Source organism: Oncorhynchus mykiss, chromosome 24 (genome assembly GCF_013265735.2).
Source record: "Oncorhynchus mykiss isolate Arlee chromosome 24, USDA_OmykA_1.1, whole genome shotgun sequence".
NCBI lineage: Eukaryota > Metazoa > Chordata > Actinopteri > Salmoniformes > Salmonidae > Oncorhynchus > Oncorhynchus mykiss.
Window position 1 is genome coordinate 28,824,470 of NC_048588.1, and position 61,097 is coordinate 28,885,566.

General features: G+C 43.4%; 5 protein-coding genes and 1 pseudogene across 11 annotated transcripts; 2 read left to right on the forward strand and 4 right to left on the reverse strand.

Moving 5' to 3' along the window:
• Positions 1-13,255: 13,255 nt before the first annotated feature.
• On the reverse strand, positions 13,256-14,997 carry LOC110504137 (transcription cofactor HES-6). The gene is made up of 4 exons (XM_021582971.2): positions 14,633-14,997; positions 14,430-14,516; positions 14,248-14,323; positions 13,256-14,101 (listed from the first exon to the last, which is right to left on the reverse strand). The coding sequence occupies exons 1-4, from the start codon at positions 14,714-14,716 to the stop codon at positions 13,650-13,652; spliced, it is 699 nt and encodes a 232-aa protein (XP_021438646.1). The 5' UTR covers positions 14,717-14,997; the 3' UTR covers positions 13,256-13,649.
• A 3,289-nt stretch (positions 14,998-18,286) lies between these two features.
• Positions 18,287-20,514, reverse strand: LOC110504136 (transcription cofactor HES-6-like). The gene is made up of 4 exons (XM_021582970.2): positions 20,226-20,514; positions 19,994-20,089; positions 19,801-19,879; positions 18,287-18,994 (listed from the first exon to the last, which is right to left on the reverse strand). The coding sequence occupies exons 1-4, from the start codon at positions 20,286-20,288 to the stop codon at positions 18,600-18,602; spliced, it is 633 nt and encodes a 210-aa protein (XP_021438645.2). The 5' UTR covers positions 20,289-20,514; the 3' UTR covers positions 18,287-18,599.
• An 11,915-nt stretch (positions 20,515-32,429) lies between these two features.
• Positions 32,430-44,432, forward strand: LOC110504135 (calcium-binding protein 39). Of its 3 annotated transcripts, none has more exons than XM_021582967.2 (9): positions 32,430-32,620; positions 35,936-36,095; positions 37,283-37,447; positions 38,042-38,160; positions 40,658-40,826; positions 40,969-41,028; positions 41,460-41,525; positions 41,891-42,034; positions 42,140-44,432. In XM_021582967.2, exons 2-9 carry the CDS (start codon positions 35,982-35,984, stop codon positions 42,326-42,328), a joined length of 1,026 nt encoding a protein of 341 aa, XP_021438642.2. In that variant the 5' UTR covers positions 32,430-32,620; positions 35,936-35,981; the 3' UTR covers positions 42,329-44,432. The 3 variants fall into 3 exon arrangements, with proteins under 3 accessions (XP_021438642.2, XP_021438644.2, XP_021438643.2); XM_021582969.2 differs by having other exon boundaries at positions 32,441-32,615; XM_021582968.2 differs by having other exon boundaries at positions 32,441-32,562.
• Positions 44,433-44,726: 294 nt separating this feature from the next.
• LOC110504134 (integral membrane protein 2C) lies at positions 44,727-50,682 on the forward strand. Its single transcript, XM_021582966.2, has 6 exons — positions 44,727-44,987; positions 46,792-46,938; positions 48,389-48,577; positions 48,690-48,800; positions 49,156-49,303; positions 49,419-50,682. Exons 1-6 carry the CDS (start codon positions 44,892-44,894, stop codon positions 49,508-49,510), a joined length of 783 nt encoding a protein of 260 aa, XP_021438641.1. The 5' UTR covers positions 44,727-44,891; the 3' UTR covers positions 49,511-50,682.
• Positions 50,683-51,965: 1,283 nt separating this feature from the next.
• Positions 51,966-60,101, reverse strand: LOC110504132 (lysophosphatidic acid receptor 6-like). 5 transcript variants are annotated; one of them, XM_021582963.2, is made up of 4 exons: positions 59,979-60,101; positions 59,621-59,681; positions 55,517-55,612; positions 51,966-54,985 (listed from the first exon to the last, which is right to left on the reverse strand). In XM_021582963.2, the coding sequence occupies exon 4, from the start codon at positions 54,979-54,981 to the stop codon at positions 53,878-53,880; it is 1,104 nt and encodes a 367-aa protein (XP_021438638.1). In that variant the 5' UTR covers positions 54,982-54,985; positions 55,517-55,612; positions 59,621-59,681; positions 59,979-60,101; the 3' UTR covers positions 51,966-53,877. The 5 variants fall into 5 exon arrangements, with proteins under 5 accessions (XP_021438638.1, XP_021438637.1, XP_021438640.1 ...); XM_021582962.2 differs by having other exon boundaries at positions 59,975-60,092; XM_021582965.2 differs by lacking the exon at positions 55,517-55,612 and having other exon boundaries at positions 59,975-60,092.
• Positions 52,177-53,483, reverse strand: LOC110503391 (annotated as a pseudogene).
• Positions 60,102-61,097: the final 996 nt, after the last annotated feature.

Consider the following 61,097-nt stretch of genomic DNA (forward strand, 5'->3'; position numbering starts at 1 on the left):
AATCAGGCCTTCATGGTCGAATTGCTGCAAAGAAACCACTACTTAAGGACACCAATAAGTAGAAGGGACAAGCTTGGGCAAAGAAACATGAGCAATGGACATTAAACCAGTGTAAATCTGTCCTTTGGTGTGATGAGTCCAAATTTGCTTTTTTTTGGTTTCCAACCGCTGTGAAACGCAGAGTAGGTGAATGGATGATCTCTGCATGTGTGGTTCCCACCGTAAAGCATGGAGGAGGATGGTGTGATGGTGTGGGGTGCTTTGCTGGTGACACTGTCAGGGATTTATTTTGAATTCAAGGCACACTTAACCAGCATGGCTACCACAGCATTCTGCAGCGATACGCCACCCATCTGGTTTGGGCTTAGTGGGACTATCATTTGTTTTTCAACAGGACAATGACCCAACACATCTCCAGGCTGTGTAAGGGCTATTTGACCAAGAAGGGAAGCGATGGAGTGCTGAATCAGATGACCTGGCCTCCACAATCACCTGAAGTCAACCCAATTTAGATGGTTTGGGATGAGTTGGACCGCATAGGGAAAGAAAAGCAGTCAACAAGTGATCAGCACATGTGGGAAGTCTTTAAAGACAGTTGAAGCTAGTTGAGAGAATGCCAAAAGTGTGCAAAGCTGTCATCAAGGCAAAGGGTGGCTACTTTGAAGCATCTAAAATATGTTGATTTGTTTAACTTTTTTTGGTTACTACATGATTCCATATGTGGTATTTCATGGTTTTGACGTCTTCACTATTATTCTACAATGTAGAAAATAGTCCAAATAAAGAAAAGTCCTTGAATGAGAAGGTGAGTCCAAACTTTTGACTGGTACTGTAGGTTCTGGATTTCAGGAGGCTTGGCGCCAGTGATGTACTGGGCTGTTCAGCCCTCCTTTTCTTATAATCCATGATTAGCTCATTTGTCTTGCTCACATTGAGGGAGTGGTTGTTGTCCTGGCACCACTGCCAGGTCTCTGACCTCCTCCAAATAGGTTGTCTCATCCTTGTCAGGGATCAGGCCTACCACTGTTGTGTTGTCAGCAAACTTAATGATGGTGTTGGAGTCATGCTTGGCCACACAATTGTGTGTTAACAGGGTGTACAGGAGGGGACTCTGCATACACCCCTGAGGGGCCACATTGTTGAGGATCAGCGTGGCAGATGTGTTGTTGCCTACCCTTACCACCTGGAGGCGGCCCGTCAAGGATCCAGTTGCAGAGGGAGGTGTTTAGTCCGAGGGTCCTTAGCTTAGTGATGAACTATGGTATTGAACGCTGAGCTGTAGTCAATGAACAGCATTCTCACATAGATGTTCCTTTTGTCCAGGTGTGAAAGGGCAGTGTGGAGTGCAATTGCCATTGCGTCATCTGTGGATCTGTTGGGGCGGTATGCGAATTGGAGTGGGTCTACGGTTTCCGGCATCATGGTGTTGATGTGAGCCATGACCAGCCTTTCAAAGCACTTCATGGCTACCAACGTGAGTTTTACTGTGCGGTAATCATTTAGGCAGGTTACCATCACTATCTTGGGCAAAGGGACTATGGTGGTCTGTTTGAAAATGTCAGTGAAGACACTTGACAGCTGGTCTGCGCATGCTTTGAGTACATGTCCTGCTAATCCGTTTGGCCCGTGGCTTTGTGAATGTTAACCTTTTTAAAGGTCTTGCTCACATCGGCTACGGAGAATGTGATCACGCAGTCATCCGGAACAGCTGGTGCTCTCATGCATGCTTCAGTGTTGCTGGCCTCAAAGCGAGCATTAAACGGCATTTAGCTCATCTGGTAGGCTCGCATCACTAGGCAGCTCGTGGCTAGGATTCCCTTTGTAGTCCATAATAGTTTTCAAGCCCTTCCAAATCCGACCAGCGTCAGAGCCGATGCAGTAGGATTCAATCTTTCTCCTGGCGCTTTGCCTGTTTGATAGTTTGTATGAGAGCATAGTGGGATTTCTTATAAGCATCCAAATTAGAGTCCAGCTCCTTGAAAGCTGCAGCTCTAGCCTTTAGCTCGGTACGGATGTTGCCTGTAATGTTGCCTTTAATGTTTAAGGACTCTTGAAAGATTAGTCCAAATTAGGACGGAAAAGAGATCCTAATAAAATCACATCTGTGTGTTTCTATAACAACACGCTCTTGTCCTCCTACAGCCGGTCCACAACATGGGCTCCAGTGGTTACGGTAGCCATGGCAGCAACGGTTCCCACTGGAATGGGAAAACTATTGAGAACAGGAATGTGGTTGATGAACCAGGAAAGTCCACACCGGTGAGTTGGTACCACCACTCTCTGCATTTCTTCTGGTTGTCTTCAGTATTCTAAATCATTGTCTTGTTATTTTCTCGGCTAGATCACTTACTCTGTCTCTCTTCCCCACACAAACCATCTCTCTCTCTCTCTGTCTTACAGAGGACATTCCAGGAGATCTGTAAAAGGGTCCACATGTTGAAGAGTCAGGACCAGCAGATCTACTTTCCCTCTCCCTCCAAACCTGAATCCAGGAAAACCACAGACAGTAAGTGGTGTTTGTGTGTGTTGGGAAATATTGAAATTGTTTGAGTTTGTAAATGTGTGTGTGTGTGTCTGTGAGAGTGTGTGCTTGCTAACAGATGCATCTCCAGCAGGAGCACAGCAGCATAAGAGTCCTGTGATGTTTCTGAAGGACTCAGCGGTGCCACCTCTGCTTGTCAAGGACATTACTGCTACTGCTGCTGCCAGTGTGGAGGAGCTCACCTGTTATGACCAGACTGTCTACTCCTACCAGCAGATGACACTGTCAGCTGTCTGGACAGTGTCATCAGGTATCTGGAGAGCTGCATCACCCCCGTCACGGTGAAGAGGAAGTACCAGTTCTCCTCCTACACCGCATTCTCCATGCATGCTTCACGGTGGGAACTACACATGCATAGATCATCTGTTCACCTACTATGCGTCTCACAAAGACATGGCAGTCTCAAATTTGGACTCATCAGAAGTGACTATAGATAATAACAGAGACTAGCAGCAGTGTAAAAAGAGAGGGGGGGGGGCAGGAAATTCAAATAGTCTAGGTAGCCATTTGATTAAATGTTCAGGAGTCTTGTGTCTTGGGGGTAGAAGCTGTTTAGGAGCCTCTTGGACCTAGACTTGGCGCTCTGGTACCGTTTGCCATGTGGTAGCAGAGAGAACAGTCTATGATTAGGGTGGCCTTTAATGTTTAATGTCTAGCAATTTTTAGGGTCTACCTCTGACACCGCATGGAATTGAGGTCCTGGATGGCAGGAAGCTTGGCCCGAGTGATTTTTTTTCACCTTTATTTAACCAGGTAGGCCAGTTGAGAACAAGTTCTCATTTACAACTGCGAGCTGGCCAAGACAAAGCAAAGCAGTGCGACAAAAACAACAACACAGAGTTACACATAAACAAATGTACAGTCAATAACACAATAGAAAAATATATGTACAGTGTGTGCAAACGTAGCGAGTAGGGAGGTAAGGCAATAAATAGGCCATAAAGGAAAAATAATTACAATTTAGAAAATTAACACTGGAGTGATAGATGTGCAGATGATGATGTGCAAGTAGAGATACTGGGGTGCAAAAGAGCAAGAGGATAAGTAATAATATGGGGATGAAGTAATTGGGTGTACTATTTGCATATTGGCTGTGTACAGGTCCAGTGATCGGTAAGCTGCTCTGACAGCTGTTGCTTAAAGTTAGAGAGGGAGCTATAAGACTCCAGCTTCAGTGATTTTTGCAATTCTTCCAGTCATTGGCAGCAGAGATGAAATATGAAATATGACAGCTGGGACAGATTGGTCAAATGGCTGCAGCACCTACACTTTTCTTCGTTCCTGAGCAGCCCCCATACCAGCCCCAACCAGCCTACACCTCCCAGCATCCCCGTCCCCCGGAATTCCCACTCAGAATACCTTCAACCCCCAGCAGGTCTTCCAAGCCCCTCAGATAGCTCACACTACCCAGCAGCCCTTCCAAACCACCTACTCTATCCAGCTGCCTTTCCCAGCACAGACGGCCTACACTACCCAGCAGGCCTTCCCACCCCAGCCCTCCTTCCCAGTGCAGGCTCAGTGTCCCTCTCCTCCACCCCTTCCTCCACTGGACGGGTGCTGGCTGTCCCCACCCACCCACTGTTTGTCTCGCTGCAGCTCGCCCCTGCAGCTCAACCTGCTGCAGCTAGAGGACAACAGGGCACCCCCTAGTGGAGCAGTAAAGCAGCACTGTACAGCAGCACTGTACAGCAGCACTGTACTGCAGTGTTTGCACTGTGAGGACTCTTCCTGTGACCAGCTGGACATCCTGCTGCATGATGAGACCGACTCATCCTCTGTGTCTGGCTCCGGTTCTGGATCTGGGTGTAGATCTTGGTCCTGCTCTGGTTCCGGGTCCAATGACAGGGGAACATCAAGCAGTGCCTCTTGTGCTGACTATTCCTCATACCAACACAGCAGTCATCCGTACCTCACCTTGCCCAACCAAACTGCAACACTGTGTCTCTCTCAAACTCTCAACCTCACATTACCTCACATTATCCCTCTGTCTCAAACTCTCAACCTCACATTACCTCACATTATCCCTCTGTCTCAAGGCTCATGCCTTTAAATATTCCTCGTCTTTAGGGAGCAATGACACCTGCAAGTACTTTGGCCGTGTGGACTCCCTGGAGAATGACCCGAAGGCCAAGGTCAAGGCTAAGGCCAGAGAGAGGGTGGAGGCTGAATCCGAGGCTGGAGCCAAGTCCATAGTCAAGGCCAGGGGAGGGGGATGGAGAACACTTAATCGAGTATGTCCACCAGGAACCCCTTTGGCTGCTCATGGCCAACGCTGACGAGAACATCATAATGACCTATCAGATGCCCTAATAGTAAATGATTGACAGGACCACCCACCAATAGCAGAAGGGGGTCATTGTGGGGATAGTTTTCTTATAACTTGGTTTTTGATTGGTATTTTATTACTGTTCCTATTGAATCTTGCTTGAAAACAATGTCAATGGCTGAAATGAAGTGAATGTTTACTTGCTCTTTGCTTATAATTACCTTCGTTTTTGTTAGTAGCTTGTGACAACAATATTTCACCATGATGGTTCTATTCAAGCCATTCTAACAGAATGTTGCCCCAAAATATAGAGACAATGATTTCTACTGACCAACACTAGTACACCTTATCTTTAGAGTTTGCTGATAATAATAACAAGTAATGAAATATGATCATACTTAGTAATTGGCTATTAGCTAATTATGAAGGTCATGATGATAACACTATGAAGAGTAGATGAGAAGCACTGTTGTTAATAATTTATAATAGAGCTCTCTCTCTCTCTGTGTCCTGCAGGGACATCCAGAAGGTGTTGAGGGAGGACCAGAAGAGGCTGACACTGATGCAGAAGAATCAGCCGCATTTCTCCTCCATCCAGCGGAGGGAGCTAGTGAAGGAACAGCCCTGAGTGAGGAGGGGGGCGTCTGCCCAAGGCCATCAACGCCAAGGCACGTCAAATGTCAGGCTTCACACACACACACACACACACACACACAAACACACATGCACATGTATACACACACAGAGACGAGTCTGTCTTCATGTGGGTCAATAGTGTACTAACCTAGACATATGGGCTAATTACAGATGGGCTGTGTACAGCTGCAGCGATCGGTAAGCTGCTCTGACAGCTGACGCTTGAGGTTAGTGAGGGCGATAGAAGTCTCCAACTTCAGTGATTTTTGCAATTAGTGCTGCAGGATGCAAATTTCTGTTTGAAAAAGCTAGCCTTTGCTTTCCTAATTGACTGTGTATATTGGTTCCTGACTTCCCTGAAATGTTGCATATTGTGGGGACTATACGATGCTGGTGCAGTACAGGTGTTTTTGTGTTGGTCAAGGGCAGTCAAGTCTGGAGTGAACCAAGGTCTATATCTGTTCTTAGTTCTCCATTTTTTTTGAAAAGGGCTTGCTTATTTAAGATGGTGAGGAAAGCACTTTTGAAGAACAACCAAGAATCAACTACTGACGGGATGAGGTCAATATCCTTCCAGGATACCCTGGTCGGGTCGATTAGAAAGGCCTGCTCGCTAAAGTGTTTTAGGGAGCGTTTGACAGTGATGAGGGGTGGTCGTTTGACCGCGGACCCATAACAGACGCAGGCAATGAGGCAGTGATCGCTGAGATCCCGTTTGAAAACAGCAGAGATGTGTTTAGAGGGCAAGTTGGTCGTGATGATATCTGAGGGAGCCCATGTTTACGGATTTGGGGTTGTACCTGGTAGGTTCCTTGGTAATTTGTGTGAGATTGAGGGCATCTAGCTTAGATTGTAGGACGGCCGGGGTGTTAAACTGAGTTGAGATCTTTCTGCTGTAAAGTTATGAATCTTGTTGATCCGTGCATCTGTCCGTCATCACAGCAGTGAGCTGGTCCATTTTTAGCCCAGTGGGCCTGTCTAACCTGGGTGTTTTTCCTCAACATTTTCATTATCTGGCAAAAAATTGGGTCCTCATTAGAAAACATGTGCCTGTGTGGGGGCCTCGCAGGAAAAATTTGGCCGCATGTTAGAAAAGGCCAGGGGCGATTTCTGGTCCCAGTCCGCCCCTGGCAGTCATACTTGAACAACAGTGACAATCAGACAGTATAAATATATACTTACTACAGATATTTTATTTTTCTTTCAAACAAAGCCAAATCAATTAATTCATCCAGACTCTGCAGTCTCACACTCTCTTGCATATGTAAGGTACTGCAGGTTGATCCTCATAAGTAATCAAAGTTACACCGTTCTCTTTTTCAGTTTGTGAATGTCCTGTGTAACAGGCTGTGAATGTAATAGTCTATTCTCTTCAGGTTTTACCTATAGGAGATTATGTGGACTTGGCTTAGACAATGGACAGTCACCTACATAGTTCTGTTGGTTTGAAGGAATTGATGCCATTTTAAACTAGTCATGTATTGTTTTTTCCAAGAGTAAGGCAGCTCAGTGGAGCAACAATATTTATAAAACTGAGTTCCTAAACCTCTGCATCTCTCTCGCTCTCTACCGGAGAGTGAGAGAGACCGGGCAGGCACCGTGTTATGCTGTGGAGCGCACGGTGTCTCCAGTGGGGGTGTTGCCCGTTGCGGTACATTCCAATAGAGTGGGCATCGAGCCAGGTACGGTTGGGCAGGCTCTGTGCTCAAGAGCTCCAGTGCGCCTGCACGGTCCAGTCTATCCAGTGCCACCTACACGCACCAACCCTCCGGTGGCAGCCCCCCGCACCAGGCTTTCTATGCGTGTCCAGAGCCCAGTACTCCCTGTTCCTCCTCCCCGCACTCGCCCTGAAGTGCGTGTCCTCGGCCCAGTAACACCAGCGCCGGCACCACGCACCAGGCCTACAGTGCGCCTCGTCTGTCCAGAGCCGCCAGAGTCTCCCGTCTGTCCAGAGCCGCCAGAGTCTCCCGTCTGTCCAGAGCCGCCAGAGTCTCCCGTCTATCCAGAGCCACCAGAGTCTCCCGTCTGTCCAGAGCCGCCAGAGTCTCCCGTCTGTCCAGAGCCGCCAGAGCCGCCCGTCTGTCCAGAGCCGCCAGAGCCGCCCGTCTGCAGGGAGCCGCCAGAGCCGCCAGTCAGCCAGGATCCACCAGTCAGCCAGGATCCGCCAGAGCCGCCAGTCAGCCAGGATCCTCCAAAGCCGCCAGTCAGCCAGGATCCGCCAGAGCCGCCAGTCAGCCAGGATCCGCCAGAGCCGCCAGTCAGCCAGGATCCTCCAAAGCCGCCAGTCAGCCAGGATCCGCCAGAGCCGCCAGTCAGCCAGGATCCGCCAGAGCCGCCAGTCAGCCAGGATCCGCCAGAGCCGCCATTCAGCCAGGATCTGCCAGAGCAGTCAACCTGCCTGAGCTACCTCTTAGTCCTGAGCTACCCCTCGGTCCTGAGCTTCCTCAGTAATGAGGCACCCCTCAGTCCAGGTGGGCCCTTTGTTAGGGTTACTAGGCCAGGGTCGGCGGCGAGGGTCGCCACTCAAAGGACGCTAAAAAAGCGGACTAAGACTATGGTGGAGTGGGGTCCACGTCCCGCGCCAGAGCCGCCACCGTGGACAGACGCCCACCCCAAACCCTCCCCTATGGGTTTAGGTGTGCGGCCGGGAGTCCGCACCTCTGGGGGGGGGGGGGGGGTACTGTCACGCCCTGGCCTTAGTTGTCTTTGTTTTCTTTATTATTTTGGTTAGGCCAGGGTGTGATATGGGTGAGTTGTGTTTTTGCCTTGTCTAGGGTTTTTTTTTGTAGATTTATGGGGTTGTGTTCAGTTTAGGTGTCTAGGTAAGTCTATGGTTGCCTAGATTGGTTCAAATCAAATCAAATCAAATCAAATCAAATTTTATTTGTCACATACACATGGTTAGCAGATGTTAGTGCGAGTGTAGCGAAATGCTTGTGCTTCTAGTTCCGACAATGCAGTAATAAGTAATCTAACTAACAATTCCAAAACTACTGTCTTGTACACAGTGTAAGGGGATAAAGAATATGTACATAAGGATATATGAATGAGTGATGGTACAGAGCAGCATAGGCAAGATACAGTAGATGGTATCGAGTACAGTATGTACAAATGAGATGAGTATGTAAACAAAGTGGCATAGTATAGTATAAAGTGGCTAGTGATACATGTATTACATAAGGATACCGTCGATGATATAGAGTACAGTATATACGTATGCATATGAGATGAATAATGTAGGGTAAGTAACATTTATATAAGGTAGCATTGTTTAAAGTGGCTAGTGATATATTTACGTCATTTCCCATCAATTCCCATTATTAAAGTGGCTGGAGTTGAGTCAGTGTCAGTGTTAGTGGTGGCTGTTTAACAGTCTGATGGCCTTGAGATAGAAGCTGTTTTTCAGTCTCTCGGTCCCAGCTTTGATGCACCTGTACTGACCTCGCCTTCTGGATGATAGCGGGGTGAACAGGCAGTGGCTCGGGTGGTTGATGTCCTTGATGATCTTTATGGCCTTCCTGTGACATCGGGTGGTGTAGGTGTCCTGGAGGGCAGGTAGTTTGCCCCCGGTGATGCGTTGTGCAGACCTCACTACCCTCTGGAGAGCCTTACGGTTGAGGGCGGTGCAGTTGCCATACCAGGCGGTGATACAGCCCGCCAGGATGCTCTCGATTGTGCATCTGTAGAAGTTTGTGAGTGCTTTTGGTGACAAGCCGAATTTCTTCAGCCTCCTGAGGTTGAAGAGGCGCTGCTGCGCCTTCTTCACGATGCTGTCTGTGTGAGTGGACCAATTCAGTTTGTCTGTGATGTGTATGCCGAGGAACTTAAAACTTGCTACCCTCTCCACTACTGTTCCATCGATGTGGATAGGGGGGTGTTCCCTCTGCTGTTTCCTGAAGTCCACAATCATCTCCTTAGTTTTGTTGACGTTGAGTGTGAGGTTATTTTCCTGACACCACACTCCGAGGGCCCTCACCTCCTCCCTGTAGGCCGTCTCATCGTTGTTGGTAATCAAGCCTTGTTGGTAATCAAGCCTTAATCAGAGGCAGGTGTTTATTGTTGTCTCTGATTGGGAACCATATTTAGGCAGCCATATTCTTTGAGTATTTTGTGGGTGATTGTTTCCTGTCTTTGTGTTTACTGCACCAGATAGGGCTGTTTCGGTTTTCACGTTTATTGTTTTGTAGTTTGTTCATGTTTGAGTTTTCTTATTAAAGTACCATGAACTATAACCACGCTGCGTTTTGGTCCGCCTCTCCTTCCCAGGAAGAAAACCGTGACAGCATTGTTAGTTAGCGTATTTCCTATGGATACATGCACAGTACAAATACTGTAATTCTCTTTTTTTTCATGTATAAATTTGAAATGTTGTTGTAAACCTTTACGTGTAAGTACTAGGGAGACTGTATTTTCCTCCGTGCTATTAATGGGAGGTGTGACGCCAGCGCTGAATAAACAGGATATTGGGAACCAAACCAGCTCTATATACAGTGAACAGGGATCCATGTCAATGCTGCTGAACATAAACCATATAGCAACATGGGTTATGAATGCATAGGAAACTGCCTGGAACAATTGCATTATCAAATCACATTTTATTTGTCACGTGCTGAATACAACAGGTACTTTACCATGATATGCTTACTCATGAGCTCTTTCCCAACCATATAGAGTTGAAAAGTAATAAAAGAACAACAACAAAAGGAAATGGTAACACAATAACAAGGTTATATACAAGGAGTACCGGTACAGAGTCAATGTGCAAGGGTACAGGGTAGTTGAGGTAATATGTACATGAAGGTAGGGGTAAAAGTGACTAGGCAATCGGCATCAGCGTGTGTGTGCGTATCTATTGTATGTGTGTGCGTATCTATTGTATGTGTGTGTTGTAGTCTCAGTGTAGCATGTGTGAGTGTGTGGGTAGAGTCCAGTGAGTGTGCACAGAACCAGGGCAAGGAATGTCTGTGCAAAAAACAAATTCATATGTCAGTGTATATTAGTCTCATGGTATATATCAGTGTATATTAGTCTCATGGTATATGTCAGTGTATATTTGTCTAATGGTATATGTCAGTGTATATTAGTCTCATGGTATATATCAGTGTATATTTGTCTCATGGTATATGTCACTGTATATTTCTCTCATGGTATATACCAGTGTATATTTGTCTCATGGTATATATCAGTGTATATTAGTCTCATGGTATATATCAGTGTATATTAGTCTCATGGTATATGTCAGTGTATATTTGTCTCATGGTATATGTCAGTGTATATTTGTCTCATGGTATATATCAGTGTATATTAGTCTCATGGTATATATCAGTGTATATTAGTCTCATGGTATATGTCAGTGTATATTTGTCTCATGGTATATGTCAGTGTATATTTGTCTAATGGTATATGTCACTGTATATTTGTCTCATGGTATATGTCACTGTATATTTGTCTCATGGTATATGTCAGTGTATATTTGTCTCATGGTATATATCAGTGTATATTAGTCTCATGTTATATATCAGTGTATATTAGTCTCATGTTATATATCAGTGTATATCTGTCTCATGGTATATATCAGTGTATATTTGTCTCATGTTATATATCAGTGTATATTTGTCTCATGGTATATATCAGTGTATATTTGTCTCATGGTATATATATCAGTGTATATCTGTCTCATGGTATATATCAGTGTATATTAGTCTCATGGTATATATCAGTGTATATCTGTCTCATGGTATATATCAGTGTATATTTGTCTCATGGTATATATCAGTGTATATTTGTCTCATGGTATATGTCAGTATATATTTGTCTCATTGCCATTTTGAGAACCTGATATTTTGGCACAGTTCATTGCGTTTTTGTAGGTGCATTAAAATGTTAATGTTTTATTAATGTTAATGTTTCCTTTCCCCCCCAATGTTGATCTGGACAAGTAAGGGTTTGTTTTGTTGGGATGGTGGTCCATGGGGTTTTCACCCTACATTTTACTTGAAATGTCACCTAGAACCTGATGAAGACGATGAAAACCCAGATGGTAAGATGGCCTATTGGGATATTGGCTTCCCTGACTCAAATCAGTATAGTCTCTGGGAGGGTTATCTTTGTATGAGTGTTGTGCGTGAAAGCATCAAACACAGCGGGGAAAGCTCAAGAAACTGTCAGAGCGGTGAAGGGCTAGGCTGAAGCTTTCTGTTGTTATGTCAGTGTCCCGCCCTGGCCATAGAGAGGCTTGTATTCTCTATTTTGGTTAGGCTAGGGTGTGACTAGGATGGGCATTCTAGTTTCTTTATTTCTATCTTTTCTTTTTATTTGTTTTTGGCCGAGTGTGGTTCCCAATCAGAGGCAGCTGTCTATCTTTGTCTCTGATTGGGAATCATACTTAGGCAGCCTTTTCCCACCTGTGTTTTGTGGGTAGTTGTTTTCTGTATAGTTTATTTGCCTTACAGAACTGTTCGTTTTTTCACTTTGTTATTTTTGTTAGAGTGTTTGAGTAATAAAGAATTATGAACACTTACCATGCTGCGTTTTGGTCCATGCCATCCATAACAATCTGTGATTATTCTTTAGAGTCAAAGACAGTTTTCGGAGAGACTCATCCAAGGATGAAATAAGAGTCCCAGGGGATCCGTTTCAGAACCATATGCTCCCATCCACGTTTGAAAGCCTCATGCCAACTGGCACCGGTCACTAACCTTTAACCCCGGAATTGAAATTCACCATCACGAATCCGCAGCTGATGGGTTAGGATGCTGTGCAATTGTTAATTTGCCTTTATCATTCACGGGAAGCTAAAACGAATGTTGTAATATCACCAACATGTCACCTTAGATTAATGGTGATTATGCGCCTTTATGATAAAGATGGGAAACAGACCCGGAGTCCCTGTAATGATGCAACAGACTGCTTTATGCACATTTTGAACTATGGGTTTACCAAGCAGCAACAGGCTTTGAAAAACTGGCTCATGATACAGACGTCATCATGGCAAAAATCTATGAATTGGTATTTTAAAAACGATATAGTCGTTTTGTATTAGCCTAAATGATAAATATGTGTTTTCCTACTCTTGAACCTTTAGGTCTACATTTCTCTCACTCCGAAATGTCCTTTGACAGGTGCAAAGACGAATCAAAGCTATAGGCTACAGCTGTGTCTGTGTCAGTATCTCTCAACTCGCTGGCTTTGTCGCCATTCTGTCAAATGGTAGCCTGCCGATCCAAAGCTTTGATCATCGCGTCCTCTGCATACATGCCCGTTGTTCCACCTCGCCAAATGTGTGGCCCAGGTTTGACCAGCGACAAACCCCCTGTGACTGCTCAACGCTCGTCCAACTCGTTAGCCATTCATTCCTTCATCAAAAGATGACAACAGTCTGTGAATCTATTTGACATTTGACAAGAAATTAACATCCGTAATGAAAGTATTTTTCAAGAAACTTGTATTACATTTTTTTTATAAGAAATGCCAAAAGTGCCTGTAGTTGCAAAATCATCCAGCTATTTCAGTGTTTTTTTTCCAGTGGACTTTATCATCTTTATCATTGGCACTCATTAGGGCACAGTCGGTCTACTGTAATTGTGATTGAAACATGTCTGTCTAAGCAAATCAATGAGCAAAGGAGGTTGAACGTGCTCATACTCCACCGTGAGAGCCTATAGTATAGTACTCCTATAGGTACTCTGCCAATCATTTAAAATGTTATGCAAACAGACATGTCATTCAGCTTGAAATGCCTTTTAATTGGTTTACTTTTTGAGCATTCTGTAAGATTGTTTACACCATCTAATTTTACACATGAAGACTCATTTTCATTAAATTATTTTATTAATCACATTGACATTTTAAGGACAACATTCTACACATTGTTACAGCGTCAAGTGGTTGGGGAAATATACGTGTTTCTTTTAAAGGTTACAGGGCGAGTAAACAAGGGCCTTTTTTCTGTACGAATCTTAACTGGGAACATTTTTTATAGCCTTTTCAAGGCATCACAATAGATTTTTCTTATGCAAATCCTCTTTACATATTAAGATATTTACAAAAACAAACGAGCAGTTCCCAATTGCGCAAAAGTAGGACGTGAATTTCCAGCGACAAGCGCTTTCCAGGTATGTAACAGATGTCACAACCTGGGGCCAGGTAGACTCCAAACGTTTCCATTAAATCCCAAAGGCGGACAGTTGACCAGAACGGGCCACACTACCAGGGCCTCCACATGGACTTGTAGTAGCTGATAGTGGGCATGTTCTGGGCCTGTTGGTTCCCCAGTGCGTCGGTAGCGCCCTGGTTATGCTCGCTGTCTGTCTCGCACAGGTCCTCACTGGAGGTGGTGGAGGCGACGGGGGAGAGGGCCGAGGAAGAGCCGCTGGATATACTCCTGCATCCGGGTGAGGCTAGTGCCGCGCACACTGCCTCGCCGGCTGGCCAAGTGCTGCCGTTGTTGCTGGAAGTGTCCGATATTATATCCATAACCATGTCCTGGGAGTGATCCTCGTTCAAGGGCATACACTCCAGCAGGTGGTTCAGTAGCTCGGCTGCCACCGTCGCGTCTATCCCGGGACAGTTGGTCACAAACATATGGACCTCATGCATGCACTGGATGTAGCCTGCTGCAAACCTCTCGCTGGCCTCCCGGTTCATGATGTCAGTCTCTGAGGAAGAAAGGAAATTAGGCCTACTTAGATTCAATTGTACTCCCACTGTGGGCGTTAGGATAAGCAGCACCTGATCTATGCCTAAATGCAATTGAATGAGTGGATGGAAGGGTCGATAGTGTATGCCATTGCTCACAGATTACCTTGGGGACGATCCTTGAGAATATGCTCCACTTTTTTCACCGTCATCTCCAGTACCTCTGCGTTCTCCACCTTTGACTGAAACCGAGGGGAGACAAAGTGAAAAATATTAGATTACATTCGCTTCTATTGTATGACAGGTGCGCCAGGTGAGTCTACAGCAGGGGAGGTGCGACAAACTCACGTCGGTGTCAGCGAGCAAGGTCCGGAGCTCCTGCAAACTCTCATTGATACGAGCACGCCTCTTCTTCTCCACCAAAGGTTTTCTTGCCTGTAACAATGACACTTGGGCTGTTAGTGCGTTGTAACAATGTAATAACTGCATTACTAGGGTGGGGTACTCTATAGAATGGGATCAGCGACGCTACAACCACAGATGTCCGGTACCTTTCTATCCCCTTTATTAATCCCGTAGTAGTCATCCTCATCCATGCCAAATCCGTTCTTGATGTGCAGAGCCGAGGGGGCCATGTTGGTTTTGTGCCCGAGCAGTGCAGTCAGTCTGAGATCCCAGTTTGTATTCCACTGCTATTTTCCCGATCCGTGAAAGAGAGCAGCTGGCAAACGGACCCGGTCAGAGAAAATCTAAACACGACAGGCGAGACGCCCTGTGATTATTGTACAATCGTCGATAAACGTACTGCTGGCGCTAAAGAGCTGGTGTAGCTATTTATAAGGACTAATTTGCATATGAATGTGTGGTTTGTCTGCACTAGCCAGCGGACGACATTGTACACACCGTGAGAGCCAATCAGAGCCCTTTCCTTTGTCTTCGGCCAGCCCTTGCTGCGCGGTGAGGATCAGTAGTGGTCACAATAAATTCATATATTGGGTTGCGTATTCGGCGTCAGTGTTTTTTGTTGTTGTTCAACCGAAAGCTATTAATTTAGGCTAAAGTTTAATAATGACAACTTGGGGGAAAAAATACAAAAGTAGCTTACAAGTACATTGCATGTTATTAACACGTCTTTTGTACCATCTGTTTGTGTCCTTAACTGTACAGTATAGGCTATATTCTGTGAAAAGGAATAGGATGGGACAGAGGCTGCTATCACAAATTATATATCCATTTGTAACGGCCTCTGTTGGTGGAAGAAGGTGAGGACCAAGTTGCAGCGTGGTATATGTCCATATTTATTCAAATGAACATGGAAAGAACGAAGAGAAACAACCGAAAACAGTTCTGGCTGGTGCAGACACAAAACAATCACCCACGAAACACAATAGAAAACAGGCTCCCTAAATATGGTTCTCAATCAGGGACAATGATTGACAGCTGCCTCTGATTGAGAACCATACCAGGCCAAACACAGAAATAGCAAATCATAGAAAAACTAACATAGACAACCCACCCAACTCACGCCCTGACCATACTAAAACAAAGACATAACAAAAGAACTAAGGTCAGAATGTGACACCATTCATTATTCATTGGGTTATCAAAGCTCCAATGTGTCCAATGTATTTCACCAGGTAGGCCAATAGAACTATTTATGGCAGAACACGGATAGATATTATGCAAATACCATGGGTAGGAAAAAAACATTTTAGAGAGACATTTCTTTGGACGTGGAGTATTTGTAATATATTTGTTTATTTCAAATCCTGACTGCTGATTATCTCAAGACTGAATCATTTTTTCTCTTCTAATATTTTGTTGCCCTACCCAGTCCCATTTTTTGGTATGTCCCTGTTCAGGGCTCTGAAGATTTCCACAGCGCGGGCTCTCGGATGTAACGCGATGCCTCAGTTGGCAGCTGCTGGCAGAGGCCCCTGGGCCTAAGCTGAATCAGCCTGGGAATTAAGGGTCCTTCCCCAAAGAAAGCGACAGGTGTTAGCCTGCGCCTCATTTGTTCTCTCCCTTTGGTGATTTCTGATTTGGATTCAACTGCACTCTCAGATGCCACATTCCCCTTAAAACGCACAGAACAAATAGGTTCCCAAAACCTGCTAAATAGACCCGACTTAGTTTTAAATTATACTCTTTAAAAGTCATGCATGTTTGTATTTGCTCATCCCTTACAGTTATACCTCCAAAATAGCTTCAGGTTTTTGTTCAATAACAATTGGGTTATTATGGTTGTGTTTACACAGGCAGCCCAATTCTGATCTTTTGCACAATTATTGGCAAAAGAGCTGATTTGGTTCGTCAAAAGACCAATTAGTGTAAAAAAGATCAGAATGGGGCTGCCTGTGTAAACAGGACTCTTATCCATTATCCCCATTTCACTGTCTGTGTTTTTTTTAACGCACAATTGTCTATTTCTTTATGTCTGATAGGTGTTTAACCATTTGGCGTCGTTGCATGTGTACATGCAAATTACATGCAATAGCGCATTTGTGTCTATCTAAACAAGCACGGAAATGTGTCCTGTCACCAGATAAACAACATGATACCATTAGAGTGAGTTTTACACACAAGGTTTTTGCTACAGCAATTAGGCACCAGTAACAAATACACAACCTAAATGAAGGCCGTGTCCAGAGGGTTTGAAGTGGAGGGGTTTGGCACCTCGCCACCCCCACGCTCCGCTCCAGCTCTCCTCTTAATGGTCTGGACTGGGGAGAGAGCAGCTGTCTCGGCCCGCTTTTTTTCGAGAAACCCAACCAAATCATGAGAAAACAAAAAGATAATTACTTGACACATTGGAAAGAATTAACAAAAAAACAGAGCAAACTAGAATGCTATTTGGCCCTACACAGAGAGTACACAGCGGCAGAATACCTGACCACTGTGACTGACCCAAAATTAAGGAAAGCTTTGACTATGTACAGACTCAGTGAGCATAGCCTTGCTATTGAGAAAGGCCGCCGTAGGCAGACATGGCTCTCAAGAGAAGACAGGCTATGTGCTCACTGCCCACAAAATGAGGTGGAAACTGAGCTGCACTTCCTAACCTCCTGCCCAATGTATGACCATATTAGAGAGACATATTTCCCTCAGATTACACAGATCCACAAAGAATTCGAAAACAAATCCAATTTTGATAAACTCCCATATCTACTGGGTGAAATTCCACAGTGTGCCATCACAGCAGCAAGATTTGTGACCTGTTGCCACGAGAAAAGGGCAACCAGTGAAGAACAAACACCATTGTAAATACAACCCATATTTATGCTTATTTATTTTATCTTGTGTCCTTTAACCATTTGTACATTGTTAAAACACTGTATATATCGGCGTGACATTTGTAATGTCTTTATTGTTTTGAAACTTCTGTATGTGTAATGTTTACTGTTAATTTTTATTGTTTATTTCACTTTATATATTCACTTTATATATTATCTACCTCACTTGCTTTGGCACATGTTTCCCATGCCAATAAAGCCCTTGAATTGAATTGAATTGAAACCGCAGAGGGATCGGGCGCATTTCTCCATCTCTTCTCTTTTCTCCCCTCTCTGCCACCACACGGTGGCTTCATTAGCTCTGTGGCCAATTATTATAGAGGGACCATGTACTTCAGCAACGTTTTAAATGTTAAAATTCAATCATTTCTTTAAAATGCACCCAGTAGGCCTATGAATAACGTTCATTTGTCGGAAAAAAATGATTCACTATTGTAAACAAATAATGGTTTGCCAATACTGTAGTTGAAAATAATAATGAACGTGTTACCTTCTACTACTACCAGTAGGCCCTACACAAATATTACCAGTGATTAACCAAACACTTGTTTACTCAAGGGTTTCCTTTATTTTGACAGTTACCTGTATATTTATGGCCTGTCCAACTGGACCAGATAATTAATTTAATATTACTAAATCCAGTTGCTTATATTCATTCACACTGCAAGCAAGAGTCTAATAAATGAAATACAATGAATGTTATAAGCCTAATCATTTGTAACCATTTATAAATGTACTATAATATGTAGTAACTGTAGGCCTCAGCATCATTCATATATTTTTTAACATGGATTAATCTCATGATGTTGATAGGATCAAAACAGCCCTCTATATATAAGAGGGAGAAAGTGTGTGTGTGTGTGTGTGTGTGTGTGTGTGTGTCCACATAAAGAAAATAGATAACTGCAGAAATTGCATACACATTTGTATTAATATTGGTTAATAATATAAACAAAGGGAGCAGAACAAAAGCTATATGCGACTAGAGCTAAGAAGCTAAATGTTTTTCTTATTTAATAAATAAAGACGTTAATACAATAAATATAAGAAAAATATGAATAAGCGCCTTCTACAATGCAGGCTACGGTCTGCATATATATATATAGCACACCTAGATCAGGAACACAACCGCCCCACAATCGAACACAATGTCTTCTGAGTAGCATATCTATAAGATACATAACAGAGGAGGGTCTAACGTAAAGATCCAGCACGCCAGTACAGTTTACCAGGGCCTCCACATCTCCAGCATGCCCAGGTGGGGGCTGAGGAGCTGGGGGCTCCCGAGCAGGAGCAGGGGGCTGTCCTGGGGCCCCACCATGTGGGACAGGGGCCCCTCCCTCTTTCCCTGCCTACCAGACCTGGGGTCCCCTCTGAGGGGTGTAGTGGGGGCTCCAGGCCCCTGGCTGGGTGGTTGGGTGTCAGGCCTGAGGTTGGGGTTGGCCTGAGAGAGGCGCTCTTCACTGGAGCGGGGCAGGGATTTGAGCAGGTGGTTGAGCAGGCGGGAGCCAAGAGTTTTATCCATCCACTCGCAGCTGAGCAGCATGTTGTGGACCTCGTGCATGCACTGGATGTAGCCTGTGTTGTACTTCTGCTGTGCATCTAGGTCTAAGTTGGGGTCTGTTGTGGATGGGAAGAGACATTGGGTCAAACATGGGTCATAGCGTCATCTGTTGGTGGCAGGATGTATTGCATCCAGACTGGCCTATTGCCCAAAATAAATGAGTAATTATTATATCGATGTTTTTATTTATTTAACTTGTTAAGTCAGTTAAGAACAAACTCTTATTTACAATGACAGCCTACCCTGGCCAAACCTGGACAACGCTGGGCCAAATGTGCGCCACCTTATGGGACTCTCAATCATGGCCGGATGTGATACAGCCTTGATTCGAACCAGGGACTATAGTGACGCCTCAGTGCCTCGCATAATGCATTGCAGTGTTTCTTAATCTTGTTCCAGGGGCACTCAAAGGGGTGCACATGTTTTGTGTTTGTCGCAGCACTACACACATGATTCCACTAATCAAAGGTTTGATGATGAGCTGCTTAGTGGAATCAGGTGTGTAGGTCTGCGACAAACACAAAACATGTGCACACCTTTGAGTGCCCTGGACCAAGATTAAGGACACTTGACTAATCAATTGTTTTAAGTTTAAACCAAGAAAGAATATGGATCAAAACTAAATTAAATAATAAAGCTATATGAGTACTAATACTCACATGATTATTCGTATTGTTCTTATTGACTGTTATTCATTCACTGATGGAAATATTCCCACCAGTCTCCATTAAATGTGTCTAACATTCCAACGTGCTGACACGGCCCCAGCTGCTTACATAGAGTATCACATGCAGGCACAACTTTGAAAACTCTCCTGGCACTTGCATGCTTCTTCAGTCAAGCCACTTGATCGGACACTTACCACTGACTCTATGAGTCTGAACATTCTGCAGGTGTTTCACTGTCATCTCTAGAATGTCCGCCTTTTCAAGTTTCGATTGCTGTTTGGGGAAATGGAAAGTTAGGGTCAACAAATAACTTACACTGTGTCTTTCACACTCCATATAATTGAGCATTTATAACAATTAAAATACAGTGTATATAGGCCTACCCACACCAAGACTGAACGCCCCGACCACGGTTTCTTTCAGTTGATCCAAGCAGTTATTAATCCTCTCCCGTCTTTTCCTCTCAATTATCGGCTTCCGCAGCTAGAGATGGAAAGCGATGGGTTAATGGCGACCAGACAGTCACAAATTGGACCAGACAATCATTAAGTGTGAGCATATCCGATAAAAGACACCTGTTGATTAGGTTTATATATATCCGCGGGAACAAAGGCAATACCTTTCTCTCCTCCTTGGCACTCGATTGTTTCCCCACGTTGTGAGCCATGGTGCTAGCTGTCATCTATCCTTTACGCTCCGTATAGTTGTGGTTAGAGAATAGCTCTCCTCTCCGGCTGAGTCTAGGGTCTGTAAGGCCCTCCGCACCACGCACCGCTCTTATTTATAGGGCAGAATTAGCATTTGAATGCCCGAGCTCTTTGGCCGAGGTATTTTCCCACACACGGGGTCGCTCCCAGCGCCCGCTCCCATCAGTCAGGGATGACAGGTCACTTCACTGCCTCTTTTCAATAGCCGAGCTACCCGCCCTGGAAAAAAATACATGAGACAGATGTCCACCCTGAACCCCCCCCTTATCCTCTCGCTCTCTCTGACTCTCTCTCTTTCTCGTGACGCAAAGCGTGCGGGTCCCCTCAGGATTTTCATTCGCAGGGCCGAACAAGAGTGAGTAAATTCCGTGGTCACACCAGGGACCCCTTGACTATTCATGCCAATGAAATGGGACAGCGTTAGGCTAACCCGAGAAAAGGCGAAACCTATCCGCTTAAGTCTCACATAGAAAAAATACCCACAACGCCCTGTGGTCATTGTTATCAGTCTGTATCGTTGTTGATACTGGCAAGTGGTCAGGGTGAAAGTGTTGATGATGAGAAACTTTGGTGACTAAATCCTGAGTGAAGAGTAAGCCTAAACTAATTGCTCTGAAAAATTAAGCCAAAAGCCTATAACGAAAAGTGTCAATATTTTTTTATTGAATGTAGCCTATATGCTTTTCCTGAGATGTACCCTAAATGATGTTCGCGCAATGGCAAGGGATATTGTATATGTTCATGACTGAAAAGCCTATGGCAATTACATTCAAAGTTAATGACGATTATTTCAAACTATTTTCAACTCTGCCCTCGTTCAGCAATTCAGTAGGTCTTAGGCTCCTCAACGGATTTTCTAAAGTTGGTCAGATTTCAATCGAATGAATTGATTAAAATTCAATCGATTGAAAGTGCTTGTTTCATGTTCGGAATTTCTTTGTAATAAAATTAAATCCCATCACCTACTGGTTCTGCAGGTGCGGGATATGGATGAGTGTAGTTAGGCCTAATTCCACATGAATTCCGATGCTCTTTGGGTTGTCTAATATCAACAAGGATAAATGACTTGAACATCCTGTCGGATATTGATCATGATTGATTATTAATGAATATATATATATATATATTTTTACTTACAACTTTGATTAGCCTGAGCCAGACAGAGGAAATGTTTGAAAACTGTAAGCTAAACATATGTTGTCAATTTTTCTAACTAGGGAGAGCAGATGTCAGAGTGACCACACGGACAGATGTCCCTCCCGCGAGCCGGCCTTAGGCTAAGGGATTCACGGCGGCGGCTCTGTGTTTGACTTGAGCCACACGACTGCCGGGCGAACGCTAGAACGTGGGAAACGCCACCGAACAATGGGCGGTATTCAGCCGAACCTAATCACCATGAAGAGAGTACTAACCCTGTGGAAGGACAAGTGGACGGTCCAGACTGGGAGAAGGCTCTCTCTCAGTGAGCCCCGGAGTAGGAAGTGACTAATGGGAAGTTAGGGCAGGTGCGCCCTGACCGCAGTTTTTCTGTCAAGTGTGTGACCATCCAGCATCACAATAAAGCGTCAGTATGAGCAATAGCTTATGTGTGGTCGTTGATCACTTTATTTGGATTATTCATGAGCTACATTTTTATATCACATTGTTATGCATGAGAATAGCATATGGGCCTAGTTGTGAAATTAGTGGTCATAACACTTGTTGAATTTGCAAACATGAAACAGTGTAGCCTAAAGTGGTCAATTCGAATTGAAGACAGTCAATTCAGGAAGTAATTTGAATTTTGAATAAAAAATAGTACAACTTTTGAAAATAAATAGCTTCTACTTTTCAGTTTATTAGAAGTCATTGAAAAAGAAAATAATAATAATTGAATTGGAATTTCAGTTTGCTTCCTGATGCCTGAATTGGCTGCCATCAATTAGATGTGACCCAACCCTGAATGGTAGCCAATTAACAATACATGACATGTCAAAACAGCTTACCTTATTTTTGCATGAGCTATGGATGATATTGTTGTTTTTTATTTGATAGATTAATTTAGACTAAAAGGAATGTGGTCCTTAGAGCCTTAATACTTAACGAACCTTCAGTAGGCAGTTGGCACTGACAGAAGACAGGCAAGTGTACAAGGCTTTGAATTAGTGGACCGGAATGAGTTCACTTTCTAAACCACGTATAAATCCAAATACAGTCACAGTGGGTGGCTTTCTGAAGAGGCTGTGGCTGATGAATTCACTGAGTGGTGGGGTCTCTTGTGAAACTCCAGAAAACTTGGGTGACTTTTGGGGAGGTCTTTGACCATACAAAGCCCAATGGGACATATGGTCACGCGACCCACGTGCAGTCAGCCGCTTGTCTCTCGTCACTAGGAAACGTCCTTCAGAGTCCTTCAGCGTCCTTTTCCAGAAAGTGGCGACCACCGACAGAAAAACGTGTTACGTTCACAGGACTGTATCTATATAGTGTCACAAGACAAAAACATTTTCGTGGATCACATTTTTATATAGGCCTACCCAATTGATCAAATTGTCTATTCAATGTTGGAGTGCCAATTTGTGACATTTTTGTGCAGGCACTATAATGGGGACTTATAGAAAGTTCCATCTTGTTATGGGTTGGTGGCACAGAAGGGCCAAAAATCAACTAATCGGTCAAAATAGTTGAGGCATCAGCGGAGAGAATATCAGAGAGCCCGAATTAAAAGGCCAACTTGTAAAGAGGTGCTCGCGCCCTTTCCTGCTGTTCTCTCTATTACCATCAGGTCACGCGTCCCCGTGATCAGAATTAGCGTGAGAATGACAATGCCACAATAGTTCCCATTCCCAGACGCCCTAAACGGCGCTCGTTTTGGCTGCTAATTATGAGGAACACAATCATTCCTGTTGGGCCAGTGTGCCCGTCTACATCCGCTTTTTTAGGTTACTTATTCCGGATCTAGAGGCATATATATATATATATATATATATATAAGGCAATTCACACTTGCAACATCAGATTTGAAATGCGCATTGGAAATGCATATAGAGGGACATGCACTACCACATCAACATTTATCTTATTTGTTTTAATAAGCCTGTAATATTGGCCAAATTGGAAGAAATACAGTTGAAGTCGGAAGTTTACATACACCTTAGCCAAATACATTTAAACTCAGTTTTTCACAATTCCTGACATTTAATCCCAGTAAAAAAAATCCCTGTTTTAGGTCAGTTAGGATCACCACTTTATTTTAATATTGTGAAACGTCAGAATAATAGTAGAGAGAATTATTTATTTCAGCTTTTTTTCTTTCATCACATTCCCAGTGGGTCAGAAGTTTACATACACTCAATTAGTATTTGGTAGCATTGCCTTTAAATTGTTTAACTTGGGTCAAACGTTTTGGGTAGCCTTCTGCAAGATTCCCAAGTTGGGTGAATTTTGGCCCATTCCTCCTGACAGAGCTGGTGTAACTGAGTCAGGTTTGTAGGCCTCCTTGCTCGCACACGCTTTTTCAGATCTTCCCACAAATTTTCCTTAGGATTGAGGGCAGGGCTTTGTGATGGAAACTCCAATACCTTGACTTTGTTGTCCTTAAACCATTTTGCCACAACTTTGGAAGTATGCTTGGGGTCATTGTCCATTTGGAAGACCAATTTGCGACAAAGCTTTAACTTCCTGACTGATGTCTTGAGATGTTGCTTCAATATATCCACATCATTTTCCGCCTCATGATGCCATCTATTTTGTGAAGTGCACCAGTCCCTCCTGCAGCAAAGCATCCCCACAACATGATGCTGCCACCCCCGTGCTTCACGGTTGGGATGGTGTTCTTCGGTTTGCAAGCCTCCCCCTTTTTCCTCCAAACATAACGATGGTCATTATAGCCAAACAGTTCTATTTTTGTTTCATCAGACCAGAGGACATTTCTCCAAAAAGTACGACGTTTGTCCCCATGTGCAGTTGCAAAACGTACTCTGGCTTTTTTATGGTGGTTTTGGAGCAGTGGCTTCTTCCTTGCTGAGTGGCCTTTCAGGTTATATTGATATAGATACTTTTGTACCTGTTTCCTCCAGCATCTTTACAAGGTCCTTTGCTGTTGTTCTGGGATTGATTTGCACTTTTCGCACCAAAGTATGTTCATCTCTATGAGACAGAACGTGTCTCCTTCCTGAGCGGTATGACGACTGCGTGGTCCCATGGTGTTTATACTTGCGTACTATTGTTTGTACAGATTAACGTGGTTCCTTCAGGCGTTTGGAAATTGCTCCCAAGGATGAACCAGACATGTCAAGGTCTACAATTGCTTTTCTTAGGTCTTGGCTGATTTCTTTTGATTTTCCCATGATGTCAAGCAAAGAGGCACTGAGTTTGAAGGTAGGCCTTGAAGTACATCCACAGATACACCTCCAATTGACTCAAATGATGTCAATTAGCCTATCAGAAGCTTCTAAAGCCATGACATAATTTTCTGGAATTTTCCAAGCTGTTTAAAGGCACAGTCAACTTAGTGTATGTAAACTTCTGACCCACTGGAATTGTGATACAGTGAATTTTAGTGAAATAATCTGTCTGTAAACAATTGTTGGAAAAATTACTTGTGTCATGACCAAAGTAGATGTCCTAACCAACTAGCCAAAACTATAGTTTGTTAACAAGAAATTTGTGGAGTGTTGAAAAACAAGTGTTAATGACTCCAACCTAAGTGTATGAAAACTTCCGACTTCAACTGTAAATAGGCCTTTACTCTCTGTCCTGTCAGTCTCAATCCCTTCATCCATCCTTCCAATGAAATTATCGGTTTTCCATATTAGACTACTATCCCTCTATTAGACAACTATCCCTCTACACATGCCTATCTATTAATTGAATAAAAAACATTATATCCTTCTAAAGTAAATATACCTCTTCATAATGTGAGAACATTTAAAACTTTAGTGTTGTATTAACACACTGGTATTACACTGTTATTTATAGGTCATTTTGGGTATTATCAACAGTAAAATACTGTCAAATGTTAAACTGCATCATACTGTAAATTATGGTGCGTTGTGGGAAAATGTTGTAGGTAGGGAAACAATTGCTGTATTTCGATAGCTACTGTAATTCCATCCCACAGGATACACAGAATTTTTGGAGTGCCAAAAGCCTTTGGCCCTAGTGGGTGCATGATAGGCTGGCTCATTAACATATTTTGAGGCGTGTCTTTTAAGAGTGCTGTAGGCCTAACAATTTAACAAGTATGCGCTAGTAGTGCACCATCATTTTAAAATGTATAGGGGACAGATTGGAGTGGCAGCAAGCCTTAAATCTGGTTGAGCATTTTGCCATGTTCTTTTAGTCTGTTTTGCCCTGTAGTCACTTACAGTTTGGATGCCATTGTTAAGGCCTCTTGGAAGTGAAACAGCAAATATTCATTGATATGGTGTACCTCACAGCTGACCTGCTTGTACCAATCCCATGTTATTACAGTAAAATATTGTCACTTACAAACCCCAAATCCCCTCCATCAATTTCATTTGTCCATCCATCCAGCCAGCCATCCATCCGTTAATTAATGAATTAAGATTGAGGTCCTTTTTAAAAGAAGTATAATTAAGTCAGTTCTACGGTGTTGTACTGTGTCATTACACGGTACCTGGTTTGATACTGTATTTAGATTACAGTAGATGTATTGCAATATGAAAGCTACTTGCCACTATGCCGCCTGTAGTGACTGTCAAATTCGCGGCAACCCCTTTATAGTGTTGATGGCTGTAGTTATTCAACTTTTTAAGCATGGTGAAGGAATGATGGCAGGGGTATTAGGATCTTGTTTTCCCCAACATGATCAAGCCACATTTGATCCAATATGCAACAATTGGCGATTACACTTGTTTTCCATAGGCCTAACAATGAACTATTATGGAATGTCCAAGTGAAAATAACTTTGTGTGGGCCGTAGGCTATCGCATTTGCACTGAAACCTATTGATCAAGTGAATTAGCCTAATTGTTTCAATATTTCCAGCCCGATCTGAAGATTTGGTGCAGCCGGTGTGTAGGCCTAAACCTGCTTCAGTAGCAGCATTCAATTATATGTTGCAACTTTAGACTAGCTAAATATGGTTTTACAGACAGCCCTTATTTTAACGGAATAATAATGGGCTAAACCAGTTATAATATAGTCTACTAATTGATCTTAATTGATAGGCTAGCCTAACCTTGGCATATTTGCCTACGTTTGTAACAAATGTAGGCTAGCTACTTTCCGGACATTTTCTTGTTGGTCCCATATGTTTTAAAGGCATTTTCAATCGGTGCTTGAAATCACTTTGAGCCTTTGGTCCGCACTCCAAGGCACAGCCTAACTACATAACCGTGACAGTTAGCATCTATTCACGTCTATTCACCACGCTGTTTTCTGCATTGAAACCCAAAATATATTTATTTCCCGTGCCTATTGTAGGTGGTCTCTTTTTTTATTGATTCCATAAATACACATTGAACTTGTAAATAGCCATTCATTTCTGTTGTAATATATAGGCCAGCCTAGAACAGCCCTGACCCAGTAAACTTGAAATTAGGTTTACATAATTTATCCATTAGCCTATCAGAGTCAGCTGTCCATTATTTAGAAGATGCACACAGAAATGTAATACATTGTTGCATGTTCCTGTATTGGCCAAAACTCAGCCATGTGATGACACTGCATCTGTGCATAATAAATACATTATTCAAGAGCGTCATAATAACAAGTAGAACATTACAAGAGTTCTAGAACACTACATTGTAGGTTACTTGCTTGATTTGTGGTGGCAGTAGAGAGGGTCAATTTTAAAGTAAGGCAGTGAATGTATGTATTTGTTGCCAAATTTGAACAAGGTGTCTTTAGAGAAATATCGAGTTTAATTTCTCACAATATTTAAGTAAGCAAATGTTGTTTTTTTCATTAACAAATGTTGTCTGTCCGGAATGTAATTTGGGGCCTTCTTGTTCCCTCCAGTGATGCAGACAGACGCTTGTAAGGAAGGCGCTTGTAAGTAAGCCAGTGCGCAGACCCCGTCGTCCCTATATGGTAATTAAGAGCAATATAACATGGCATATAGGCCTAAAACTACCTGCCTTTGTTCTAAATGTATGTTGTTTTTGTTGTATATCATTTCTGTAATGTTTTTCCTTAGTAGAGCTTTGAGATAACTCTGTAATGAAAGTACTATCCTATTTAAATATAGCCTACTATTATTATTATTATTATTATTGAACATGTGTGATTTACACATGGATTTCCTTATTACCCTATCAGGTAAGCGGACCTATGCTATGGCTTAAAAACAAAAAAATGGTGTTCAAATGCTAGATACACGGATTTGAGTGTAATGTTCTCATGTCATTGTGCTCCCAGTTAGGTCCTCTGGTCAGGAACCCAGACTTTGAACCCAGACAGTGTGTGTCCAGAAACAGGAACAGGAGACCTCAGGTGACTATGACACCAACGGGTGTTCTGCAGCCCATCGCTAAAAACCGAGACCCAGTGGAACAGAGCCCGAGACCACCCTCACCTGACAGGACCACCATCAACTGGCTGCCACACACACAGGTAGGACTCCAGTCCTGCAGCATGACCTTATAGTTTGTGTGTGTGTGTGTTCCACTGTGTTCGTCAACTTTAATGTGGCTGTAACTATTTGCATAATACCATAGTAATGTGTATGATTGAGTATTTTTATTTTATTTTGTTATATCCACCTCATTATAATAATTTGTACACTGCAAATTGACCACAACTAAACCCTAAAGATATTTTATTTGAAAAGAACAGTAATTTCATACCTTGATTTCATTGAGACACAATCACATACAGTATGTCTCTTATTTTATTAGTGGGAATAGTTGGGAACAAATTCCCTGAATTAAACACATTTTTAGCTAAATTCCTGATGATTTTAGTATTTTTCACCAAAAACTAAACTACCTGTTGCTGACCCTGTGTGTGTGTGTGTGTGTGTGTGTGTGTGTGTGTGTGTGTGTGTGTGTGTGTGTGTGTGTGTGTGTGTGTGTGTGTGTGTGTGTGTGTGTGTGTGTGTGTGAATGATACAGACAGTCCCCCTATGTGAGGAGAAAGAGAAGGCCCTGTTGGTTAAAGCCAGAGAGAGAACCATGAGATACTTGAAGGAGGATCTGGCTTACTACCATGAGAAGGTCACCAAAGACCTGGGATCCCTAGGCCAGACCCTGGACAGAGCTCTGGAGGTGAACAAAAATGAAGAGGAAGCTAAGCTGGAGGAGAGGATTGATTTTGAAAGGATGGTTAGGAGGTTTGGGAAGGGTGGGAGATTGATGAAGCCAGCGCTAGAGGTTGCAGGAAGAATAGACAGAAAAAGATCAGTACACCCAAAAGACAAGAAGGTAATGAATGGGAGAAGAGCTGGACAAATAGTAAAGGTGGCAGAAGAGGAAGAGAGTGAAGGAGGTCAAAATGCGCAGCCAGTGAAAATTGACAAGGAAACGGCTGTAGAGTTCATGGACAAAGTCCAAAATGTGTTTGTAGGTTTTGAGAAAGTACAAGACATCGACATATGTCACATGATCAGAAAGCAGATCAAGCAAGACCAGATGATGTTGGATGCTTGGAAGCTCCAGCAGGAGTTAGTCGTGGGCTCTTTCAGAAACTACTGGAGAGAGCTGGAGGAGGGCATCGAACCCATGCTGGACAGAGTGCAGAAAATAGCCGCTGTGGAAGTTGAGGTAACACCACACATGCTGTAGGTCAGCTGGCATAATGGCAAGAACAAGGAGGGAAGAATAGCATTCAGGTTTCTTTACAATTCACATTGTGAACTATAATAGCCTTCAGTATTGCAGCAGTATTTTGTATTGTGTTAACTCATAGCCTTCAGTATTACAGCAATATTTTGGATTGGGTTAACTCATAGCCTTCAGTATTACAGCAGTATTTTGGATTGGGTTAACTCATAGCCTTCAGTATTGCAGCAGTATTTTGGATTGGGTTAACTCATAGCCTTCAGTATTGCAGCAGTATTTTGGATTGGGTTAACTCATAGCCTTCAGTATTGCAGCAGTATTTTGGATTGGGTTAACTCATAGCCTTCAGTATTGCAGCAGTATTTTGGATTGGGTTAACTCATAGCCTTCCGTATTGCAGCAGTATTTTGGATTGGGTTAACTCATAGCCTTCCGTATTGCAGCAGTATTTTGGATTGGGTTAACTCATAGCCTTCAGTATTGCAGCAGTATTTTGGATTGGGTTAACTCATAGCCTTCAGTATTGCAGCAGTATTTTGGATTGGATTAACTCATGTTGGAGGCTTGTTAGGTTTTTATAAAAATGCATTGTGCGTGTTATGTTTAGCACAGCCAGGTCACCCATTATGCAAGTCAGTATTCAATGTCCATCCATGTCTGAGGATGTCAGGAGATGACGTGGAAACCAGCCACTAGGGGCAACATTGATCACTGTTACCTTCAACTGGGTTTCGGTTTTGCTAGGGTGTTGCGGACAGGAATGGCAGATAGGTGTAAGCATCTGATTCCGAAGGTTGCAAATTTGAATCCAGCGATAGAAAGTTTGATTTTTATATTTTTGTTTTAAGCCTATCCCAAACTTTACCCTTACCTTAACCATTTGGAGTTAATGCCTTACCTTAACCATTTGGAGTTAATGCCTAAACTTAACCTTAAACATTTCAAAATGTGACATTTGGAACAACTTTGAAAGTTGACGTTTGATAAACATGGATGAACGTCTAATTCTGCCGCGAGACTGTGAGAGTTGGTAGGTTTAGCCACATAATCTAACCCTGCACCTCTGTCTCGCCTCTCATGCAGAATGACTTCGCTACACTTGAGTCAGTGGTAGGTTGTTTACTGGATTCATACAGTATTAATACAGACATATATTAATTACTGATTCATTACTGCAGCTACAATATTCTCCCAGCATGTGAGACCTGTTAGGTTTTGATACACATGTACTCCCACTGGACACACACTGGTTAAATTACCGTTGTTTCCATGTCATTTCAAGACAATTATGTTGAACCAACATGGAGAAGATGTTGAACTGACGTCTGTGTCCAGTGGGCTGTATCTTGTCACTGTGATCTTGTGATTAATAATGTGAACTAATCTTATACCTCTAATCTTCCCATCAAGAGTCAGAACTACAGGTCACCTGCTCCAGTGACTGTGACCTCCTTGACCTCTGTCTCTCTGACCGCTGCTCCACGGAGCGCTACTACAGCCACTGCCCCCCTCTTCCTCCCCGTTATCATCCCTCCTTCTAGCTTCCAGACCACCGCCGCTCCACCCCTCCCTCTCCCCCATCGCCTGCCCCCACTGAAGGTTCCACTGCCCACCCTGGCATGGCCACAGACCACGCATCTGCCACCCATTTCCACCCAGACTGAGGGAGGACAGACAGGCAACACCGACAAGACTGAAACCCCGGTACTGGTAAGAAGCCTGATAAGAACCAGGCTCCCACTCTCTCTGTCAGTCAGATCCACACACATGGTGTCACGTAGAGGAAAGCTAGTGTAGATCTGTCAGATTATAGCTGCACTGGAAAGATGTTTCAATGTTGTATTGTGTTTCTCAGGACACTAATGGAGATCTGACAGGAGAAACCAATGAGATTGATGTTGAGGTAAAGGAGATTATCATCCTGCCTGATGAGATTGATTATGTTGAGGTAAAGGAGATGATCATCCTGCCTAATGAGATTGATTATGAGGAGGTAGAGGAGATGATCATCCTGCCTGATGAGGAAAGGTTCCAAGTGAAGCAAGAGAAGAAGGAAGAAGTGAAGGTAAAGGAGAAGAAGGAACAGGAGAATGAGACAGAGGAGCAGAAGAAATGCCGCAAGACCCTCAAGAAGAAGTGAGATTTAAGTAGACAGAAGATAATTATATAGTGGAGGGAGGGAAAAGCTAGCAGACAGACGGACACATAAAAGGAGGTAGTAAAGGATGGTGTGACCACAGGAAATTGGTGGCACGGGAGGACGGGCTTGAGTTAATGGTTGGAGCAGAATCAGTGGAATGGTATCAAATAAATAAAACACAAGGTTTCCATGTTTTTGATGCCATTCCATTCGCTCCGTTCCAGACATTATTATGAACCGTCCTCCCTTCAGCAACCTCCACTGGGTGTGACTCACAATTTTGAAGTGTTGTAGTAGTGTCCGTATTGTTGCATTCATGTCAGTGGTTACTGTCTCCCTCACAGCTTTAACAGATGTCTGAGGAAGATGTTTTGCTGTGGAGGCTGCTCTCAGAAATGCTGCAACTGAAATCTTCATCACACTGCAACCAGAGACCCAAAAACACGCACACGCACACAGACACACACACACACACACACACACACACACACACACACAAATGTGCGCACACAGACATACACACACACACACACATACACACACACACATACACACACACACACACATACACACCAGGGATTTATTTCATCCTATTTTTCAATAAACATAAAATCCCATCCTGTTGTTTGTTTTGTTCTGATTGGCAGGTCTTGTCATTTTTTATTTTTTTTTGTCCAGGGTTGGTTTTGGGAAGGCTCCATAGCTAGTAGAATAGAGTGGTCCTATTCATTCATTACAACTTTATAAGATTTAGCTTGTTCACTCTGGGAGACCTGTACACATTTGTATCCTGTTGCCAAGAGGCTTTATAAGGTTGTGCCTGAAGGGAAAGACAAGTATGAAGAGAAAAAGCTTGCATGCAGAATTGCTCACCAAACATACTTTTTGTCTAGGGTGTGTGGATTCAACATAGCCCTCTTTAGTTGTGTGTGGATTCCAATCATTTATATATACCCCCCAGGAGGTTGGTGGCACCTTAATTTGGGAGGATGGGCTTGTGGTAATGGCTGGAGCTGAATGGTACCAAATGCATCAAACACATGGTTTCCATGTGCTTGACACCATTCCATTAGTGCCGTTCCAGCTATTATTATGAGCCATCCTCCCCTCAGCAGCCTCCTATGATATACATACAGTATGTTTATATACATAATTGGAGTCATTCATGCACTCTCCCTTGTGCATGAGCGCCTCCCTGTGGACACTCGCGAGGCCCCATGTGCAGATGTTATAGCGTTACACGACCAGCGTGGGGCGGTAGACCTCGATGCCCAACCAGTCGCACTCGTACACATAAAGGACTAGGAAATATACAACATTTCAAACAAGGGGAGGCGACAAATAAGGAAAACAAAGGAGCCTCTAATCCAACGGGACGAACCGGAACATAGTCGTTAGCGTTTCAGACATCCGTGGAGAGTGATAAGATCGAGTTTGTAAGGTTTGATATTGTATTTGTCATTTGGATGACACAATTAGCTGGCCTGCCTGCATTGGCCAATGATGTTCGCTAACGCCAGGCAGTTATCTGTCTGACTATCGACGTTAGCCAGCTAGCGGAGGCCTGTCAAAGCATTTCACGTTATTTGTTAGCTGCTACACGAGACGTTCAAGACCTTGAACTTAAAAAATAGCAAGCAAATTGTGTGATCTTCCTAACTATCTTCAACTACAGTAGTTAGTGCAGTAACTAGCTAGCTGGCGCTGTTATAGCCAGCTAACGTTAGCTAGCCAACTAACTAACTAGATTTATGGTTAACGTTAGCTAGTCAGACAGCATTGCCGTTGTGGTAGTTAAGTTAGCAAGCGAGCTAACTAGTAATATTTAAAGGCCTGTTGTGTAAGTAGGCCTCCCGTATGGACCACAATATGAGACGTCAGTTGGCAGGATTGCACGACTTTATGGACACTACCTAGCAGTTTACAATTAGCCAACGCGAAATATTGTGCGCAGACGCTGGCTGACATCTGCACCACACACCCTATTTTGAGGCTCCATGGCGTGGATAACGAGGGCGGATCCCTGTTTTACCGCTTGCTGATGTTAGCTAAGCTACATTAGCAATGAGCGAGTGATGCAAGAATGTTTTGGTAGTTCATAGTTCGCAACTGCACACGTTGTCTTCCAACTTGCTAGCTACACTAACTACTCTTCTTTCCAATGTCTATCTCCAATGCTAGCCCGTACTACTAGTTAAATTAAGGACCAATACCAGTCTAGTAGGCTACCATTATCGCACGAGTTGAACGTACTATTAACGTTACCAAAATCATCATGGAAATGCACCATGATTGTTTCCAAAGACACTCTGCTTGCTAGTTGGCTATGTATGCAATCTGCACAGATACAATTGTGAATTCGTTATTCTCTATCTAGTACTTAACCAACAGCTTTAAACATGTTACATCTGTTTTGTCTGCTTATCTACATCATTCTAATAACCAAAGGAATAGAATAGAGCGGAGTTGGTCAAATTCGGATCTGGGGCCTCCCCTTCATCCACGTTTTGGTTTCTGACCTAACACTACACAGCTGATTAAAATAACCAAGTCATCAAGTTTTGATTATCTGAATCCACTGTGTAGTGTTAGGGCAAAAACCGAAACGTTTGGAAAACCCTGGAGTAGAGGAGTGCTGCCTACATTAATTAACTTTAGCCTGCAAGTGAAATATGGATTGACCACTTGGAGAAGGCGAAAGGTGCCCAGAGATTCAGTTCAAACCAGGGGCGGGTGTCTGTGTTTCTATTTTAATCTGTTAACATGGGACACATCAGATATGACCAGGCTAGGTCTTGCTTTAGTGCTGGTTGGTTATATTCTTGGCTCCAGTGCTGGGTTCTAATTATAAATGTAGATGCCAAGACAGGTCAGAGACTGAGCAAGACTGTGCCAGAGTTTGGGTTCACAGGTCAGGGGAAGATCACATCTGGAAACAGGTTGCCAAAGTAGACTGACTGACTGGTCTGGTACATCACCCTGTGTCTCGTTCATTATCCACTACTTTCTGGGAGTAACTTCACTGGTCTTGGCTGTACACATAACAGTGCTATTGGAATCCATGTTGGGTTTTGATAGCTGAGGAATGCTCAACTCTTCTCTTTTATATCGCGGAGAAGTTGATTATTGATAACAGGTTGTGTGATTTGACGGCAACAACATTGAGTTGCCATCAATCAATATTTTTATCGACTACAACCACCTACTTTCCTGATTTGTGTTGCTCAACTCCGTGTGAAAGCACTTGTGCCAATTGAATCTGTTTTACGTAGTACATCAAGGCTGTTGTCTCCAGTTAAGCAACAACGAGGAGAAAGTAGGTTGTATTCAATGAAAGTGAATTTCAGTATTCCCCGTGAAAGAACCACAGTTAGTTACAAACTTAGGTACATGTAAAAATCTAAATTCTTAAAAACGCCTACAAGTATCGACTGAGGGGACTCAATGGTGTTGCTATCAAATCACGCAACCTGTTATTAATAACTCAACTCCATAATATAAGGGACTTGAGTGTTCCTCAGCTATTTTGGACTAGCTGCATTGTCATGGATGTTCTAAAATGGGGGACATTTTAAGTAATTCTCCTTTCTGCACCCTTTTACATAGAAACTGCACCCATCCCTCTGGTGTGAGTTCAACCCTGCCTAATTCGACAAATTTAGCACCACTGATGTCAGATTGACACCTTGAACAGCGGTGATACAGCATAGTACCGGGGCAGCAGGTAGCCTAGTGGTTAGAGAGTTGGACCAGTAACCCAAATCCCAGAGCTGACATGGTAAAAATCTGTCTTTCTGCCCCTGAACAAGGCAGTTAACCCACTGTTCCTAGGCCATCATTGAAAATAAGAATTTGTTCTTAACTGACTTGCCTAGTTACATTTGGGAATTTGAGGGCTGCCAGTTGCCCATCCCTTGCCCTAGATAAAAGCTCAGTGAGAGAAGGTCTGACGTGTCCCACTGAGGGCCTCATGTATTCCCCCGGATCTCACTGCTCTAGATACGGTTATAAGCACCTTACAGTTTGTTTGGGGAGGGGTGTGTGAGAGGATATGTGGTGGGTTTGTGTTGTTTACACTAGTGGGGAGAGGCTGGAAAAGGGGAGAAGTACCGGTAAATGGAGGTTTCTGTGACCTTAACAACACTAGAAGGGGTCATTGGAATAGGGTAGGGCAGTGGACGTTCTACCTCTGTAAGCACTGACTACCACTGACCAATCAGTCATGTCTCTATGTCACCTCCTCTTATGATGCAACTGGTCAGTAAACCAATCAATTTGATCCATAGTTAAAGTAAACACAACTCCTGCAGTTAGCCTGCCCTTTCAACAACCTCATGCACAATTAGAGTAATGCTTAATATCAAATCTCAGTATGAGGGTGAGGATCAACATTTTGCTTCCAACTTTTTTAACTGTTTCCTGTCTTCAGATCAATCTGTTAAGCCTGCCCCTCTACATCCTGTTGTTTCTCAGCACTATGAATCTTGGTGTCAGTATGACTTATGAATTGTGAGTCAGTAGGTTATGAATTGTGAGTGAGTAGTATCTTTGTATCAGTATGATTCATGATGAATAGTGAGTCACATTGTTAGTGCCTTTACTGATTTGGCTCCTCCTCACTGAGCTCTCTGAGTCTGTACTGATGCAGTTTGAACAACTGTCACAGTTTGGTTTAGTCTTTCTCTGCAGAGCCCTTTCTTTCTCTCTTTCTCATTTATCATCTCCAGTTTATATTTTCTCTCTTTCCTGTGGATAGGTAGGACTGTGCACTCGCTGCTTGGTCGCCCACGGTAACCACCACCATGCCGTTCCCCTTTGGCAAGTCCCACAAGTCGCCGGCAGACATCGTCAAGAACCTGAAGGACAACATGACGGTGTTGGAGAAACACGACATCTCTGACAAGAAGGCTGAGAAGGTAAACACAAAGACATACAGACAGTACCTCCTAGTTACACCTCTCTCCCACTGCTCTAACTTGATTAGTGACCTCAGAAATTCTATGGAAGCGATGGAGTGGGGAATTTCAAACCCCTCCCTCTAAGAGTTTGAATTGACTACAGTGTAAATAAATAAATAAATAAATAGGCGGGCCTCTTCAACTCTGTTCCTGGAGAGCTACCCTTCTGTAGTTTTTCATTCCAACCCTAGCTGTAACTAACCTGATTCAGCTTATCAACCAACTAATTATTAGAATCAAGTGTGGTAGATTAGTGTGAACCTACCGGACGGTCGCTCTCTGGGAACAGGGTTGGAGTGTGAACCTACAGAACGGTCGCTCTCTGGGAACAGGGTTGGAGTGTGAACCTACCGGACGGTCGCTCTCTGGGAACAGGGTTGGAGTGTGAACCTACCGGACGGTCGCTCTCTGGGAACAGGGTTGGAGTGTGAACCTACCGGACGGTCGCTCTCTGGGAACAGGGTTGGAGTGGGAACCTACCGGACGGTCGCTCTCTGGGAACAGGGTTGGAGTGTGAACCTACCGGACGGTCGCTCTCTGGGAACAGGGTTGGAGTGGGAACCTACCGGACGGTCGCTCTCTGGGAACAGGGTTGGAGTGGGAACCTACCGGACGGTCGCTCTCTGGGAAAACCTACCGGACGGTCGCTCTCTGGGAACAGGGTTGGAGTGGGAACCTACCGGACGGTCGCTCTCTGGGAAAACCTACCGGACGGTCGCTCTCTGGGAACAGGGTTGGAGTGGGAACCTACCGGACGGTCGCTCTCTGGGAAAACCTACCGGACGATCGCTCTCTGGGAACAGGGTTGGAGTGGGAACCTACCGGACGATCGCTCTCTGGGAACAGGGTTGGAGACCCCAGGTGTAATATGGTATCTGTGTTTCAAAAATATATATGAACAAAAAGAAATTGCCTGTCATGTTTGACTAGAGACATTGGTCCCAACAACCTGTTGAGGGTTTCCTTTCATAACAAGCCATCTCTACACTCTGAAGAAAGTGTATGATGGGATAAACAGTACAACATGGGATGGTGGGTGTCAGGGGTTAGCTAGGTCAGAGGAAACAGTATGGTGACTGATGGAGAGCTAGCTTATATAATGTAGAGAGCTCATTTCATCTGTGTCTGGCTCTGTGTGTGTCCAGGCCACGGAGGAGGTGTCTAAGAGCCTCGTGGCGATGAAGGAGATTCTGTACGGCACCAATGAGAAGGAGCCCCAGACAGAGGCGGTGGCCCAGCTGGCCCAGGAGCTTTACAACAGCGGCCTGCTCAGCACCCTCGTAGCTGACCTGCAGCTCATCGACTTTGAGGTGAAACACTTTTACACTGTGTTTGTTTGTCTTTGGGACAGATGCAGGGATATGAGAGATTTCTTTTGAGATGCTGACTAGAAAGGTGGGTCTCCTTTGGGAGGAGTGATATAGATGAGAGAGACTGATTTGTGTCGCTGTACAGAAAGAGTCAAGACTGACTGTGTTCAGTCTCTTCTACTGGCACATGGACATGCTTTCACAGGGACATTTTTTTTTTCTTTCCTCCCTGCAATGTGTGTGTGTGTGTGTAGACTTCACTGAGTCAGTGTGGTGTGATTCTCCTCTTCCTCTTTGACACGCTCAACCTCCACATCCTTCAGTTGGTCTGGGTCATTCTCACCCATCAGAAGAGACATCTGTCTTAGCTATTCCTGCTATAGGGAGGCTGGAATTGATAATGGGTGCAAAAACAACGCAATGATATTAATATGAAATGTTACGATTCACCAATGGTGCTAATACGTGAATGTTTTTATCACCATAACATGTATAAGAACATTGAATTTAGGTTCAGAAAAACTTTATGGCTGACCCTTTGTGATTTTTAACACTTTTCTGACATTGCTTCATGTCATTTCTGTACAACATCAGGGTAAGAAGGATGTGGCTCAGATCTTCAACAACATCTTGAGGCGTCAGATCGGGACGCGGACGCCCACGGTGGAGTACCTCTGTACTCAGCAGAACATCCTCTTCATGCTGCTCAAAGGGTGAGGCCTGGCCAGGGTGCCCAAACTCACACTACAACCTGTCATTTACCATGTTGGGGTGTAGAGTTTATGTGTTGGTTACCACATTGTCTCAATACAAAATAATGAAATACATCGAAATAGAAATAACTATTGCAGAAGTTGACAGAAAGCAGATATTGATAGTAATAACTGGAGACTTTAACAGTCCTATATCAGGGATCATCAACTAGATTCAGCCGTGGGCAGATTTCTTTATTTTTTATTGAGTGGCTGGTCGGGGGCCAGAACATAATTACAAATCATTTGTAGACTGAAAGAAACCCAAACAGATGTGTGTGACTAATACACAATCATTTCAAACCTTGCTTACATTTGTATACGATGTGTCTCTATTATGTGTGGGAATACTTGAACAGATTTCTTATAGTAAAATCACTTGGAACTGATTTTCTGGTGTTTTTACAGTCAGAATGGATCATTATTTTTTAAAGTACTGGACACTCCTGAACTATCTTGTGCTTAGCTGTTTTTAAAAAGCTTAGCCTGTATTCTCTTCTCTTTCTCCATTTGATAGGCTATATGAATGACTGTTGGCAATGCTTCATTGTTTTATGTATGGCGTTCTCCCGATCAAACAATGAATGTAAAGGAGTTCCATTTCAAAGTCATTTTTCTCGCCTAAAAACACAAGTTAGAGGACTAATAATGAGGGAGAACAAAGCATATCAATATCCTATAGAAACATCTAATGACCAGTTTAAGCTTATTAAGAAAGAAATGATCAGTGTAGACCATGAATATCCCTCCAAGCGAGGTTTAAACGCTTTACGACAACTTAAAGTTAGGAACATCAGCTTATTTCCCAAATATTCTAGCCTACGAAGGAGTTGTCCTAAAGTTGTGGCGTTCGTAAATAACACAAATGAATGTCTATAGCCTAAGACTTAGGCATAGGCTATTTTCAATCACAGCTTTATGATAGATAGAAGAAACAATGTTTATTTCCCTATTTTATGAGGCAATTATTATCCAGTTGTGAAGACAGTAGACTGTTTCTATCCAGCCCTAGCACTAGTCCTATTTTATGAGGCAATTATTATCCAGTTGTGAAGACAGTAGACTGTTTCTATCCAGTCCTAGCCCTAGTCCTATTTTATGAGGCAATTATTATCCAGTTGTGAAGACAGTAGACTGTTTCTATCCAGCCCTAGCCCTAGTCCTATTTTATGAGGCAATTATTATCCAGTTGTGAAGACAGTAGACTGTTTCTATCCAGCCCTAGTCCTATTTTATGAGGCAATTATTATCCAGTTGTGAAGACAGTAGACTGTTTCTATCCAGCCCTAGCCCTATTTTATGAGGCAATTATTATCCAGTTGTGAAGACAGTAGACTGTTTCTATCCAGCCCTAGCCCTATTTTATGAGGCAATTATTATCCAGTTGTGTAGACGGTAGACTGTTTCTATCCAGCCCATGATGTAGTCCTATAACCTACACTACATGACCAAAGTATGTGGACACCTGCTCGTTGAACATCTCATTCCAAAATCATGGGCATTAATATGGAGCTGGTCCCCCTTTGCTGCTATAACAGTATCCACTCTTCTGGGAAGGCAGTAGATCCACTAGATGTTGGAACATTGCTGCAGGGACTTGCTTCCATTCAGCCACGAGCATTACTGAGGCCGAGCACTGATGTTGGGCGTTAGGCCTGGCTCAAAGGTGGCGTTCCAATTCATCCCAAAGGTGTTCGATGGGGTTGAGGTCAGGGCTCTGCAGGCCAATCAAGTTCTTCCACACTAATCTCAACAAACCATTTCTGTATGGATGGGGGCATTGTCATGGTGAAACAGGAAAGGGCCTTCTCCAAACTGTTACCACAAAGTTGTAAGCACAGAATCATCTAGAATGTCTTTGTATGTTGTAGCATTAAGATTTCCCATCACTGGAACTAAGGGGCCTAGCCCGAACAATGAAAAACAGCCCCAGACCTTTATTCCTCTTCCACCAAACTTTACAGTTGGCACTATGCATTGGGGCAGGTGTTTCCACTGCTCCAGAGTCCAATGGCGCAGAGCTTTACACCACTCCAGCCGATGCTTGGAATTGCGCTTGGTGATCTTAGGCTTGTTTGCTGCTGCTTGGCCATGGAAACCCATTTCATGAAGCTCCCGACGAACAGTTCTTGTGCTGACGTTGCTTCCAGAGTCAGTTTGGAACTCTGTAGTGAGTGTTGCGCTTCAGCACTCGGCGGTCTTGTTCTGTGTGGCCTACCACTTTACAACTGAGCTGTTGTTGCTACTAGACATTTCCACTTCACAATAACAGCACTTGTACCTCAGTTGACCGGGGCAGCTCCTGCTGGGGGGGGGGTTGGCCAATAGGGTGCGATAGCATCGTATGTCAATGTTTTATGGGTACATAATTACATTAGGACTAAGGTTGACATCGCCCAACCCTACTTGCGTCGTAATAACGGGATACCTCTTTCCTATTCAAATGTCCACCTGGTAGGTACGAGTCTCCAGAGATCGCTTTGAACTGTGGCATCATGCTGAGGGAGTGTATCAGGCACGAGCCGCTGGCCAAGATCACTCTGGGGGCCGAGCAGTTCTACGACTTCTTCAGATACGTGGAGATGTCCACGTTCGACATCGCTTCAGACGCATTCGCCACCTTTAAAGTGAGTTTTCCAAAATGACTGCCATTTTTCTCAGAACTGTAATATCTCAGACCCCCTAGGACCGTGGCTTTCTTGGGACCTAGATAGAGGGCCTGCATTTTTAGCTCATTGGTTAAAATACCTGTATATTTTCCTCTTCCAGGACTTGCTAACGAGACACAAGATTCTGAGTGCAGAGTTCCTGGAGCAGCATTACGACAGGGTAAGTCCTCCACATTGTGCTGAAATGTAACCCGACCAGGACATATCTCCATGACGCGTTTCTTTAAATTCTCCTTTTTCTGAATAGCAACCTGCCCTGGTTAACGGAGCTTTTTAAGACTGAGGTTACGCCAGGATAAGCTGAGTTTATTTGCGCTAAACCCCAGCCTGACAACGGAGTATTTCAGAGACATCTGAGACCCATGAAAAGTATACCAGGAAATATGGAAATTACCTTGGCAGCACAGTACTCAGTACCTAACGAAAAAAACAGGCATTTGACACTGTGGCTGTTTTGAATACAAGGCAGCTCCCTGTCTATCGGTGTGAGAATGTCACTAGTTGGCTTGTCACCGAATTTGCAAACAAGCAGATGCACTCTGAAATAGCACTTGACATTCACTATGATTCTTTCTCCTCCCCTCCCTTCAGTTCTTCAGTGAATATGAGAAGTTACTCCACTCTGAGAACTACGTGACTAAAAGGCAATCCCTCAAGGTAAGAACGTTGGTCCTGTTGTCGTAAACCGCTGTCAATTGTATTTGTATGTATACCTGTTTTTGAGGGCTATAGATGGTCTCTTACATGGTGTTTGGTTACTGAATATCACCAAGCTGACCGATGTCGCATCAGTCTGTGGATGTAGTAGGTTTTCGATACATTTCGTCTGCCTGGTAACGTCCTCTTATTTTTGCCAATGCATAGCAGTATCTTCACTTTGCCTAGTGTAAACCCAACTGTTTATATAGTTTTAGCTGAATCTTGTTTCAAACCTGGCGTTTAAATTAATTATTACTTTGTCACCTACCACAGACTAATTGCAATTATTACTTAATGTTTTTTGTCACACTGAAACAATCTAGTTGCTGGGAGAGCTACTTCTCGATCGACACAATTTCACCATCATGACGAAATACATCAGCAAGCCAGAGAACCTCAAGCTAATGATGAACCTTCTTCGAGACAAAAGCCGCAACATCCAGTTTGAGGCCTTCCACGTCTTCAAGGTAAAATAAAGAAACGAGAGACTATAGCAAGGCTCTAGCAGGCGGTGCAATTTGATGAGTTTAGTTAGATTGTAAGAATAATTTGTCCTCTTCCTTCCCTTGTAGGTGTTTGTGGCCAACCCCAACAAGACACAGCCCATCTTGGACATTCTTCTGAAGAACCAGACCAAACTCATCGAGTTCCTCTCCAAGTTCCAGAACGACAGGACGGAGGACGAACAGTTCAACGATGAAAAGACGTACCTGGTCAAACAGATCAGAGATCTGAAGAGGTCGTCCCCCCAGGAGGTCTGAGGGAGGGGCTTAAGGGGTCCAGACAACATCTGGATAACGGACTCATCAGCAGCCGCTGCTGTTCTGGTTTTTCCACCATTTTGAGGAAGAAAAAAAATAACGCGCCCACATCAAGTCATCAGGAAGTCTCCCGCTCATTCTGCTGTTCAACGCAACGGACATTAGATTTATTTTTATTTTTTCAGATTTTTATTTCCAATATCTCCTTTTAAAAAGATGAACATAATAGATGCTGCTTGTTTCTTCCACAATAAGACATGTGGAAGGGTAACATCAACAACACAACAAAGGTCATTCAAACATAGTAACAACGAAATCTACATTTGAGTGCTATGCAGACTTCTGACACACATGTAGTGCTATAATATCAACATAAACCTTGAGATGAAAAGGTACTAGCAAAGTGAGCATGGTTGCATGCCTTGTTCGAATGTGACAGATAAATCGCTGTACTTGGCTAAACGCTGGCCCTGTCTACTTAGTGTCACAGTCTGCAAAAAGCACGTACCAGCTACAACTCTTATCTATGCTTTCATCGTATACAGCAGCAACAGTGATACATTTTGTAATGGGCTCTCCAGTGGCCTCATACCAAACCATGCAGCTATTGGTGTGTTGTGAAACAGCACAAAGCGAATGATATGGGTAAAATGCTAGATATTATTTCGGTACAGGCCTGACTTGTTCTGGGACAGGGTGAACATGTACATATGACTTTTATTTTTGCTTTGTAGATTTTGTTGAAACATTGACAAATGAATATATATATTTTACCTTAAATCAAGTTTTTCGGTAATTCTAATCAAATTCATTTTTAAGAGGAAAAATCTGTCTTTTTTTTTTTTGCATTTAATTTTACTGCTGAATTTAAATGGTGGCTGGTTTTTCTTTGTACATAATATCCAGCCAGGGCCAGCTCTTACATTGTTAACCTAGAGGACATTACTAATAATTAGTACAGCTGGGGAATGTAATGGTATTAGCCCAGATCTCTTAATCCTCTTTTCTTTCTGTCTGTATTTCAGTAACTCGGACGACTAAAATGTGCTGGGGTGCCAGGACAGTGGGGTGGAGGGGAGGCCTGGAGGGAATGGGATGGGGCAAGGTGATAACTAAAACATCAAGCCTGTGTGTTTGTGCTGAGCAGCCAGCCAATGGTCACCTTCCTCTGCTCAGACGTTGCATGTATCAACCAATGGTTGCGTGCCACGTCATCCACTGAGAGATTGCTATAACATATGTGGTTAGCTGATATGTAAAATATATCATATACAAGCATTGTAAGATCTGGCAGGTGTCAGCAATGCCTGGGTAGAGGAACACGCCCTCCATCACCCAACTGGAATCTGATCCGGGGGGGGGGGGTTGAGGGGGATTTCAGAGAATCGCATCATTCTTCCCCCCACTCATCCACTCTGGTTTATTATGATATTCACTGCTTTCTGGTGGTGTTGCACCATATCTAGTGAGCTTCAGGAGTTGACAATTACTTGGCACATTCAAATGTTTCCCCTTTACCAACCAGTTTGAGCCTTTTTCATTGGGGTTGAAATTCCAGTACAATTCCAGAGCATTAAGTATGTTCTTTGGAGATTGTTTAAATGTTTACTTTACACTGACTGAGCTAATCTGCCATTTGAAACACCATATTTATTTGAGGGATGGAGTTGATTGGATGACATGAATATATTGCATATATACCACTCAAAAGACATGTTTACTTGCAGTGAAGGATATGGTCAGAGAGTGATGTTGAACCAAGTGCTTTTGACTGAAAGCTCAAGATATCCCAATAGATGGCAGATCAACCATTTCATTGTGCAAACCAACAGAGACCAGTATTCCTCAATGCATACTTAAATTGCATGTTCCTCTACTGGCTGCATGGTACTCTCTACAAGCAATGTTGTACTGGAATTTTCTTCCGAAAATAACAAATGAACATTTGAGATAGCCAAATAATTTCAAGCTATGTCTAACCTTTGACTCCAGTCCCAGCACATTGAGTGTGTGGGTGCTTTCAGTTGTGTCAAAGGCTTTGGCCTTACCATCTAAACATAAATAAATGAAAAACATTTGGAATAAATTTAACCTTTGCTCAGTGTTTATTGTTTCTCATTGTCCTTTCCTGTATCTATCTGCTGAATGTATGGAAGAGTAAAATCTTTTTTTTTTTAAATCCAGCACTCAATTTACGCTATACCCTATCCTGGATGTTGACGACGTGTGCGTTATTTAGCTATGGATACTTGGCTATTGTAGCTTTTTCTTTTTATAAACAGAATGTGCTAATGATACCGCATAATTATCAGTTCCCCCTTTCTTTATTTTTCTCACGGACGGTACTCTTCACACACTACTCATCGTCACGTAGACGTAACTCATTCCAGTGCCGGTGCCTTTAAGTGGGCTTAAAAGTCAAACTTCCGGTAGATTGATACCACCAGCTAGCTAGCTATATTGTATCAGTAACAACAGAAGAGGCTCGCATACGAAAGGGAATCTAGCTACTGTAGCTAGAAAGAATCGAAACCCACCCGACCAGTCTTTGACAGGGACAGCCATGGTCAAGATCACTTTCCAGTCCGTCGCGGGACAGAAAGCCGAGAAAGAGCAGAATGATGGCGACAAGACCGACATTCTCATAACCCATCCAATGGTAAATAAGTGATGCATTTCTCTGTTGTGGTTGGCAACATATATCGCTTTGTGTGCTGTGCCCTTCGATAAAACATAGCTAGCTAGCGCTACCTCCAGCAATAATGAAGTTACGCGCGGTGGGCTGTCAAGCGTCTGCAGGGCATTTTACCCGTACAATCATCGACGTAACAGGAGCATTTTAACGTTATTTGACAGCAGAGCAGCCATTGTCATTTATAAGGAAATAAAACGATGCTGTGCGGCTAACGAGCTCTTTGTGGAAATTTTGCCAAATAGTCTATGGATAAAGGGGAACTGCTAACATTACTATTGAACATAGTTAAGGGGATGTTCTTAGACCGATTAGCTTCATTGACATCAATTATTTAGGCCAACGTTAGGCTCTGAGAATGTAACTCTAATGTTGTCAATATCGGAGTTAAATTCTTAGTTGTAAGAACCTAAACCAAGAAGGATCAAATTGTTATTTAAGCATAGGCCTATAATGTTGGCTGCGGGTTATGAATAATTATTGTATCTCTTGGGAAATGTGACTGGATTACAATAAAAACATGTTTACCAAACACAGGCAGCAGACAACATGGCAGATGGAGGTTACTGCTGGCCATGCAAGTTCATATTTAATAAGTAGCATCACTGTGCCAGCAGTAGGCTACAGTCCTCAACTTGTGATGCAGTCGTTCAAGGAAAGCTTGGCTTCTCAGCATCCTGCTGTTTCAAATCCAATAAAATATGCTTTTCTTTCAGTCAGCCCCCTGCATTCAGTAATGAACTACAATGAAAGCCTGAGACAAGTATTTGATCAAAGGTTTGAAATATGCATCTTCACCAATTAGGCTGTATGTGTGCCTGTTTTTATCTCAAGGGTAAGTTGGCAGTGACCTATTGGCAGTTACCTTCTATAATATAGTGTTTGTTGGAAATGTAAACAGACTATCGTCACATTTTCAGTCAATCTAAGGCCCTCCTATCTCAATCAGCAGGGAAGAACACTGGTAAAAATCTGTCTCTGTGGGGAAAACGCACACAGACAGCGAAAATGATGCCTAGTCTATCCCTTCATCCTTGTGCATCTTATCTCCTAGTTTATCCTTCACCACAGGTTGTCATAACGCTAAGATTTTAGCTTTGATAGTCTTGTGAGCTGTTTTCATACATAGGCAATAGGAGATCAGTCAGGATATTTTCAAGTACCAGCTAAGAAAAGCTTGCTTTGTTGTCTCCTATGCACAGAGCTCATCTTCCAGGATAAATGTACCTGTACACCCACCTATCCACCCACGTAGTTGCACATATACGGTAGAAAGGATTTCCGCTCACATCCGTCACATGTTATGTTAATTATCATAAATGGTTACGTGAGCGGTGTAGGCTACAATCGTGCGCCTATTGCCAACCCGTGCCACCCTGCCAACAAACAGGTTGAGCGTGTGACAGAGGCAGATGGGGTGAGAGACTGGGGGTGGTGTTACTCTGTCTTTAGAAGTGCCATGTTACTAGCCACTCTGTTATCCATCTCTGCCTCCCACGTTGCTGTTCCCCTGCTAAAACATGCAGATTTATTCTATCTAAGACCAGGAACATAATGCACTCTTAACCCCACCTGACTTAGTCTGCCCTGTTCTGATGTGCCTCCATAGAATATCTGTGAAACACTAGCTTTTCACCAAGTACCAAAGCCTTACCAGTAAGCTTTGTCTGAGCTTCTTCTGTATTGTGAGGCAGCCTGCTGTAGAAGTACACTGCCTGGACAGGACACTAGCCTGTGTTTAAGTATGTGGCCCTGTGTCTCTCCCTGTCAGGAGGATGAGGAGGAGCTGGTTCTGCCTCTGCGCTCAGGGAGATCTCCTCTGAATGGCCTATGCTGCCTGACCTTTGGCCTGGTGGTCTTCATGTCTGGTCTGGTGTTGGCCTCCATCTATGTCTACCGCTACTACTTCATACCGCAGGTACCTAGAACCTACATCCAGTGACAGCATGAGACAATACTCTGATATCGCTCTGTCCTCTATGGTCCTACACTACATATACAAAAGTATGTGGACACCCGTTCAAAATTGTGGATTTGGTTATTTCAGCCACCCCGTTGCTGACAGGTGTATCAAATCGAGCACACAGCCATGCAATCTCCATAGACCAACATTGGCAGTAGAATGGTCTTACTGAAGAGCTCAGGGACTTTGAACGTGGCATCGTCAGAGGATGCCACCTTTCCAACAAGTCAGTTCGTCAAATTTCTGCCCTGCTAGAACTGCAACGATCAGCTGTAGTACTGTTTTGGTGAAGTGGAAACGTCTAGGAGCAACAGCGGCTCAGCCACAAAGTGGTAGGCCACACAAGCTCACAGAACGGGCCGGCTAGAGTGCATAGCATGTAAAGATTGTCCGTCCTCGGTTGCAACACTCACTACCAAGTTACAAACTGCCTCTGGAAGCAACATCAGCACAATAACTGTTCGTCGGGAGCTTCATGAAATGGGTTTCCATGACCGAGCAGTCGCAGACAAGCCTAAGATCACCATGCACAATGCCATGCGTTGGGTGGCGTAAAGCTCACAGCCATTGGACTCTGTAGCAGTGGAAAGTCCGACGGACAAATCTGGGTTTGGCATATGCCAGGAGAACGCTTCCTTCCCGACTGCATTGTGCCAACTGTAAAGTTTGTTGGAGGAGGAATAATGGTCTGGGGCTGTTTTTCATAGTTCGGGCTAGGCCCCTTAGTTCCAGTGAAGGAAAATCTTAACGCTACAGCATACAGTACGATGACATTCCAGGGGATTCTGTGCTTCCAACATTGTGGCAACAGTTTGGGGAAGGCATTTTCCTGTTTCAGCATGACAATGCCCCTGTGCACAAAGCGAAGTTCATACAGAAATGGTTTGTCAAGATCAGTGTGGAAGAACTTGATTGGCCTGCACAGAGCCCTGACCTCAACCCCATCAAACACTTTTGGGATGAATTGGAACACCGACTGTGAGCCAGGCCTAATCGCCCAACATCAGTGCCCGACCTCACTAATGCTCTTGTGGCTGAATGGAAGCAAGTCCCTGCAGCAATGTTCCAACATCTATTGTAAAGCCTTCCCAGAAGAGTGGAGGCTGTTATAACAGCAAAGGGAGACAAACTCCATATGAATGATTTTGGAATGAGTTGTTGATCGAGCAGGTGTCCACATACTTCACATGTAGTGGGTCTTCTGATGTTGAATTTCTAAATGTGCATCCTGGTTTAACTGTCTCTGGTGGTGGTATAACGTTCATTTTGAGGTCAGTTGTTTATCAGACATTGGTCCTTCTTTCCCAGTCTGAGATCATGAAACGTTCAATATTAGCAGTGACTGTGATAATGAGGATGATCGTTAGTGATAGCCTTGCTAACGGTTCCCTGTGCCTTGACCTAGATCCCAGAGGAGAGTCTGTTCCACTGCAGGGTTCGTTATGAGGACTCTGTGTATGCCCCTCTGAGAGGCAGACAGGAGCTGGAGGAGAACGTGGGCATCTACCTGGAAGACAACTATGAGCAGATCAGCGTGCCTGTGCCCCACTTTGGAGGAAGCGACCCTGCTGACATCATCCACGACTTTCACAGGGTGAGGAGGACTAGGCACATCCACGCACGTACCCACACACCTGATGTAGAGTCAATCCGCCAGCTTTTTGACATGCATAGTTTTATTTAGTTTAGTTTCTGTCTGTCACCAGGGACTGACTGCCTACCATGACATCGCTCTGGACAAATGCTATGTCATCGAGCTCAACACCACCATCGTTATGCCCCCACGGAACCTCTGGGAACTGCTGGTCAATGTTAAGGTAACATAAAGCCTGTCTCTCTCACTTTCTGTTTGAGATGCCATCTCCCATTTTCCACAGCTTATTATTCCCTCTTTGTCCCCGTCTCTCTCTCTGCCTCTGTCTTTCTGTCTCTCTCAATTGAAGGGGGTTTAATGGCATGGGAAACATGTTTACATTGTCAACGCAAGTGCAATGGATAATAAACTAAAGTGAAATAAACAATAAAAAATGAACAGTAAACATTACTCACAAGTTTCAAAGGAATGGAGGCATTTGACATGTCATTATGGCTATGTACAGTGTTATAATGATGTGCAAATAGTCTCTCATTCTCTCTGAACTCTAACCCTGTCCACCCCCCCTCTGTGTTTAGAAGGGGACATACCTGCCCCAGACCTACATTATCCAGGAGGAGATGTTTGTGACAGGGAGGGTTCACAACATGCGCCAGCTGGGGCCCTTCATCTACCGCCTGTGTAACGGCAAGGACACATACCGCCTGAAACGCCGCGCCCGCAGACGTGAGTCGGGAAGGAGGGGTTCAGAGCTTTGTATAAGGTTGTGCGGGTCATTCAGGGTCTGAATGGTCTACCTACTCTCTTGTCTAATAAAAGTCTTTCACTGTCTGACCTGTAGGCATCAACAAACGGGAAGTGGCGAACTGCCATCGCATCCGCCACTTTGAGAACACGTTTGTGGTTGAGACGGTCATCTGTGATGGAGTGTAAACTGTTACCTCAGCTTGACCTTCTGGCACGACACCCTAAGGCACAGCCACCTCTCCAGCCACTGTAGCGCATCCCTGTGTAGATACTTAGAATGACCTTTCAGTTGCACTTTAACTATGGTTTTGTTATTTTTTTCCATATGTTTAACTCTTCTTTATAAACACACTGTTTATTTTAGGAATTGTCAGTAGTGAGGTTTTCCTTGTGTTTCCTGGTTGCAATAATACATGTTTTTCTCTGTAATTTACCTTGGATGAAATAGTTTCATGTAGCAGAACCACTAAGCCAATTATGATGGGGAGGTTTTTCCACTTAAGAGAACTGTGACGGCCTTGGTTGTCAGGGAAGACAACAGTTTCCAAGTGTTGTCATGGCGACAACTTGATTTCCCTGCTCTTGAAATTACTGCGCGTGTGAAATCCTGCTACTGTCAGCCACCACCGGACCTAATGTTGTCGCATCGCCCCCTCATCTTTCTCTTGCTCTGTCGCACTGTTTGTCTGTCACGACCCCCCCCCCCCCCCCCCAGCACACCTCATGCTTCTCTTTTGTATCTCTTCTTCTTTAGCTCAGTCACCCTATCAAAGTAAAGGAAAACATGAATGTGAGTTTAAGAACCCTACAAAGAGAGTTAAGAACCAGTGTCCCTACAAAGTGAAGTAGACAAGTTGGCCATTATTAGTCTTTGTGTGTTTGCACCTGTATGTAAGGCCTCAAAAGTATAGAATCATGTACATGATACTTAATGTAGTTATGTAATATTATACCAGATTATTTCCAGCCAAGCTGCCCTTCTCCCTGTGAACGTGTCAGAATGTTTCTCCCTCCTTATTGATGCCCCTCTCATCACCTCTTATTGTGTATATTTCAGGGGAGGTTGAGCTTCTCCCCCTTCATTTGCACTCTTTATCAAGGCTTTTGTGAGTCATTCTAGTAGAATTCTGTCATTTATTTTTCACCCTGCATGTGTGTTTCTCTAAGGATAAACCGCACTGTTAGAATCTTTTCTAAGAGCACGTTTAAAGCCTTGGTCCAGAGTCAGAGACTGGACTAAAGTAATGATTGCTGTGAGGGAGTTTATTATATCATATGCTAATATATACCTTAGACAGGTCTGTATATTTTGTCTGCTGGTGAAGTCTTCTCTGTGAATAAAGTAGTTAAAACACCCAGGGGCTTCTATCCCTTGTTCTTTCTAAATAACTGTTACCACAAGGCACTACAGAGGGTACTGCGTACGCCCAGTACATCACTGGGACTAATTTTCCTACCATCCAGCACCTCTCTACCAGGCGGTGTCAGAGGAAGGCCCTAAACATTGTCAGACTCTAGCCACGCTAATCATAGACTGTTCTCTCTGCTACCGCATGGCAAGCGGTACCAGAGCGCCAAGTCTAGGTCCAAGAGGCTTCTAAATAGCTTCTACCCCACAAGCCATAAGACTCCAGAACATCTAATCAAATGACTACCCAGACTATTTTCATTGACCCCCCCCCCCCCCCCCCCCCCCCATTTTAACACTGCTGCTACTCTCTGTTACTACTATGCATATAGTCACTTTAATATCTCTACCGCACATTGACTGTGTACCAGTACCCTGTGTATATAGCCTTGCTATTGTTATTTTACTGCTACTGTTTAATTATTTGTTACTTTCATTTCTTATTTGTTTTGTTTTATTTTAAAACTGCATTGTTGGTTAAGGGCTTGTAAGTAAGCATTTCACTGTTGTATTTGGTGTATGTGACAAAACATTTGATTTGTTGCAGGCCTTCATGGAACATTTCGCTGTCCCGATTCTCTTTGGCTCTGTGCGTGTCACCAGCCTTGTTTCAGTGTCTAGACTCTAGAGGTAATGGATCATATTCTTAAGTGTTAGTGGGTGAAAGTGTGAATCTAGGTTACTTAAAGTGGAGGGTTGTGGTATGCTCTGAGCTGTCTTTTAGTAAGGGAAAGTGTAAACAATCTCATGCACTGACCTGGTTTGAGAATAGTGGAAAAGTAACTTTGTTTTTCACACAGTTAAGTGTCGCATAGGAGTGACACCACCTGCCGGAAGACAATGACTCATTGGATGAATTTATTTGAATGGCACCTTTACACTGGCTTTCCTATACTAGACTCCATAGTGACTTTTTATGTCCTGTCTGTCTGCCATATAGCCTGTGCACAGATGTCCCTCCATATGGCAGGGCTCTGAGCCACGGAGCTGTTGGATGGCTGCTGCTGCCTGCCTGGCTCCTCAGCCAGAAACTTCATGAATTATCAACAGTCACATGACTATCTGATGGTCGAACCAATCAACAAAGGGAACTGTTGGGCACCCGGCTCCGCATGTGAATGAAAGCCTTAGTAATTATTAGTACTTTTGGGGAAATACATGGGGAAGTACAAAACCTATATACAGTAAATGTCAATGACTTCAGTCTTATTAACCATCAAAATCAGGAAGATGAGGTCAAATGTTTATTCTATAAAACAATTGTATTGGCACATCTTAAAAGTACAGATGAGCTCAATTAAACTTACAGAAGAGATGAACTGTTACCACAACAAAAAAAAACTATAACATATAATTTGACAAAATATCATTCTATATTTAACTATAAATTGTGGCATATTTAGGGACACATTTTGATGCTGTTATCTCAAAATCTCCACTGGTAGTGGTTTCTCACTCACTGTGTTCTCACCCTTCATCTACTTTCATGTGATCTGGCCTGAGAAACCTCCATGTCAGAACCTTCTTCTTCCAGAAAGCATCTAAAGAGAAGTACTACAACAGTTGACGCTGGCCAGACAGAACATGGGCATGATAGCCTGCCTGATTTTGAGCGTCACGACGATGGAGGAGGGCAGGAAGAGGACAAACATCAGAAGGTTGATGGTGAAGATCAGCATGACGTTCATCTTGTTGACCCTGGCGGCATCGCTGAGGTGCCCACGTAGCTTCCAGGACACCATGGTGGTGGCGACCACGTTGATCCCCAGCATGATGAACACCAGCCCGGACTGCACATAACCAACGATCGGATTCTCCACAGAACATACATTAATAAACTCAAAGCAGACGTTAGTGGCATCACAGCTCTTTATCTGACTGATCTGGTAGAGGCTCTCTGGAATGATGACTGCCACTATCAGGACCCAGATGAAGACGCAGGCCTTCCAGGCGTTGGTGGTGGTGCGGAGGTTGCAGGACCTCAGAGGGTGGACCACAGCCTGTCCAGGCCAATGAAGGTGATGAAGGCGGCGCTGGAGCGGATGTTGTTGTGGAACAGCATGGTGGTGGCTGTACAGGCCTGGATGCCCAGGGGCCAGGTGCCCGTGGCGTAGAAGTAGACCCGGGTGGGCAGGGACAGGACCAGCAGCAGGTCGGACAGAGCCAGGTGGCTCATGGAGACAGCGCTGGAGGATTTGAAGCCATGGCGGCAGAGCAGAACCCACAGTGACATGGCATTGAGCGGCAGGCCCAGCACCACCACGCAATGGCAGAGGCTGTCACATAATAACTCCCCTCAGAGGAGAGTGCTCCTAAACTATCATTGTTGTTGTTCATGGTGTCTGTGCGTGTAATTTGAAAAGAGACAGAAACCACTCCCAATCCACTCACTCAATATTCTGGTTGCCACTTCCTGTCAGAGCAGTCTGCATAGAGGTTGAGCTGTTCTTAACTTCCGGAATGAAAGTGTTGAAACAGGAAGTGAGGGTGATTTTTTTATTTTCTCAGGAAGGTCCTCCCATCCTCTCTGCTGATAAGGTTGAAGACTCTTGACAACATGAACCATGTCTGAGTAACAAACTATCAACATGAAGAATCTCCGATCTCTGACCTAAACAGACAGTCTGATCATTTTTTTACGAAAAGTGAGTTATTCGTAGTGAATAGTTATAAACAAGCGTGTTGATCAAGAGCAACTGTCTAATAAATGTAAATACCGTTTTATATTTGAAATGGTCTGGATGTACACATCTTTACTGTCTAGATTGAGAGTGGGTGGATTGCATTTAAACAGTCCATATCTGAACAGTGTATAATTATGTAGAAGCTTCTATTCAGTATGAATAAATTACAAGACTCAGGGTTGTAAATCCCATGCCTTTTGTTGATCAGATCAGTTAGTGTTAGATATGCCCTCTGAGATATTCTGTGGAACCTATTTGAATCTCAGCCTCCTAAAGGTAAGAGGTAAGACTAGGACCAAAGGCCACGTGTGATGAGTGAGAATACAATGGAAGGTTGGATGATTGATTTAAAAACATTTATTCCAAGTGCTGGCCATTCATTCAATCTTCGAGCAACTTGTCTCCTCTGTCTGCTGTGGGGATCTGAGTTTTCCATTTCCCAGATAGAGGCATTTCCCCATCTACAGGGGAAATGTCTCCACCCTGCTCTCCACTCTGCAGGCACCAAGAGGGGATAAGCCACATCTATCTAGCAAGTCCAATTGATCTCCATTGACCTGGGCATCTGATCCTGTCTCTCCAGGTTCCTTGACCTTGATGTTGTCCATTGGATGCTGGTTGATTTCCCTGAGCCTCGCCACTACGTTTCCTCTAGTGGACATCCTCCGCCTCTCCTTGCTGGCAGTCAGCAGGTTCTCCTTCAGGATGAAGTAGTAGCAGACCCCGTCCGTCAGACAGTTGATGCTGCCCAGACACATGCTGATATGGACGAAGTCTCTGAGGGGGTTGATGACGTTCGGGTCCTCCGTGCGGTTCTTGGCCAGGAAGTAGACGACTGCGGCCACGTGGTAGGGGATGAAGCACAGCAGGAAGGCCACCAGGTTGCTCAGGACGATTTTCACAGACTTGTTGTTCCTCAGCTTATCGTCCAGTGGGTTCAGTCGCCGCATGCCACTCAGGATCTGCATCACACGCACCGAGAAGAACACCATGGCAACCGTGCTGATTGAGAACACTGTCTCTATGGCGATGATGATCCATTTCTTCTTCCAGGTTTCGCTGGAGAACTTCTGGAAACACTTGGTTTCGTTGCCTTTGTGCATTCTGGTGTCGTTGTTGTTTTTGTTGTGGAGCTCATAGACGGGTGTGGTGAAAGCGAATACCATCACCCACACGGCCAGGCATACCAGGGCAGCCTTCCGTGGCGAATGCAGACGCTTGCCATTGATTGGAAATCGCAAATAAACATAGCGGTCGCCAGAGATGCACACGATCAGTATGATGCTCCCATAGATGTTGACGAACACCAGGCTCTCCAGGAAGGTGCAGAATCCCATGCTCAGGCCCCAGTTGTGTTCGTAGGCGTACATCTTGAAGGGCAGAGAGAAGATGAGAAGGCTGTCGTTGATGATCAGACTGCTGAGGTACACCGTGGACTCAGTCCATCGACGCATTCTGAAGAGGAGGAGCCACAGAGCGGCCAGGTTGAGGGGAAGACCCACCATGAATGTGGGGACATAGACAATCCACTGTATATAGCACACTTTGCTGTCACACAGTACCATTTTCCTGCAAACAGAGAGGGAAATACATACACATGAATGTAATTTCACTTATGACTCAATAATTTTTAACCAATACTAGAGGCATCAATCAGGATGGTCACTGTGCAAGAGTAAAGAGATTTATAGGGGATATCCTGTAGTAAAGCTCAAGTGCATTGGAAAATAATGAACCAACTAATCATTTGGATCACAACTGCCATCTCATAGACTAGGCATTGTGTTACTACCTACTAGGCGACGGTAACTAATTTAATTTTAGTGTACCAGGCTTTTTAGAGGTCCATTACTAAGTGGCAGTACTCAATTCCTCTGTAACCCTATAAAAGGGGAAAGGAATTGGCATTCTTGGAAAGGCATCTTATCTGAGATTCTGGGATGATCTCAAAACGCACACTCCATGTGTCCTCTGTCCTCTCTCTTTAAAACCCATTGGAGGAGAAGGTCAGAGGAGCGAGACATCTGGTTTTCTCATCCAATGAATTTTGAAAAGGAGATGAGGAGAGAGGATGTTAGGAGTTTGAAATTGAGATCTTACCTCGTTTGGGCCAAGTCAAAGATGGATTATTACATTGTCAAGATGTCCTCAAAGATGAAAGGCTGGCATGAGGCAGCAAGATCAGGTGGGACCATTCTATCCAATGAGAGGGGGAGTTACGTGTGAGAACAACAGGCAAAACTCAGATATAAAGTAATTTCTTTCAAAGTTGATAAAATGCCACGTCAGTCCACCTATATCGGTGCATTTGTAACAAACGAACCATTACGAAACGTATTTTCAATCAAATAAGCCTCACATAGCAAATTAGCAATTAAAGGTTTTGTTGACCAAATTTTACACTCTCTCATGGACTTCCATTCCTTACTTTGTGGTCTTATTTTTGTTGACAGATTTTGGGATGAGTAAACCCTCTCGCCTCGACTCTTCCTCTCTGGCCACGTGCTGTGACTGTGTTTGATTGTCATGTTTAAGGGGTTGATGGGAACTAGTGTGAAAGTAAAGAAGGCCTATTTATAAAACGGCAACACCAGCCGCTGTCCTTTGTGTTATCGGAACAGAGTTGTGTTTAAAATGTTAGAAAACTACTTCCCATAGCCTGATACATTAGCTTGTAATTTAGTGGGATAGGCCAATAGTTTACCCTTTTGCAGTATGACTTGTCAGACATTTATCACATGTTCAACTGGTATTGGTAGTTAATTAGATTTGCAGTGAAATCAGTTTGGAATTCATCTTAAACTGTGTGCAGTGAACCACTTTTATATAGACTATCAGTAAGACTTGGCCTATCTCTCTATTTGCCGGTAGCAACTCATTGTAATCAAGCTATTTGTGGTTTTGTACATTAAATTCTTCCCAATCAATGATCAGCACTGTACCATTGATCAAAATCGTTACATGTCAAATTAAAGCAATTTTGTATACTTCTATCATTCATTTGGTCGGCCTGTTGGGAACCATGTCTTAGTTTGAAGCTCCTCTTTGCTCCTGTCTAAATCAAGGGGTGTTGTACCGCTTATGTCTATGACTATCATCCCACAGACACAGGGCACAGACATCAGTTCAACGTCTAGTTTCGATTTACATTTGGTTGAGTTGTCAACTAACGTGAATTCAACTTGAAATCAACAAAACATTTCATCATGTCAGTCAAATTAAGTTAAAGTTGGGTGAAAAAAAGGAAATTCCCTTATGATTGACTTTTTATCATAACTAATCAGTTTTCCACGTTGATTTTACTTCATCACATAGGATTTTCGTGTTGAATTATTGTGGAAATAACATTGATTCAACCCGTTTTTGCCCAGTGGGCTGTCACATTAGGTAATAGCCTACCACTGTCCTATCTATGCATATAAATATGTCAGTGTAAGTTTAGTACCATTTTACAACTACAGTTGAAGTCGGAAGATTACAATTAATAGCATCATAGTGAGCGCTAACAGGGATCTACTGTCCATGGGTTATAAATACAGTTGAAGTTGGAAGTTTACATACACTTAGGTTGGAGTCATTAAAACTTGTTTTTCAACCACTCCACAAAATTCTTGTTAATAACAAACTATAGTTTTGGCAAGTCGGTTAGGACATCTACCTTGCGCCTGACACAAGTAATTTCTCCAACAATTGTTTACAGACAGATTATTTCACTTATAATTAACTGTATCACAATTCCAGTGGTTCAGAAGTTTACATACACTAAATTGACCGTGCCTTTAAACAGCTTGAATAATTCCAGAAATTATGTCATGGCTTTAGAAGCTTCTGATAGGCTAATTGACATCATTTGAGTCAATTGGAGGTGTACCTGTGGATGTATTTCAAGGCCTACCGTCAAACTCAGTGCCTCTTTGCTTGACATCATGGGAAAATCAAAAGAAATCAGCCAAGAAAAACAATTGTAGACCTCTACAAGTCTGGTTCATCCTTGGGAGCAATTTCCAAACGCCTGAAGCTAACACGTTCATCTGTACAAACAATAGTACGCAAGTATAAAAACCATGGGACCACGCAGTCGTCATACCACTCAAGAAGGAGACACATTCTGTCTCCTAGAGATGAATGTACTTTGGTGCGAAAAGTGCAAATCAATCCCAGAACAACAGCAAAGCACCTTGTGAAGATGTTGGAGGAAACAGGTACAAAATTATCTACATATAGAGAATAGAGAATAATATATAAAATGAGTCCGATATCGACATAACCTGAAAGGCCGCTCAGCAAGGAAGAAGCCACTGCTCCAAAACCGCCATAAAAAAAGCCAGACTACGGTTTGCAACTGCACATGGGGACAAAGATTGTACTTATTGGAGAAATGTGCTTTGGTCTGATGAAACAAAAATATAAATGTTTGCCCATAATGACCATCGTTAAATTCAGAGGGAAAGTGCAAGCTTGCAAGCCGAAGAACACCATCCCAACCGTGAAGCACGGGGGTGGAAGCATCATGTTGTGGGGGTGCTTTGCTGCAGGAGGGACTGGTGCGCTTCACAAAATAGATGGCATCATGAGGACGGAAAATTATATGGATATATTGAAGCAACATCTCAAGACATCAGTCAGGAAGTTTAAAGCTTGGTCGCAAATGGGTCTCCCAAATGGACAATGACCCGAAGCATACTTCCAAAGTTGTGGCAAAATGGTTTAAGGACAACAAAGTCAAGATATTGGAGTGGCCATCACAAAGTATTGGCCTCAATCCTAGAGACAATTTGTGGGAAGAACTGAAAAAGTGTGTGCAAGCAAGGAGGTCTACAAACCTGACTCAGTTACACCAGCTCTGTCAGGAGGAATGGGCCAAAATTCACCCAACTTATTGTGGGAAGCTTGCGGAAGGCAACCAAAACGTTTGACTGAGGTTAAACAATTTAAAGGCAATGCTGCCAAATACTAATTGAGTGTATGGTAACTTCTGACCCACTGGAAATGTGATGAAAGAAATAAAAGCTGAAATATATAATTCTCTATACTATTATTCTGACATTTCACATTCTTAAAATAAAGTGGTGATCCTAACTGACCTAAAACAGGGAATTTTTACTGGGATTAAATGTCTGGAAGTGTGAAAAACTGAGTTTAAATGTATTTGGCTAAGGTGTGTGTAAACTTCCGACTTCAACTGTATGTCCACTGTTGACATGGAAACAAGGAAATAGTTGCCCACCAAGAGGTTAAAGGAAAACTCCACCCAAAAACAATATTTTGGTATTTGTCCATTGTTGACATAGTCCCAAAAGGTTGTGTAACTTTCAAAACACAGAAATCATCCCTGATGATGTATTTTGCATCATATGGTGCTTCCGAGTGGCGCAGCGGTCTAAGGCACTGCATCTCAGTGCAAGAGGCGTCACTACAGACCCTGGCTTGATTCCACAACCGGGCGTGATTAGGGGTCCCATAGGTCGGCGCACAATTGGCCCAGCGTCATCCGGGTTAGGGTTTGGCTGGGGTAGGCCACCATTGTAAATAAGAATGTGTTCTTAATTGACTTGCCTGGTTAAAAAATTTAACACAAAAAAACAACTCTGTTGCAAAATGCATCATACAAGGGTGATTTAGAGCTACATACCTTGAAAACTTGAGTGCTGACAAGCTAAATATTTTGGGACTATGTCAACAATGGGCGAATGAAACAAATACCAAAATATCGTTTTTGGGTGGAATTATCCTTTAATGTGTGATGGTCTGCTATGACTGTTTATTCAACACCATAAGAAAATGATCAAATACATTGTTTGTTTGCATCCTACTAAGATTAACATTTACTGTTTATTAAAGTAATAATGAGTTCAAATCCATTGTTGATTTACATACGTTTTTTTTTACTAATTTGAATGTCGCAGGTTTAAATTTAACATGATGACTGAACCAATGACTGTATAGGTCTGAACAGTGTGATTTTTTCCCCTTTGTAGATTGTGCATGAGTTTAAAATGTGTTTCCATTGTTGTAGGGACCATGACATTTGAATTTGTCTAGATGATTTACGATTATATGGCACAGTATCTCACAACAGCATGGCAGAAACCTCAGGTGATTGTAAAGATAAAATTAGGTTAGCTAAGGCATGCACAGTGAAGAACTGGGTGCAAAACTCCAGTCCAAAACCATTACAGTAGGCTACTTTAAAAACACACTCACCGAAATCGCGTTGGGATAATTGTCTCCTCTCAACTGGAGCCGAACCTCGTGGCTTTGAGTCCTTGTTTGGTAAAACAGACTTTAACCTACAGTAAATAGCCTATGTCGTGCCAATATGTATTCCTCTGATTGATAGTGAAACCCGTTGTGCACGCTGTTTTCCAAAGAGCACTACACAAACCACACTGGACCTGCAGTCTGCTCTAGGCTAGTACCGCTTTGATTGACTAGTTTGCATTGACTAGGTTTAACGAAGCAGTGTATTTCAAATGAAACTAACATAATCAGATAAACACATACAGTAGCTAAAAGAAGACACTCTTCACTTGTTGTGTGGATTGCACACATACATACCCACCACTTCTGCTTAGGCCACAGACGTGGTTAATCACGCTCAGTTTTCTTTTGTATGTAAAACGTTTCACTACCTCTGTAAGATATGTAGGTTAACAGAAGGCGTTTCCCCTTTGACATATATACGTTTCCCACGCAGGTTTGAGGTTTTCATTTCGTCTTTTCTAGAAAGAACCAAGCTGTATATTCAATTGTAAATCTTTTTAATCATGATTCCATCAACTGTCATTGCTCATGCACACATTCACATACGAGTGGGTGACTGTCTGGAAAATAGTCTGAAACAGTGAAATACAACTTTATAATGTAAAGTTGCACTAGACGGTCCCCAGTAAGGGGACATTTGGAGTACTCTGTCAGGAGCCAATTCAAATTCATGTGTGTGTGTGTGTGTGTGTGTGTTTGAAATATCATTACTAGTGGTGAAATCTAGCTCTCTGGAAACTGCCCCCTTGTTCTTGCCTGAAAGTACAAGTAGACTTTTGACTGTGAAGTCTGTCTGATAATGTAGGCCAGAGAAAAATGTCGTTATGGCATAGAGTACAATACATCACCTCCACAGCCACATTCTCATTTATTTTCCATCTTCACTTTTCATACTTTGAATGAGTGATCTTCCAGTCATTGTGAAACTAGTCATCATTGCCTGGGCCCCCATGCGTTTGAATGAATCCTCTACAGATCAGTAATCCATATTTGGTCTAGAAAAGCGATTAAGGCCTACTCTACATGTCTCATGTCACACTTCCTCTCAGCCTAGTGTACAGTGCATTCGGAAAATATTCATACCCCTTCACTTTTTCCACATTTTGTTACTTTACAGGCTTATTCTAAAATGGATTAAATCGTTTTTTCCCCAAATCAACCTACACACAATACCAAGAAAAAACAGGTTTTTAGAAATTTTGGGCAAATGTATATAAAAAAAATTTAATATCACATTTACATAGGTATTCAGACCCTTTACTCAGTAATTTGTTAAAGCACCTTTGGCAGTGATTACAGCCTTGAGTCATCTTGGGTATGTCATAACAAGCTTGGCACACCTGTATTTGGGGCGTTTCTCCCATTCTTCTCTGCAGATCCTCTCTAGATCTGTCAGGTTGGATGGGGAGTGTCTCTG

Excerpts from the sequence above, each read along its gene's own strand:
- LOC110504135 (XM_021582967.2), top strand. The coding sequence starts at position 35,982 with ATGCCGTTCCCCTTTGGCAAGTCCCACAAGTCGCCGGCAGACATCGTC. Across the intron at positions 36,096-37,282 it reads CTGACAAGAAGGCTGAGAAG|GCCACGGAGGAGGTGTCTAA; the intron begins GTAAACACAAAG and ends GTGTGTGTCCAG. Across the intron at positions 41,526-41,890 it reads CTAAAAGGCAATCCCTCAAG|TTGCTGGGAGAGCTACTTCT; the intron begins GTAAGAACGTTG and ends GAAACAATCTAG.
- LOC110504136 (XM_021582970.2), bottom strand. The coding sequence starts at position 20,288 with ATGACAGCTAGCACCATGGCTCACAACGTGGGGAAACAATCGAGTGCC. Across the intron at positions 19,880-19,993 it reads TCGGGGCGTTCAGTCTTGGT|CAATCGAAACTTGAAAAGGC; the intron begins GTGGGTAGGCCT and ends TTCCCCAAACAG. Across the intron at positions 18,995-19,800 it reads TCAGACTCATAGAGTCAGTG|ACCCCAACTTAGACCTAGAT; the intron begins GTAAGTGTCCGA and ends CATCCACAACAG.
- LOC110504132 (XM_021582963.2), bottom strand. The coding sequence starts at position 54,981 with ATGGTACTGTGTGACAGCAAAGTGTGCTATATACAGTGGATTGTCTAT.
- LOC110504134 (XM_021582966.2), top strand. The coding sequence starts at position 44,892 with ATGGTCAAGATCACTTTCCAGTCCGTCGCGGGACAGAAAGCCGAGAAA. Across the intron at positions 48,801-49,155 it reads AACTGCTGGTCAATGTTAAG|AAGGGGACATACCTGCCCCA; the intron begins GTAACATAAAGC and ends CTCTGTGTTTAG. Across the intron at positions 49,304-49,418 it reads GAAACGCCGCGCCCGCAGAC|GCATCAACAAACGGGAAGTG; the intron begins GTGAGTCGGGAA and ends TCTGACCTGTAG.
- LOC110504137 (XM_021582971.2), bottom strand. The coding sequence starts at position 14,716 with ATGGCCCCCTCGGCTCTGCACATCAAGAACGGATTTGGCATGGATGAG. Across the intron at positions 14,324-14,429 it reads CCTTGCTCGCTGACACCGAC|TCAAAGGTGGAGAACGCAGA; the intron begins GTGAGTTTGTCG and ends CCTCGGTTTCAG. Across the intron at positions 14,102-14,247 it reads TCTCAAGGATCGTCCCCAAG|AGACTGACATCATGAACCGG; the intron begins GTAATCTGTGAG and ends TTTCTTCCTCAG.